The sequence below is a fragment of the Bos indicus genome, chromosome 24 (genome assembly GCF_029378745.1).
Source record: "Bos indicus isolate NIAB-ARS_2022 breed Sahiwal x Tharparkar chromosome 24, NIAB-ARS_B.indTharparkar_mat_pri_1.0, whole genome shotgun sequence".
Lineage (NCBI taxonomy): Eukaryota > Metazoa > Chordata > Mammalia > Artiodactyla > Bovidae > Bos > Bos indicus.
This window is the reverse complement of record NC_091783.1, coordinates 50,295,423-50,366,938: the sequence shown is the minus strand read 5'-3', so window position 1 is coordinate 50,366,938 and position 71,516 is coordinate 50,295,423. Positions and strand designations below refer to the sequence as shown.

Below are 71,516 nucleotides of genomic sequence, written 5' to 3'. Positions count from 1 at the left end.
GATCTACTTGCTGCTGTAGGCCAAACCAGGACCTTACTGAACTGAGACCTGAAAGCAGCAATTGAATCTGCCTTGGTTCCAGGAACATAACACATTTTTCTTTGGGAATGTTAGGTAGTTAGAACAGGCAAAAGGAGTGCAAAATGGCGGTGGCTAAAAGACAAGGAAGGGAAAAGCCCGCGAAAATAGAACAGAGGAAGGTCAAAGGAAGGTCCAAGGACCGGAGTGAGAACTTTAGGTAGAACAGCACTCCTGACTAAGCCCAATTTGCATAGGGCAGGCCCAGGGGGAAGAAAAAAATATATAAAAAGAGGAGCCAAAGGGCTCTCTCTCTCTCTTTCTGTACGCTGGGGTGCTCTTCTCTTCGCATCTTTGGATCGACATGCCCTCGTGTCTCAAAGATGGGTTTTCCTGCTATCTTCTAAATAAAATAGAGCTGTGACATTGAGCTGTAACACTGATTTGTCTGAGAGCTATAACATGGCCTGTTCGAGACCTGAGAGCTGTGACACGCCGAGGGGGCTTTAATGTCCGTCACTCCAAATCCTTGTTGTGACGAGACAGAACCGAGGAGCATACACTCACCTGACAGGAGGGATGGGAATGGGGAGGGTGGGAGACGATTTATGTTGATTAAAACAGGAGAGTAAACTGACTTTGTCAACTTGAGTTCAATCACCATTGCACTCACTGTCTAGCTGGATCCTTCAAGCCAAATTCCTTTCTTTCTCATTTGCAAAATTAGAGTTGGATTAAATATTCTATAAATATCAGGAATCAGAATGGAATTCTGTTAAATCAAACCTGTGTCGGCTTAAAAAAAACAGTCACAGCCTAGAAGCTGAGAGAGTTTTGTTTTTATTTGGTGGAAAATTTTAGGACTTCAAGCCCAGGAGACAGCATCTCAAGTGACCCTGAGAGCACTGCAGGGAAGAGTCAGGTTATAGAGAAGTTTGCAAGAAAGGGCAGGTACTTGGAACATCAAAAGATTATTGTTAATTAAGGAAAACCAGATGTCTCAAGTTAGGAATTTAGCACTTTTCTGTGTATAGGAAGATGCAAAAGTCTGGGTTCATTGAAGTCATTCCTTTGATATGCATCTCAGCGATCTGGGACCAGTATCCGCATTTTTCACACTTCCCCCCACCCCCATCCGCCTCTCCAACTCCTCAATGCTCACTGTGGGGAGTGGCTGATGGCTGCTAGATAGCAGGCACTGCTCTTCCTGGGAGTCCTCTGGGCTCAGAAATTCACATTTGGAGGGCGGGAATAGCTGATGGATGTGACATCCTTGTTTACAGATATGGCAGGAAAGACTCCATTTCTCACCTAATAGACCTAACCTATTGTAATAAAACAGGTATTAATCAGACAGGACTTCAGAAGAAAACATAACAGATGCCTGAATGTCCTTTGCCAGCAGATCAACAAATATTAATCCTTAGGGATGAACAGCTTTATGCTGGGCACTTTCCTCAGTGATTTTGGTTCAGCTTGTCTTCTTGATGGCTGCAGGAAAATAACTAGGGACCCCAATTTTGCTCATGGCACTTATTACTGTTAAGTTACCGTAATAACGGGCCTCTCTAGGAAGTCAGCATGGAGCTCTTAGTCCAATATGTATTACGGACATGGAGCTCTTAGCCCAATATGTATTATGGACAAGAGTCTCTGGGTTTAATTTTCTTTATACTGCTTCCTGTTTCTAGTTGGGCTCAAATGTACAACAACCTAACTGCCTGAGGCTAACTGGCCTAAAGGCATTTAGTGAAGATAATTTAAACATATTTACCTCTTGATGAAAGCGAAAGAGGAGAGTGAAAAAGTTGGCTTAAAGCTCAACATTCAGAAAACAAAGATCATGGCATCTGGTCCCATCACTTCATGGGAAATAGGTGAGGAAACAGTGGAAACAGGGTCAGACTTTATTTTGGGGGGCTCCAAAATCACTGCAGATGGTGACTGCAGCCATGAAATTAAAAGACGCTTACTCCTTGGAAGAAAAGTCATGACCAACCTAGATAGCATATTGAAAAGCAGAGACATTACTTTGCTAACAAAGGTCCATCTAGTCAAGGCTATGGTTTTTCCAGTGGTCATGTATGGATGTGAGAGTTGGACTGTGAAGAAAGCTGAGTGCCGAAGAATTGATACTTTTGAACTGTGGTGTTGGAAAAGACTCTTGAGAATCCCTTGGACTGCAAGGAGAGACAACCAGTCCATTCTGAAGGAGATCAGCCCTGGGTGTTCTTTGGAAGGAATGATGCTGAAGCTGAAACTCCAGTACTTTGGCCACCTCATGCGAAGAGTTGACTCGTTGGAAAAGACTCTGATGCTGGGAGGGATTGGGGTCAGGAGGAGAAGGGAACGACAGAGGATGAGATGGCTGGATGGCATCACTGACTCGATGGACATGAGTCTGAGTGAACTCCGGGTGTTGGTGATGGCGTGCTGCGATTCACGGGGTCACAAAGAGTCAGACACGACTGAGCGACTGAACTGAACTGAACCAAGGGGTAAGGCCCGTGCTCTCATCAGCCACAATGCATACTGATCATCTGGATGGTCAGACCAGTGAAAACAGCTGAGCATCAGCCCTGAGTTTTGGCTAACCTTGATGTACTAATAGCACAATGCCACAGGACCTTTGCATGTGATATTCACTCTGCCTGAAATGATTTCTCTCCCTTCTTCACCAAACTTGCCTCTGAGTCACTGAGGTAAGCTAATTCCAGTCAACCTATGCATGAGGGTGTCCCAGGAATACTAATTTTCCATGTAGACCCAATGGTCCTTGGTCTCACTACTTCAGCAGCAGCACTGATTAAACACTAGCAGTATGCAGCACATTGAAACATTTATATCTGTATTTCTCTATGTGGGGAGACAATGATGGAAGTTCAGCAACAATTCCCAAGGTGATTCCTTGGTCTCTATCCACCCCATTGCCACCACAATCCCCAAGAAAGTTATTACTTTGACTAGGCATGATCTCACATGTCAATGAATTATATGTATAAACCAAGGGATGCTATTGAATTCAGATATGCCTCACGTAATGACATTGGCCTGCTCTTGAAAGTGGTTTGTAAGACAAGTTTCTAACAGGAACCATTATTTCCCATTGGTTTTCATTAGAATTTCAAAGTTAATGTTGCCATTGAGGAAACACTTGTCTTATAGAACAATTTAGAATACTATTCAGCAATTAAAAGGCTGCAAACTGTATGATTCCATTCATATGACATTCTGGACAAGACAAAACCACAGGGACAAAAAACAGATGAGTGGTGTCTAGGGACTGAAATTGAGGGCAGGAGACTGGCCACAAAGGGGCAGGGGGAAACTGGTGTGTGAGAGAAATGGTTTATATCTTGGTTGTGGTGAAAGTTACATGACTGTGTGTGTTTGTCAAAAGTCAAAGTAGTTTTACCAAATTTAATTTTTGCCTCAATAAACCTGAGTTACCAAAAAAAACACAAAAAAAGTACATCTAATAGTGAAATAAAACTCCAAACTTAGCATGTAAGAATATGTATGACTTTCTGGACAGAATAATAGCTGGTTGGTGTTAAACCACCTTTTCTTTTATGGCACAAGTGTAGCCACGTTTAAGAAGCAAGACATTTTGCATGACACTCTTGTCGTGTCCAGGAAGGGGGTGGGGTCTCAGTTTGAGGGGCATGTCCCCAGGGCCAAGTCGAAGGCCACACTGCTTTGCTGTCAGGCCACGTGTGCGGGGCAGAGATGAGGGAATAAATTCTGCACTCAACAGTGGGAAGTGAAGTAGTGGGCCAGGCTGGACAGAAGGACAGAGAATCCGGACGCCAGCTGGACAGGGGGCAGAACACACAGGACTGGTGGAATAAACTGAGGCTGACGTGCAAGTGGCCCTAAAGGGCTAGAAACTGAGCAATCCTGTTGCTCAAAACAAATCCTGGGTCCCTTTCTCTCTCTTTCATTAGATTCATGCAAAAGCACCCCAACAAGGGCAATGTTCACTGCTGTATCTCTGCCACCTAAGAGTCTCTGGCACGTGTTAGTGATTTAATGTCTATTTCTTCTCAATGGAATGAATCTTACATACCTGAGGCAGGCAGTAAGAACAGGAGTGAAAACCACAGACGTTGAAGGAGCTGGGTTGGACAATTTGTGTCACTCCTCTGTGCCTCTTCCTCATCTATGCCTGGGGACTAACCATTCTAGGGCCATGCTGTAGCCTCAAGCGGGAAGCTGTATGAAAGCCTTAGCACAGGGCCCAGCTGGCAGTGAACATCAATAAACCAAAGGACACAAGTGAGCGGTGACTGCAGCTCAAATCCAGTTCATGGAAATGTTATGGCCCATACTGAAATTTTTCTTTAGTTAACTGCCTGCAATGAAAAATTGGGAATTTTTACACAAATAGACGGAGCTGGGGCTTTTCCTTAACAACACGGTCTGCCTCCCCTCAGGGCAACCAGAGGTTGGAACTCACTGGAAGCCTCCCACTTTGGACAAGCACTGTCCCATTTCCTGTCGTCCCACCCACGGGCCTGTGCCACGGCCCATCTGGTCGCTGTGGCCCTGCATCTGCACAGCAGCAGTAAATGGTAGCAGCATGATTCATGCTTTTATGAACACACTTATTACACAGCTGCTCTTCCACTTGCTATCCTAGTCCCTTTTGACACTTTCACGGCCACTGGAGGGCCATACAGATGCAATGTTTTCAAAAACAGCAAAGTTAATATATAAAAAAATAATTACACATGTAACGAGAGAAGCCTTTTAAAAATCAGGACAACGCTGATCGATGACACACTGCTTTTATTGTTAATGTCATCCAACGTAAAGAATAGGTGAGGACTTCTCTGGCGATCCAGTGGTTAAGAATCCACTTCCCAACGCAGAGGACACGGGTTCAATCCCTGGCCCAGGAACTATGATCCCAGATGCTGTGGGGCAACTGAGCACTTGTGCCACAACAAAAGAGCCTGCATGCTGCAACTAAGACCCGACACAGCCAAAAATAAATAAATATTCTAAAAAAGAAGAAGAAGAAGAAATAATAGGTGAGACATCATCCATCCTCAACTGAAACCAAAGACCTGACTGAGATTCATTCACCTCAGCAGCATGCATGCAGGAAAAGCACAAAGAAACGGCTCCTCCTACCCTGTGCTTCCAACCTCCCAGAGTGTGAACCCTGGCCTCACCTTACCACAGGGGATGGGCCAGCGAAGAGTTGAGAGCAGAACTACAAGAATAAACCACCCAAGTTCAAATCCCAGGTGCCTGATATCTGACTTGTAACTTAGCCTTTCAGTGCAGTATTTTCCTCGAAATCAATCTCCACATACAGGGCCAGCTTCTCGGGTTTGTGACCAGCATAGTCTCATATACCCCTTCCCTCCCCTCAGGAAGGCTTCCTTCTTGGGATTTAATGCCCCCCAAACCACCCCCCCGCCATTGCCATCTTGGAATTCTTAATGATTTTTATCTTTGATTTTCTTGTGTTTAGTAAATGAAGTCTGATGGGAGCACACACCAAGGACCCGGAGCCCCAGCCCACATGGTCCTGCCTCCTCCTGTCACCCAGGATGGATGCTCTGTCACCTGCTTCCTGGCCAGAGGCTCCCAGGGACAGAAGCAACAGTGAGGGGAGGTGTCCTGTGGCGACACAAATCCCTGAGAGCCAGCCCAGCCTTCAGGGGACCAGGAGGCAGCCTCCGTGCTGAATCTGAACGGCACACAGAAGAGAGAGGAGGAGGGAAGGAGGGGGAAGACAGAGAGAGGTCTGGAATTTCAGGCTAGAAGAGAAAACAGGGGCTGACCTGAAACTGACTTGTAATAAGCCAGCTATGACTGCCAAATCGTCCTACTAACTCCAGAAAGAAAAGCTGTGGAACCAGATGAAATTGGGAAAGGTTTAGCACTTCCTTCAAAATTAAGTATGCTTATATGGCTTCTCGGAGAAGGCAATGGCAACCCACTCCAGTACTCTTGCCTGGAAAATCCCAGGGACGGAGGAGCCTGGTGGGCTGCTGTCTCTGGGGTCGCACAGCATCGGACACAACTGAAGCAACTTAGCAGCAGCAGCAGCAGCATATGGCTTCTTGGTGGATGCTTCTAGATGATCAAATATCTATGTTGCAAGAAATTTTCTTTGATCTAACTACTAATGATCTCAAGGTGGTATAAAACTTATCAGTTCTTGGGGGAAATAGAGATTTAAGAGAAGTTCAAAATCAGATGGATATTCAGATAATAATATTTTAGCTTTTTTAAATTAACATTTTAAAGGATTCATAAATCCCTATGACTCAACTGAGAACTCTCCAATGACTATAAACTCACATTATCATTGATAGTATTATAATAAGGAAAGCAATAATAAGTTTAAGTAGCTTAAAATGCTTTAAATAACTAACCTGTTCTTAGTTCAAGCCCCACTCTCCCTGAATTTACATCAAGTATTAGATTTCTACCAAATGCAGTAGGTTATAAAAGCAAATTTTCTTCAATTACACCTTTATGCTTTTGATGGTAAACATTTTAAGAAAATATTATGGTTTTCATTGTGTGCCTAAATCTATGGCTTTTCATTCTATTTCTCAAAGTTCTACAAAACTCAGTAAATAATATCATCAAACCATGCAAACATAAATTGAAAACCTTATCTAGGTTTATGAAGAAGGAAATTATAAAAATTATAAAAATTATAATGCTTCCTTTTACTCCTGCCACTTTCACAACCAAATTTTCTCAAACTATTTAAAAAAAACCAAAACTCTATTATTGTATCACTTACCCCATTGTATTTGAGTGAATCTCAACTTGAACTTAAGAAATGGAAGAATCACTTTATAGAAGTTCCGAAACTAGAAAGATTCAGCTACATAGCTTACAGACTTTTTTGAGATCCTACAATGTTACTCATAAAAATCTGGAAGCACCCCAAATGCCAAACAAAAAGGAACTAATTCTATAAATACATCATATGAAAGAGTATACAGTTACTTCAGTGATGCTGTAAGATAGTATTTAATGACACTGGAAAATGTTTAAGATCTATTCAATCAAAAGGACCAATAACACTGCACAAGACTTTTATACACCTAACATACAGCTGGAAAGAAAAAGATCTGGAAGAATGTATCCCCACTCTTAACAGTGGTTGTCTCTGGGGAGGGGGTGTACTTCTAATGACTTTTCTTATTTTATGAATTGCTTTGTTAAAGCGCCACACTGGAACACTAAACTATTTCTGAAGTGCATTCCTTAACTATGGATCATACCTAGACTCTTAGTTAGCAGAGTTTGTGAATAATTTATGATTTATCTTTTTAAAAAGAGCTGCTGCTGCTGCTAAATCGCTTCAGTCATGTCCGACTCTGTGCGACCCCATAGATGGCAGCCCACCAGGCTCCGCCGTCTGTGGGATTCTCCAGGCAAGAACACTGGAGTGGGTTGCCATTTCCTTCTCCAATGCGTGAAAGTGAAAAGTGAAAGGGAAGTCGCTCAGTCGTGCCCGACTCTTAGCGACCCCATGGACTGCAGTCTACCAGGCTCCTCTGTACATGGGATTTTCCAGGCAAGAGTACTGGAGTGGGGTGCCACTGCCTTCTCCCATTTTAAAAAGAGCAGATTCTGATTTATCCCCCACAGGTACTTTACTGCTCCCTTGTGGTCTATACACCCTCTAAAACAGGAGAGAAAAGGGTGGGTAGATGATGTAGTTGGAGGCTGGGTCTAACCCTGGATCCTTCCTGGGCATATGCCCTGCAGTAAGGATGGGCATGATCCTTCTGCTTGGATCCCCGCTCCTCCTAATCACCCTCGGGCCTCGGCCTGGATACCACTCCTCCCAGAACTCCTCCTTGATCCCTGCACATCTATGTCAGGCATTTCTGTGTGTCACTACAATATCCTGTACATGCACATCAAAGCATTCATGGCACAAATATTTTCCACTTACTTAGCTGTAATCCCTTCTAGAATAGAAGCTTCACGGAAGCAAAAACTCGTCTTTTTTTTTTTAATATCCCTAATCCCCAAGCTCTAACACACCTGAGTCAAAGCAGATGTTCAGTAACCATTTGTCAAGTGGAGAAACACATCTATCTTGTCTACTGGACTGGAAAAAAAGATGGAGGAGCACTGTGTTTAAGTTTCTCCCAAGGGGCATGAGGAGGCAGGCATATCTCAGGAGGCTAAGGGTTCAGATCACACGCAGCCAGAATAGGCTGAAAATCAGGCTGGGATTAGAAATAGACGCAGGGTGAACCAAAGGGTAGATAGGAAAGATGACTGAGAGATGGCCAAACTAGGAGACCCAATCAGATACAAAGAGAAATTAGTAGCTAAGAAAACTGGGCAGAGACTCCCCTGGAGATCCAGTGGTTAAGAATCTGCCTTCCAATGCAGGGAACGTGGGCTTGATCCCTGGTCAGGGAACTAAGATCCCACATATTGAAGGGCAACTAAGTCAAGGTGAGGCAACCAGAGAAAGCCCTTGCACAGCAATGAAGACCCAGGATGGTCAAAATTTTAAAAAATAATTTAAAAAGCTAAGAGGTTTAAAAGAAAAAAAGAAAGAAAGAAAACTGGGAGTCACTTTCCATTTTCATAAATAATCCACATAATCCTTTATGGCAGAGGAGACATTTCACCATCTAAGATTACAGCCACCTAGAAGAGGTCCACATAACATGAGATTTAACTTTTAATAAAATTAAACATTATAGCTCATCAAAGCTCTTGGGATTCAGCCTCTTAATGTTGCAAACAAGTATTTTAACAACACAGTGACTGTTTTTATCACTGTGTCTCTGCCCCGGTGGTACAGACAAGCAGAAAATCATATCTGACACATGAATTTCCAACCTGCATGATCAGAGTACTGCCCTTTACTCATCTGAAAAGGTTCTCTGGGCTGGAGAACCTGCAAAATATGGGGGTTCACCTGGTAGGCAGTCTCTTCTGACTCAGAGCGGGTCAAGGAGGCAGAAAGAACAAATGCCCTTCTTACTCCTCCCCCAAGACAGCAGTCAGCTCACACTCACAAATGACAATGGTGTTTGTGAATAAACATCTCTGAATCCAACCCCACCTCCGAGGAGGGCCTCGGAATAGAAGACAGCCGCCTACCTCCATGCTCTGCCCACATGCTACAGCAAAGCTTGGGTGTTTCAGTTTAGGGAAACAAATGATTGTTTGAAACGATAATCAGGAGTGAATCATTATTTCCAGCTTATAAATACCAAGAGCTGCTTCTGATAACGCAAAGGACTAGAGGAGAGAGAGCTTCTTCTCAATGATTAGAGTTGATAATAAAAGTATAAACAGAACACTTCTCTCAATATTCTTCCAAGCTGTAGAAACAGGCCAGGATTAAGTCTAGATATATAAATATGCCCTGCTGGAAGAAATTCCTTAATCCAAAATACACCTGTCGAAAACAGAAAATGGTGGCTTTACTCTTAGTAGAAAAATATTAATGGACCCTTAAGACCACACAGCAAGCACATGACCTTTTTTTTTTTTTTTAATTACTGGTGATCTAGGGAATTAAGGGGTAATGTCTATATCCTAAAGGTTACCTTGCTGGTCTCATCAAAACGATGAAGAAATCGCTTCCTAGTTCTAGTTTCGGCGATGGAGGAATAAAATGAACTAACTCTCCCATAGATAACAACAGTCAACACTATTTAAGTTATTTAAAGAAAAACTATTATTTGAAGGCTCTGGAAAGTGACTACACACAGGCAGAACTGGACGGAATATGGCCCTTGGAAAAAGGGAACTGCGCTAGGTGATTCCCGCATTTAGAAAGGCATTCCCCAGCTACGTGGACCGTAAACTAAAATTCAAATAGAAAGCTCCAACCTTACCTTGGTTCAAAGTATCAGAGGAAAGACCTTGGGAATACCAGAGTGACTGGAAATAGGATGGAATCCCGGAAACGAAGGAGTCACAGGGAGAGAAGCCCCCAGAGCTACTCAAACGGTCGGCTCAGACGTTTGCTTTGCGCTGCGCTGAGGGGAGGAGGAGCCTGGAGGAGGAGCCTGCGAGGAGCACGTGGGCAACAGGTGCTGAAAAGTCGAGGAAAGATACCAGCTGCTGCTCATCAAGAGGAAACAGAGTTGGATATCGAATCCTCCTGCTAAGTCACTTCAGTCGTGTCCGACTCTGTGCGACCCCATAGACGGCAGCCCACCAGGCTCCCCCATTCCTGGGATTCTCCAGGCAAGAACACTGGAATGGGTTGCCATTTCCTTCTCCAAGGCATGAAAGTGAAAAGTGAAAGTGAAGGCGCTCAGTCGTGTCTGACTCTCAGCGACCCCATGGACTGTAGCCCATCAGGCTCTTCCGTCCATGGGATTTCCCAGGCAAGAGTACTGGAGTGGGGTGTCATTGCCTTCTCCTCGAATCCTCCTAGATGAGAGGAATCTGTTAAACATTACTGGCTTTCCATTGAAAGGGCTGCAGAGCCTTACTAGCAAACAACCTATGTCCCAGAACTAATGAGGGAACAGATGGGGAACATATACATTGTGGGAATACCAGAAGGGGAAGAAAGAAAGGAGAAGAAATACTTGAAGTAATAATTCGTGAGGATTTTCCAAAATTAACAACAGAAAAATCTCAGAAACCATCACGCAGGGATAAATACCCAAATCTACACACACAGGCATATTACATTCAAATGGCAGAAAACCAAAGAAAAAGAAAATCTGGAAAGGAGTCAGAGGAAAATATACCTCACCTAAAGAGGGACAAGGATAAGAATTATCCTGGACTTCTCATAAGAAACCAAGCAAACAAGAAGAGAATGGAGTGAAATATTGAAGGTGATGGGTTTTTAAAAAAAAAACAGTCAAAATTATCCTTCAAGAATGAGAGAAAAATAGATTCTTTCAGACTTCCCTGATGGCCCCATGGTTAAGAATCTGCCTTCCAGTGCAGGGGACGCGGGCTCGATCCCGGATCCGGGAACTAAGATCCCATATCCCACAACAAAGACTCAACACAGCCAAATAAATGAATAAACATTAAAAATAAATAAGACAACAATAAATATTGAAAAAGAAAAGACTCTTTCAAACAAACAGAAGTTGAGGGAATTTGTTGCCAGTAGACCTGCCTTGAGAAAAATGTTAAAAGTTCTTTAGAGACAAAGAGAATTATGCAGGTCAGAAACTCAGATCTACATAAGGTTAGGAAGAACCTTTAGAGAAGAAATAAAGGTAAAATCTTTTATGTTTCTTATTTTTTACTGATGTGATAGATAATTGTTGGTTCAAAATAAAAATAGGAACTATTACAGCTTATGGATAAGTGAAATGAATAACACTGAGTTATCCCATCACTTCATGGGAAATAGATGGGGAAACAGTGTCAGACTTTATTTTGGGGGGCCCCAAAATCACTGCAAGATGGTGACTGCAGACATGAAATTAAAAGACGCTTACTCCTTGGAAGGAAAGTTATGACCAACCAACATAGCATATTCAAAAGCAGAGACATTACTTTGCCAACAAAGGTCCGTCTAGTCAAGGCTGTGGTTTTTCCTGTGGTCATGTATGGATGTGACAGTTGGACTGTGAAGAAGGCTGAGCACCGAAGAATTGATGCTTTTGAACTGTGGTGTTGGAGAAGACTCTTGAGAGTCCCTTGGACTGCAAGGAGATCCAACCAGTCCATTCTGAAGGAGATCAGCCCTGGGATTTCTTTGGAAGGAATGATGCTAAAGCTGAAACTCCAGTACTTTGGCCACTTCATGCAAAGAGTTGACTCATTAGAAAAGACTCTGATGCTGGGAGGGATTGGGGGCAGGAGGAGAAGGGAACGACAGAGGATGAGATGGCTGGATGGCATCACTGACTCGATGGATGTGAGTCTGAGTGAACTCCGGGAGTTGGTGATGGACAGGAAGGCCTGGCGTGCTGCGATTCACGGGGTCGCAAAGAGTGGGACACTACTGAGCGACTGAACTGAACTGATAAGGGATGGGAGGGAGTAACTAGGAACATTCTTTTATAAAGAACCTGCATTACCTGTGAATCACTATAGTGTTATTTGAAAGTGGACTTCATTTAGTTGTAAATGTATGTTAAGAAATGTTAGGCCAACCACTGAAAAAAAATTTTAATAAGTATAATTTACAAGCTAAAAGAGAAAATTGATTCATATAAACACTCAAAACCAGACAAAGCAGGAAAGAAGTTTTTTTTAAAAGAATTAAAGGCAAATGTAGCAAGCAGAAAACAGTAAAAAGTATGGCAGATGTTAATCCAAATATATCAATAATCACTTTAAATATGAATTGTCTAAATATACCTATTAAAAGACAGGGGCTGACAAAGTGGATTAAAAAAAAATCAAGATTCAACTATATGTTGTCTATCTATAGGAAACTAACTTTATTATGAAGACAGATAAAAGTAAGGGAATAGAGAGAGGTATGTCTTGTTAATAATAAAACAAAGATGGAGTAGCTCTATTAATTTCAGACAAAGCCAACTTCAGAATAAGGAAAATTCCTAGAGATAAAGATGGGCATTAATGATTGATTGGATCAATTCTCCAAGAAGATATAACAATCCTAAGTAGATGGGGAAAAAATGCAAACAGTGGCAGATTTTATTTTGGGGGGCTCTAAAATCACTGCTGATGGTGACTGCAGCCATGAAATTAAAAGATGCTTGCTCCTCGGAAGAAAAGTTATGACAAGCCTAGATAGTGTATTAAAAAGCAGAGACATCACTTTGCCAAAAAAGGTCTGTCTAGCCAAAGCTATCATTTTTCCAGTAGTCATGTACTGATGTGACAGTTGGACCATAAAGAAAGCTGAGCACCGAAGAATTGATGCTTTCGAACTGTGGTGCTGGAGAAGACTCTTGAGCGTCCCTTGGACAGCAAGATCCAACCAGTCAATCCTAAAGGAAATCAGTCCTGAAAATTCATTGGAAGAACTGATGCTAAAGCTGAAGCTCCAGAAGAACACGATGCTGGGAAAGAGAGCAGGAGGAGGAGGCAACAGAGGACGAGATGGAATCACTGATTCAATGGACATGAGTTTGAGCAAACTCTGGGAAATAATGGAGGACAGGGAAGCCTGGCCTGCTACAGACCATGGGGTCGCAAGAGTCAGACACGACTTAGGGACTGAACAACGGCAATGTGTATAGACCTGACGATACAGGAGCAAAATACATGAGGTAAAAAGACAGAACTGCAAGCAGAAACAGACAAAGCCACTCTTACAGTTGGAGACTTCAGCACCCCTCTGTCAGTAATCAACAGACGCAGCAGGCAGAAAATCAGTAAGGACAGAGTAGAAGTGAACAGCACCATCAATCAACTGGATTTAATTGACATTTATAAAATACTTCATCCAACAGCAGCAGACTACACATTCTTCTCAAGCTCACATGGAATAGTCACTGGGAGAGACCACATCCCTGGTCATAAATAACACATTTGTAAACTAGAAATAATACGAAGTATGTCCTCAGACAAACATGGAATTAAACTAAAAATCAATAACAGAGAGATAGCTGGAGAATGGCAAAATATTTATTTGGAGATTAAACAAATATTTCCAAATAACACCTAGGTAAACAAGGAGTCTCAAGAGAAATTTTGATGAATTTTGAAATATTCTGAAGGAAGAAAAATGAAAATACAACTTAGCAATATTTGTGGGATGTAGTGAAAACAGGGCTCAGAGGGAAATTTCAACAGTACAGCCACTTGGGAAACAATTTGTCAGTTAAAAACAAATAAAAAACTAAGCATACAGCTACCACAGGATCTAGCAATTGAACTCCTGGGAGTTGTACTCCCACATAAATGAAGTTGTTTCCCCACAAAAACCTGTGCTTGAATGTTTATAGCAGCTGAATTCATGAGAGCTACAAACTAGAAATAACTCAGTTGTACTTCAACAGGTAGAATGATGAAGCTAACGATGGTACATCCACACACCAGGGAACACTACTCAGTAATAAAAAGGGACAAACTCTTGCTATGTGCAGCCACCTGGATGAATGTCCAGAGAGTTACACTGAGTGAAAACAGCCAGTCTCAAATGGTTTTATACTGTATCATTCCATTTATATGACATTCTTGAAATGACAAGAATTTCAAGAATTTAAAAGAATTTCAAGACTCTTGGGCTTCCCTGATGGCTCAGAGGGTAAAGCATCTGCCTGCAATGCAGGAGACCCAGGTTCGATCCCTGGGTCGGGAAGATCCCCTGGAGAAGGACATGGCAACCCCACTCCAGTATTCCTGCCTGGAGAATTCCATGGATGGAGGAGCCTGGTGGGCTATATATTATGGTCCAGGGGGTTACAGAGAGTCGGACACGACTGAGCGACTTCACTTGAAATGACAAAATTATGGAAATGGAGAACAGATGAGTGGTTGTTAGGGGCTAAGGGGGAGATGATGGTGGGAGGGGAGTGGGTGTGGCCAGAAAGGGGCTAGGTAAGGGATGGAAATGTTCTGTCTCCACTGTATCAGTGTCAATATCCAGGTTCTGATAATTGTACAAAAATTGTGGAGGATGGTGCTATGGAGGTGAAGAGTACAGGGTTAAGGGCTCTCTGTATTATTTTGTACAAGTGCATATAATTATCTCAAAATAAGTTCAAGAAAAAAAAAATGATAGGGGTATAAGTTACATGGATAGATGCACTGGTCAATACTCATTGATTTGTATCCTGCAGAACTGTGCATTTCACTGGAGGTAAATTTAATCTCAAGTTTAAAGAAATGATGTAGCCTCCTAGCTACATTTACTACTTTTCAATAATAATAATCTGCCTGCCAATGCAAGGGACATGGATCTTTCCAGACCATGCCATGCAGTGACTAAGTCTGTGCACCAGAACTATTGAGACTGTTCTAGAGCCTGCAAGCCACAGCTACTGAGCCTGCATGCTGCAGCTTCTGAAGTCCACATGTCCTAGAGCCCATGACAACAAGAGAAATGACAAGAGAAGTCACTGAGTGAGAAGCCCTTACACTGCGACTAAAGAGTAGCCCCCACTGCCACAACTAGGAAAAGCCAGAGAGCAGCAACAAAGACCCAGAACAGACAATAAAGAATAAAACGTTTTTTAAAAATATTCTTTAAAGAGGAACATGGCAAAAGAGTGCTCACAATGAAGAATTTGAGGTGCAACTTACTAAGTACCATAATTTCTGATAAACACTTCTCTTGCATGTTCCTTAGACTTATCTTCTGTCAACCTAACTTGAACAAAGTTCAACTGACATTGTGTTGAATTATTTCTACTTTCTAATCATGCATATACTCTTGGCACCAGTTTGAGTAACACTGTTGGAAATATATCCAGGAAGAGTCCTCAATATCTTGAGTAACCGTTCCTTCATGCACTTGTATTAGTAGATGTATTTATGGAACAATGACAATGGTTATTAGGAGATGGAATGTTTCACAAAAAATCATTTAATATCATGAAACAAAACTGCATTCTATAACACATAGGTCTAGTCAATGCACCACAGTAGTTTCCTTTATGATTAAGTGTAACATTTATAAATTATGAGATCCTAAAACTGTTTCTAATAAGGAAGATTAGAAAACTAAAGATGTTGGCTGAAAAAAGAAAAAACACTTTTCCTAAGTGTCCTTAGTCAACAGTGAACAGTGTTAGTCTATCAGTTGTGTTTGACTCTTTGTGACCCCATAAAAAAAGTGATTTGTTGTTTTGTTTTGTTTTCGTAAGTGTCCATTCCTTAGTCAGTGGAGGGCTTCCCTGGTGGCTCACATGGTAAAGAATCTGCCTGCAGTGGAGGAGACCCAGGTTCAGTCCCTGGGTTGGGAAGATCCCCTGGAGAAGGGAATGACTATCCACTCCAGTATTCTTGCCTAGAGAATTCCATGGACAGAGAAGCCTGGCAGGCTATACAGTCTATGGGGTTGCAAAGAGTCAGACACGACTGAGTGACTAACACTTTAGTCAATGAAAGCTTCTTTTTTTTAACTAGTAATTAGAATTTCAGTATTTCTTGAAGCTTAATACTTTACAGATTCTTTGGTTAAAAGTTGATGTTGTGGAATCCAGAGTCGCAAAACACACCTCTGAAGACACTCAAGACAGTGGAGTACAGTTTATTACGCCAGCAGGTGCAAGGGAAATCAGTTCCCAACAAGGACCCTGATGTTTCTGAGAGGCCCAGTTTTATACGCCCCACTGTGTGACTGGTTACATGGTAGCAACCTCTTTGTTGTATATGTTTGAGTTTTACAACAAGTAAGTGCTAGGAGAACAAACAATTAAGGTTAAAGGTGGGGAACAATGATTATATGTCAAGGGGGGATATCTCCATGGTTAATCTAACAGGGGCAGCCTGACCTCAACTACAATCTCCGTTTGTCATCCATTGGGAGGGAAGTCTCCAGGAGACCTGGTTTTCACCAGCAATGGTTTCCTCACTCTAGGGAAGGGTTCAGGCCCAGTTCACATCAAGTCTTTAAGATGGGTAACAGGCTTCAAGATGGAGTCTCTCCTGCTTTCCTCACACTGGCCCCAACAATGAGAGTTCCATGTAATTATAGTAAAATGTGCGTGTGCTTAGATGCTCAGTCCTGTCAGACTCTTTGCTACCCCATGGACTGTAGCCTGCCAGGCTCCTCTGTTCCCGGGGATTCTCCAGGCAAGAATATTGGAGTGGGTTGAAAAACAATTTTTATAATCCTGCAGAGAGAATATCCTTTAATCTCAACATATTTCCCAGAAGTAACTGGGAACATTAAAATCATAGAATATTAAAGCTAGAAGGTCCAGAGAAAAAGTTTTATTCAACCATCTCAATATATACAGAAAACCAAGACCTGGAGAGATGAAGTCACTTGCCCACAGCCACAAACTGTCCGTTAATGTATGTTCAGTAAATGTTTGTTTAGCGCCCTCTGCCGGAAAGCCTTGTTAAAGTGGGGACACTGCAGAAAAATAAGTGAAGTCGCTCAGTCGTGTCCGTCTCTTTGCGACCCTATGGACTGTAGCCCGCCAGGCTCCTCCGTCCATGTGATTTTCCAGGCAAAATACTGGAGTGGGTTGCCATTTTCTTCTCCAGGGGATCTTCCCAACCCAGGGATCGAACTCAGGTCTTCCACATTGCAGGCAGACTCTTTACCCTCTGAGCCAGGAATGAGGGACAAAAAAACCTCCTGGCCTTAGTAGTTTATATTCTAGTGGGAAGAGAGAGACAAATAAACAGGTAAAGTATATAAACCGTCAGACAGACGTATGTGCTAAGAAGGAAAACAAAGCAGCAAAGGAAAGTGTTACAGAGGGAGCTGTAAATATAATGAAAGTTGGTCTGAGAAGGCCTGAAGGATCAAATGACACTTGAGCAGATATAAAGGAGGTGAGGGGGTAGGGTCACGTGGGTGAAGGATGAGGACCTTTCTTGGCAGAGGCACCAGCCAGTGTAGCACTCCGGGGAGACTCACGCTGGGCCCGTCCAAGAAGAGCATGGCGGCCATGGTGGCTGGAGTAGGAGACGGTACCCCTGAGCTGAGGAGGGACACGAAGGGCCTCGCAGACCTTAATGAGGATTCAGCCTTCGCTCTGTAAGAAATGGGGAGCTATTGGAGGGTTCTGAGCAGCGGAGTGAATGAAATCACTTTGCTTCATGTGGCGAATAGGCTGTTCAGTTCAGTTCCGTTGCTCAGTCGTGTCCAACTCTTTGCGACCCCATGGACGGCAGCACGCCAGGCCTCCCTGTCCCTCACCAACTCCCAGAGTTCATGTGGAGAACAGACAGTAGCAGGCCAAGAATTAACACAGGATCCAGTCAGGAAGCTTTGAGTTAATCCAAGAGAGACTTCTGGAACCAGGGTGGTAGCTTGTGAGAAGGGGTCAAATTTTTGAAGGTAGAACCGAGAGAGAGTAAACTGCAGAACGAGGACTAGAACCATGTTTCTGAAGCTTAAGTTTTCTTTCCTTAAAAAAAAAAAAAAAGTATTTATTTTTATTTTTGGCTGTGCTGGGTCTTCACTGCTGTGCTGGGGCTTCTCTTATTGCAGCCACCGGGCTCTAGGGCATGGAGGCTTCAGTAGTTGTAGTGCTTGGGCTTAGTTACCCCGTGGCATGCAGGAGCCTTCTGGACCAGGGATCGAACTTGTGTCTCCTGCATTGGCAGGCGGATTCTTATCCACTGGACCACCAGGGAAGCCCCAGAGTGCCTTAAGTTTTCTTTCTGATGCACCCTGTTACTGGATTATTATTTAAGTTGAAGAGAGTATCCCCAAGAAATAATTTGATTTCTGAGTCACAGTTAGGATTAGAGTTGTGATTTTTAGTATGCAGTTGAGGCATAGCTGACAATCACTCTACCAAGAAAACTTTTGTCATTAGAATTGTCCACTTTGTCATGTTGACCCATTAAGACAAAGGGAATTTTAATTACTTGAGCTTTGGGAGTTGGTGCATTGATCTTAGATTTAAAATATTAGTTTGAAATTGCACTACAGTTGTAAAAAGGCAGGCAAGTGGGCTCATCATTAAGTTAAACATGCATTTGAAATGAACATCTGTCCATGTTCATCACTCGTGGAGTAGATGCCCTACCTAAGATTATGTGAAAACACGGTTCATTAAAAGTGACATATTTTCCAGATATCAAGCTTTATACGCTGTGCATCATTTCTCCATGCAAAAGTTATTAATAGATGCCCAACACATTGCTTCACGTGTAAACATAATGATATTTGCATCCAGCATAACTCAAGAAATTTTATCTAATGCATTAAACTCAAACACCCAGTCTAGGCTCAGTGAGCAGTGCTAGGAAGCATGGATACAGGAACCTGAATTTCGCAAGGACTGCTAACAACCTTTCCATCCCAGCTTCAAGTCACCAGTCCACAAGTTCTTATCTGTGTTTTCATGAAATGTAAATATCAGTGTTTGTTTCACAAGTATTCTAAAGTTTATTAGGAAAAAAATGTTGACACATAAAATTAGAAAGACTGTTATAATGGAATGCTAGTTTGTCAGACTGAACAATTATTAACACTTTGCCATGTATACTCTATGTATGGATGTATCCAGTTATATTGATTGGCCATTTATAAACATTGTTTTATCCCAAAATATCTCAGACATACCTGCATAAAATAGGGATATCCTCCTACATGACCACAAGACTACTATCACACCTAAGAAAACAGACACTAGTTCTTTCACAGCATCCCATATACAACCTAAGTTTCCATACTGTCCCTATATCTTTTTATTCAAAAGGAATCAAGGTTCATGGTTTATGTTGACTGTAATCGTAGGCTCTTTTAATCTAGAACTGGATCCCTTTATTTTTTTTTTCTATTATTGACTTGTTTTTAAGAGACCAGGTTACTTATATCTCGATTTGTCTGATTATTTCTTCATGATGACTTTTAACTTGTTTCTCTATCCCCTGTGCTTCCTACAAAAATGATAGAACCAAAGTTTTCTTCAGATTCGAGTTGAATCTTTTTGACAGTATTTCACAGGCAGTGCTGTCTATTTCATATCGTGTCACATTAGGAGGCAGATAATGTTAGGATGTCCCATTATTTGGTGATGCAAAGTTTGAGTAGTGTTTTCCTTCTCTCTCATTGTATGATAAATTATGCAAAAATGTAGTGTATTTAAACTACTATAATCATTTATTTTTCATGATTTCTGCAGGTCCTGAATTCGGAGCACAGTAGGGGCAGCTTGTCTCTATTCCTGGATGTCTGGGACTTCAGCAAGAACACTTTAAGGCTGGGGGCTGGAATAATTTGCTCACATGACTGGTAGTCAGTGGCAGTTAATGTGACCTCTCCATGTAGTCTGGGCTTTCTTGCAATATGGTGACAGGGTTCCAAAGGCAAGCATCCCAAGGAAGAGACCAGATGGAATTCATATTCTCTTTAATAGCTAGCTTGGAAATCAGGCAGTGGCATTCCTCTCAATTTGATTGGCTGAAGAAGTTACAAATGTTATCTCCAGATTCAAAGAGAGGGAACGAAGCGCCTGCCTCCTGCTGGAAAAGTGTTGACATCACACTGACAGGGCGCATGGGGTGGGTGGAGTGTGGAATTCTCCCATCACCCATCCATGCTGGAAAATACAGCCCGCCACGAGGAGTGACAGTCAGATCTCTTCATTTAAAGTTACATTTGCCCTTTGCAACCAGAAAGTAGGATAGACACAAGATCCACATCCAGACATTCAAACTGGAAGAGGCCATTTGAGGGGACACCCACACAGTTAAGAAATGTAAAAGGGGATAGAGTGTTCTCAGGAGAGGTGAAAGGGGACAGGGGTCCTTAGGAGAGGTAAAACAAGACCGAGGTGGTGATATAGCGTGACCACTTTTAGCTAGCCCGTGTTATCTGGGAAAAATGTTTCAATTTACAAATAACCCACTTTTCCAGCACGCAGAACCTATAAAGGAACAGATTAAAGATTTCATTACATAAAAATTTGTAAATCACAAAACTTACAAACAGCTCATGACCCTTAATAGCATCAAAACAAACAACCCAATCAACAAATGGGCAGAAGACCTAAATAGACATTTTTCCAAAGAAGACATACAGATGGCCAAGAGGCACATGAAAAGATGTTCAACATTGCTAATTATTAGAGAAATACAAATCAAAACGAGATTATCACCTTACACCAGCCAGAATGGCCATTATCAAAAATCCACAAACAATAAATACTGCAGAGGGTGTGGAGAGAAGGGAACCCTCTTACAGTGTTGGTGGGAATGTAAACTGGTACCACTACTATGGAGAATAGCATGTACGTGCGTGCTAAGTTGCTTCAGTCGTGTCCAACTCTTTGCGACCCCTTGGACTGTAACCGGCCAGGTTCTTCTGTCCATGGGACTCTCCAGGCAAGAATATTGGAGTGGGTTGCAATTCCCTTCTCCAGGGGATCTTCCTGACCCAGGATTGAACTGCGTCTGCAATGTCTCCTGCATTGGCAGGCGGGTTCTTTACCGCTAGTGCCCCCTGGGAAGCCTGGAGAACAGTATGGAGACTCCTTAAAAAACTAAAAATAGAGCTACCACATGACCCTGCAACCCCACTCCTGGACATATATCCAGAGAAAAACATGATCTGAAAGGATTCATGCACCCCAATGTTCATTATTGCAATGTTTACAATAGTGAAGACATGCAAGCAACCTACATGTCCATGGATGGATGAATAGTAAAGATGATGTGCTACAAATGCACAATGGAATATTACTCAGCCATTAAAAAGGAATGAAATAATGTCATTTTCAGCAACATGAATGGACCTAGAGATTGTCATACTGAGTGAAGTTAGACAGAGAAGGAGAAATATCATATGACATCCTTTATATGTGGAATCTAAAAAGAAATGATAGAAATGAACTTACTTACAAAACAGAAAGAGACTCACAAACTTAGAAAATAAACTTATTGTTGCCAGGGGGGAAGAGATAGGGAGTTTTGGATGGACATGTACATACTGCTATATTTAAAATGGATAACCGATAAGGACCTACTGTATAGCACATGGAACTCTGCTCAATGTTATGTGGCAGCCTGGATGGGAGGGGAGTTTGGGGGAGAATGGATACCTGTATATGTACGGCTGAGTCCCTTTGCTGTTCATGTCAAACAATCACTGTTTGGTAACTGATCCGACTCTTTGCAACCCCATGGACTGTAGCCTGCCAGGATCCTCTGTCCAAGGGATTCTCCAGGCAAGAATACAGGAGTGGGTAGCCATTCCCTTCTCCAGAGGATCTTCCCGACCCAGGGATCAAACCTGGGTCTCCTGCATTGCAGATGGATTCTTTACCATCGGAGCCACCAAGGAAGCCTGTTAACTGGCTATATCCCAAAACAAAATAAAATGTTTTTAAAAAATGAGTATCTCAACAAAGAAGACAGAATGAGGTCCTCGGTCACTATTGTGAACCCTTCTTCTACCTAGGCTGGTAGGACTAGAGGGTGGTAAACCAGGCGTCAGGCTCTGCGGAATTCAGCTGGAGTCAGCTGGAATTCGTTCCCCTCCAGGCTGTGAGACCTGCAGCAGAAAGCTGTGACGAGGTTCAGGGCATAGAGTTCTAGAGAGGGCCATGCTACGGGGGCACTGGACAGCATGGGTGCTTCTGGGCTATGAGCTACTGATGCTACTGCAGAAGACGGGGGCAAAGAAAGGGCAAGGAACGGGTCTGAGGGCAAAGAGGCCAGGACCACAAAGTCCTTTCAAAATTGGATTATAAGAAAATGTTATTTTCAAAAGTAAGTAAGTAGAACAAGCCTGTCATTTTGCTTGAAAAGGAAGTTCTAATCACTCAGTTGTGTCCGACCCTTTGTAACTCCATGGACTGCAGAACGCCAGGCTTCCCTGTCCATCACCGACTCCCAAAGTTGATCTCATGTCCATCAAGTCGGTGATGCCATCCAACCATCTCATCCTCTTTCATCCCCTTCTCCTCCTGCCTTCAATCTTTCCCAGCATCAGGATCTTTTCCAATGAGTCAGTTCTTTGCATCAGGTGGAGCAAGTATTGGAGCTTCAGCTTCAGTATCAGTCCTTCCAATGAATATTCAGGACTGATTTCCTTTAGGATGGACTGGTTGGATCTCCTTGCAGTCCAAGGGACTCTCAAGAGTCTTCTCCAACACCATGGTTCAAAAGCATCAATTCTTTGGCGCTCAGCTTTTTTTATAGTCCAACTCTCACATCCATACATGGACTACTGGAAAAACCATAGCTTTGACTAGGTAAGTTTTATGACCAACCTAGACAGCATATTAAAAAGCTGAGACATTACTTTGCCAACAAAGGTCCGTCTAGTCAAAATTAAACATACTGCATTTAAATTAGGGAGAAAGAAAGAATAACAATAAACAAGCAGTGCTAACGTATTCTGGGGTCATCACAGTGAGTGTTAACCAGGCCACTTTCTTCTCGGCTGCAAGGATCAGCCTGCGAAGCAGATGGCACAGACATAGACTGTGAGGATTAACTGGCCACCAGGCACCCATATTAAACATCATTTCTAGGTGTGTCTATGAGCGTGTTTCTAGATTAGATGAGCACTGGATCAGAGGACTCAATGGGATCAGAGGACTCAATGAAACAGACTTCCCTCCCTGTGTGGGTGGGCATCTTCCCAGCCATCCAGAAGCACCTGAGTAGAAAGAAAGGTGGAGGAAGGAGGGAAGAATGTGTTATTTTCCCGCCTCACTGCAACTTCTCATCTCACCTGCTCTGGCCTGGCTTCCCTGGTTCTCAGGCTATCACACTCAGACTGAATAAATCACTGGCTTTCCTGGGCCTCCAGCTAACAGACAGCAGATCTGGGGGGCCCCAAGCCTCCATGATCACATGAGCCAATTCCTCATGATAAATCTCAACTAGAGATAGATGGATAGAGAGATAGATAGATATAGACACAGATATAGATAGTTCAGTTGGTAAAGAATCTGCCTGCAATGCAGGAGACCCTAGTTCGATTCTGGGGTTGGGAAGATCCGCTGGAGAAGGGATAGGCTACCCACTCTGGTATTCTTGGGCTTCCCTTGTGGCTCAGCTGGTGAAGAATCCAGCTGCAATGTAGGACACCTGGGTTCGATCCTTGGGTTGGGAAGATCCCCTGGAGAAGGGAAAGGCTGCCCACTCCAGTATTCTGGCCTGGAGAATTCCATGGACTGTATAGTCCACGGGGTCACAAAGAGTTGGACATGACTAAGTGACTTTCAATTCACTTCACATAGACAGATAGATAGCCTGTTGATTCGGTTTCTCTATAGAACACTAAGACACAGATTAGACTAACAGTCTCCCCAAGTGCGGAAGTAAAACTCCATTAAATTCTTACAATCCAACCACCCATTTTCCGTGACCACTATCAATCTGCTCGCACATCTTATCATCTTTTTCATCTCAATATACTTTTATTACAATTTCATTACAGGTCGATGTTTACAGACTGATTTACACTGAACGCATTTCAGGCAGGCTGTTCCTTAACCACATATGGGAAAGCAGAAAACCACATGGACGAAAGTGAACAAATCGACAGTCACTCAACCGTGTCTGACTCTTTGTGACCCTGTCGGCTACACAGTCCGTGGAGTTCTCCAGGCCAGGATACTGGAGTGGGCAGCCTTTCCCTTCTCTGGGGGATCTTCCCGACCCAGGATCAATAGGCTGCCCTCATATCCAACTTCTGACTATAGCCTGAAATATCATCAATCTATAGGATGGAATACAGACACTAATGAACTTTAATTCCAAAGAGCCTGGTCTTCCTTGATCTTCTCTTCTTGAACTTTGGCTTTTATCTGCATCCCTCTTACTGGGACCTGGCGACACTGTCACTGAACATGAAAACTAAATAGGAACATTTCTTAGTTCCACTGTATGCCTAGAACAGAGGCTCACACGGTAGGTGATTATGGACTTACTGCAAGGTAGTGGATTTTTAAATATACATGCTTTATTTTTAGAAGAAACAAAAAAAGAATGAAAAAGCTAAAAAAATTATGTATTAAAATATTACATGTAAGCAAACTATAGGAACAGTCTCTAAACCCTGTTAGCTGGTTCAAAAGCTCACAAGGACATTATGTTATAACATATCGGGTAAGCCCTTTCCCTCGGACCTCTGATAGCCTCCGGCAGTGTCGTAAAATATTCAGTATCCCATGAAACCTCTTGTCGACTTTCAAAGTTGTGAACTCCTTTATGTCAGCTTCCACTACAAAATAATGACCTGAAAGTAAAGATATTAGTGCTAATTTTTATTAGGACAACTTTCAAGATGAGTCTTTAATATATTACATTATGACTATGAGTAACATTAATGATTTTGACTATCATCATTGAATCAAAGTGAGAACTGGTATTCTTGCTAAAATAATTATTCTTTCAACTGAAGTTGCATAATGTTTACTGTAGCATTTCAGCAGTGCAGCCTTGCTTATTTTATCACTGGCTATCTGCCGGTATCTTTTGAACAATTCACTTTTCAAGAAGCAATATGGTAGTGGTTAAGAGAATGTAACCCAGAAACCCACAGCAGCTTTATCACTCAACTGACTGACCTGGGGCAAGGAACTGAAGTCCTCCTCATCTGTAAAATAGGAGTATTAATAGTACACAACTCATAAGGATGCTGTGAGGACTAAAGCCCTTAGTACACTCTCTGCCACATAGTAAGTGTTACCCAAGCGTCACCAGCTGTTATTACTATTCTAATTCTGAAAACACTGGGTATCATTCCGTAAGAGACTCCACTGCAGTATTTCTGAGGCTCGGCACTACTACGGTTTTAGACTAGATAATTCTAGATAATTATCTAGACTAGATATTCTAGACTGGATAATCCTTTTTTGTCGGAGCTGCCCTGGGCACTATAGGGTACTTCAGTGGGACCCTTAGTCTCTACTCACCAGGTGCCAGGAGCACCCCCAACCCCAGGTGTGAACAGTCAAAACTGTCTCCAGAGATGGCAGAATATTCTCTGGTGGGAAAACTGCCCCTGGTTGAGAACTACCTCTCTAGAGCTAGAATCTTCTGGAATTAGTTTTGTTTCTCATGATTTAGTCACACTCCAAACAGCTGACATGCACACACACATATACTCTCATTTGACATGTACACACACACATATACTCTCATTTGACATGCACACACACACATATACTCTCATTTGACATGTACACACACACATATACTCTCATTTGACATGTACACACACACATATACTCTCATTTGACATGCACACACACACATATACTCTCATTTTACCTTTGGTTTCCTTCGTTTCTTCGTCAATAAATCTGTGATAGAGATTTCTGGCCACAGAACTCATAGACTTTTTTGGTTGATGTAGGATCTTATATTTACTAACAACTGCCTTGTTGATTTCTTTAATAACATCGTTAATGTGACAATAGGTTAAGCGGGATTTCATGTACCTGTAAACAAAAAGAAAATGATTAATTTTTTAAAAGAATCATCATACAAAATTGTTTTCTTTGAAGAAAAATATTTACATATGGTGACTTTATACAGTCAAGCTACTTTATACAAGCTACTAGCACTCTTTGGAAAAATACTTTATAGCAACTTCCAAATAAACTAGATGTGTCTCAACCACTGAAAAATTAAGTAGAGGCTACAATGTATTAGTGCTTATCTCCCCTACTTATATCTGGATGCAGAAATCTCTATCCCTACTCCTTACAGAATTACTGTAACAATTTAAGTTAACAATTTAATCTCAAACTCTGATTCCAATGGATTAACTCCAATTAATAATATTAACATAAACATTAATATTAATTATTATTAATATTAATTATTAATAAATTAATAAAATTTCCAACTAATAAATATTTTAAAATGTTTGTAAGCAAGGGGAAGAAAAATTTTAGTATTAATAATTATATAACTCATACCACTTCAGTTTTCTGCAGAAACAGATCTGCTCAGAGAAATAAAGGGAAAAAAAAAAGGGAGGAGAAAGGGAAAATGACAAAGAAGACAACAGAGATGAAGAGCCAACAAAGAAGAATTGATGGTGGACGGGCTGCAAAGGAATCAGAGGGCCCAGAAGTTAAGCTGCCTGGCAGAGGAGAAGGATGGACAGCCTCACTCGTTTCGCGCTCAAATGGCCTTAAATACTATCTGAAAGTGAATGTGAAAGTCACTCAGTCACTTTGTGACCCCACGGACTATAGCCCACCAGGATACTCTGTCCATGGAATTCTCCAGGCAAGAATATTGGAGTGGATAGCCATTCCATTCTCCAGGGCATCTTCCCAACCCAGGGACTGAACCCAGGTCTCCTGCATTGCAGGTGGATTTTTTACCATCTGAGCCACCAGGGAAGCCTGCAAGAATACTGGGATCCTGCTTCAAGGGATCTTCCCATCCCAGGGGTTGAACTTGCATCTCCTGTGTCTCCTGCATTGGCAGGTGGATTAAGCATTGTCTCTTTGACTTTAAAGCCCATCCTTCCAATTCAGTCTCCCTCCTGCCTGTCCTCGCAGTCACCAGAGTCTTCTTGTTGTTCAGTCACTGAATTCTGTCTGACTCTTACGACCCCATGGACTGTAGCATGCCAGGGTTCCCTGGCCTTCATTATCTCCTGGAGTTTGCTCAAGCTCATGTCCATTTAGTCAGTGATGCCAATCACAGTCTTAGAATATAAGAATAGGAGACCTTTGATTTTGAGTGGTCTATATACACCCAAAACAAAATTTTTATGATCTGCTTCCCTTTTCCCTTCAACAAACCGTGGGTTCATTATATTAAACTCTGACCTTCCCCTCTGTTAAAAGGGGCAGTTTTCTAATTGAAAGTTTCTTAATATAAAATAATATATAAATGTTTAAAGAAAAATATTCATATTGACCAAAACCATTTTCATTATTCTCTTTTCTAAATTCATTTTCTCCACTCATTTTTTTTAACCACAATTTCCACAAACAGTTGATGCCACAGCTCAACACAATGAAATTCCTTTAAACTAGCAGTCCCCAATCTTTTTGGCACCAGGGACCAGTTTCACGGAAGACGATTTTCCCACAGACCGGGTCGGGCAGGGTAGGGGAGGATGATTTGGGGATGATTCAAGTGTGATACATTCATTGTGCACTTTATTTCTATTATTATTACGTCAGCTCCACCTCAGATCATCAGGCATTAGACCCCGGAGATTGGGACCCCTGCTTTAAACCATGTGAACTATCCTCTAATTTCCTCAAAACAAGTGCCAGTGTTTTCCACTTTAAATTGCACCTCAGTATCAACTTTTTAAAGATAAATCAATCAAAGTCCCTTGCTTGGAACACATTCTTCTTATCCTAACCTTCTAACGTCTCTCATTCGTTAAATAATCTCTTAGTTTAAAAACGAATACTCTACCATGACTATTTCAATATCCTCCCTACAAGGAAGCGTTTTCTTTTATCTCTGTGTTTACTTGGCTACAGCAGGTCTTAGTTGCAGCAGGCGGACCTTCGCTGCGTCACGTGGGATCTCTTGCTGTGGTACGCAGACTTTGTAGTTGTGGCACGTGGGTTCAGGAGTTGTGGCACATGGGCTTAGCTGCTCTGAGATATGTGGGATCGTAGTTCCCCGACCAGGGATTGAACCCACATCCCCTGCACTGCAAGGTGGATTCTTAACCACTGAACCACCAGCGAAGTCCCCAAGAAAGCATTTTCTAAAGACCTTTCTACTGCACTGTTCCTCACAGCCATTTGTTCTTGGCAACAACAACAATATAGAAAACCAAATAGCATCAAACAATTTTAATCACATAAAGCTGTCAACAAAGGAAATGACTGAGTGGCCAAAACAAACAAAAAAAACTAAAATGTCAGCCTCATTCTGAGTCTCAGATTTGTGAAACTGCCATATATTTTTCAAGGGGCAACTATGTATATGAAAAGATGCTCAACATCATATGTCATCGGGAAACTGAAAATTAAAACAATGAGGTACATTATACTGACCAGAACAGCTAAAACAGAAAACAACGGACAAAACTAAACGCAGGCAAGGATATGGAGCTACAGAACTCCTGTTCTGCTGGGAATGCAAAATGGTACAGCTACTTAGGGAAGACAGCTTCACAGCTTCTTACAAAGCTAAACAGTTTCACCATATGATCCAGCCACCTCACTCCTAGGTATTCACCCAAGTGAGCTGAAAACATGTCCACACAGAACCTGCACGTGAACGTTCACAGCAGCTTTAGTCGTAACTGCCCCAAACCGGATGTAACCAAAATGTTGTTCCACAGATGAATGGATAAACAAACTACTACATCTACACAATGGATATTCAGTTCAGTCGCTCAGTCGTGTCCGACTCTTTGCGACCCCATGAATCACAGCACGCCCGGCCTCCCTGTCCATCACCAACTCCCAGAGTTCACTCAAACTCACGTCCATCGAGTCGGTGATGCCATCCAGCCATCTCATCCTCTGTCATCCCCTTCTCCTCCTCCCCCAATCCCTCCCAGCATCAGAGTCAGCGATAAAAAGAAATGAGCTATCAAGTCACAAAAAGACACTAGAGAAATCTTAAATGTGTATTACTAAGTGAAAGAAGCCAGTCCAAAAAGGCAACAGCGTATAATTTCAACTGTATGACATTCTGGAAAAGGGAAAACTATAGAGACAATAAAAAGATGAGTGGTTGCCAGGGTCTCAGGGGGAGAGATGAAATGGAGGAGCACAGGGAATTTTTAGGGCAGTGAAACTATTCTGTATGATATCCTAACGGTGGAGACGTGACATCACACATCTGACAAAATCCACAGACTACACAACACAAAGAGTGAACCCTACTGCAAACTACAGACTGTAGTTAATATCTAGTTAACAGTATCTAGACTGGTTTAGCAATAGTAACTAATTTACCACACTAATGCAAGATGTCAGCAATAGGGGAAACTGTTTTCAGTTATGAGAACACTGTTCAATCTGCTCAATTTTTCTGTAAACCTAAAAAAAAAAATCTGGATGGACAACTCTCAGGCAAGTAAAATAACCATGCTCTTTGCCCTGGGGAGTCTCCTCCTAGGACTCTATCTCAAGGAAATAATAATAATAAGGGAATTACAAAACAGACCTGTGTAAAAGAAATTTTACTGTACCATTCTTCATAACAACACAGTCAACCCAAATATTTGATAAAGTCATGCTTAAATAGCTTATAGAGTAGCCACACCATAAAATATTATACAACTATTAACACCCAAGTTTTCGATGACAGTTAATGATGGAAAAATGCTCAATAAAGATAAGTAAATTATATTCATAGAATAACTACACTGTTGTAATAACAATCAGAAACAACTTGTTATGTAGGTGAAATTCAAATACAGAAGGAAATACTCTATCTTGTCTGAGTGGTGGAATTACAGATGAGTTATCAGTCTCACAACAACCACTAACAACATGCATTACTTGTGTAAGAAAATAAGAAGAAATGCAATAATATAAAGCCAAGATGTGAAGCCCTGGAATTATGAGTTTAAAACATGGATTTCCATAACTGGTTCCCTATTAATGTCTCTATGAAGAGCAATGGAGTCCTTGTTGGGGGGAAGTATCTTGTCCCATTCACCCCTATATTCTCCTCCTCAGTGACCCGGAGCCCAGAATAGAGCAGACTCAAACAAGTGTGTGGCACAAGTTAACGGACAAATGGAAATCAAACAGAGCTCTCTCCGTACTAATTTCAAAATCTATACAACATACTCCCTTTCCTTAAAACTGTAGCAAAACTGAGGCTACTTCTAAAATGTAATTGGATAAAAAATCTGTATCATAAAATGACCTTAAGAGGACTCAGGAACAAACTGATCCATCTCTAGATCTATGACTAGGTTTTACAACTAAATAAAAAACAAAAATTTAAGGATCTTCCACAAAAGATTCCTGCAGCATAATGTAAAACTATTTTAATAAAGATCAATACTGGAACACACCATATTACAAATAATATATTCAAGGTTTATGACAAACAATCATGTATGCTGATTACTAAAGAGCTGAATGTTAAAATTTATCTCAAATACTCACGCAGGAATGCCATTAAACTCATCAGAAGTTATAAATGGCATTTCTTTAATACTTCTTTGTTCTTTGGGAGGCTTCTTTGTGGGGGCAGGTTCCTCAGCTTTGACCGGTTCTTCAGGGTCAAGATCTGATCCGTTAACACTACAGAACAGAGACACACAATTGTCAGAATTCTGCGGCATAGTGGGAGGCTTTGCAACTGAAAATGACTGGTATTAAGCACTGCTCTTATAATTTTTCCATCTTGTTATAATTTTATAGGCAACATTTTCGTTTTCTATCCCTACTGCTAATGCTTTGAAGATCTGAATAGTGAAGGGATTTCCCCAGTGGTCCAGTGGTTAAGACTCCAAAAGCTTCAAATGAAGGGGGCACGGGTTCAATCCTGCTCAGGGAACTAGGATCCCACATGCCCTATAGCGCAGCCAAAAAGAAAGGTTTTTTTTGAATAGTGGAGAGAACACTGAAAAATTAAGTTCCCAGATCTTCAGTAACATAATTACGTTATTTATGCACGCAAAACATGGTGCAAATAATACACATGCCAAACATCTTCATCTGTTATCTCACAGGCTCCTCAAAGTCAGTATGTGTGAAGCTGAATTTAACCTCTAAACAACTTCTCTTTCTGATTTCCCTATTTCTGGATGTGGAAACATCAATCATCTTATACTTCTAATTTACCCCATTGGTTCCTAATATCCCACCTGCTGCAGACTCATTTCAGTTGCCAGCAATGAACGTGGGTACCCTAGGGTCAGTCCTGCTCCATTTTTTGGTGTGGGTGAGCAGCCTAATACAGCTCCTTCTGCATTAGTAGAGTCCAGGAATAGGCTATAGCTTCTAGGCTGTTTAACTGCCAGGGAAGGAAGAAACCCCTGTGCCAGCAGCAAGTCAGGTTGGCTTGACTTCTCCAAACAGAAAAGGGGACACAGGAAAGAAATGATCCAACCCAGGAGTATACAAAGGGAATCCCAAGGACAGGGAGGTGAGATCCCAAGACGACAGCCGAGTACCAGACACAGACAGCGACCAGGCCTGACAGAGGCAGCATGAAGAGATGACCGTGTGACAGGCTGTGAAGATGAAGATGCCCAATGCGCCTGACAGAGGCAGCATGAAGAGATGACCGTGTGACAGGCTGTGAAGACGAAGATGCCCAATGCTTGTAGCATCATCCTTGCTGCTGCTGCTCAGTCACATCAGTCATCTCTGACTCTGTGCAACCCCATAGACGGCAGCCCACCAGGCTCCCCCGTCCCTGGGATTCTCTAGGCAAGAACACTGGAGTAGGTTGCCCTTTCCTTCTCCAATGCATGAAAGTAAAAAGTGAAAGTGAAGTCGCTCAGTCCTGTCCAACTCTTCACGACCCCATGGACTGCAGCCCACCAGGCTCCTTTGTTCACAGAATTCCCCAGGCAAGAGTACTGGAGTGGGGTGCCAACGCCTTCTCCGAGCATCATCCTCACATGAATCCTAACCTGAGATTTCACGCTGAGTTTGGTTGATTCTTACCTGTTCTCAGGTCCTGCTGTGTGCATCAGCTAAAAATAACTTTTTCTACCTATACAAAGCTTCTGCTGTGCCCTGGCCCTGAAAGCTGAACCTAGGCCATAGTGAGTTTAGAAGAAAATCCCCCCTACTCCTTGGGCCACATTCTTGCTGGGTGTCCAATGTCTAGCTCAATAGACCTGGCAGATATCCCAAGATGTCCTTTCTTCCTCCATGCATTCATGACCCTGCCCACTAATTTTCTCTTCCTTTTTTTTTTTGGCCACACTGCTCAGCTTGTGGGGTCTTAGTTCCCTGACCAGGGATTGAATCTGGTCCGTGGCAGTGAAAGCACTAAGTCCTAACCACTGGACTGCCAAGGAACTCCCTAATTTTCTCTTCTTGGAGGGAAATTCCAAGGTACCCTGGCACGCCAGGGACTCTGTTGAGCTTATTTCCTGGAGACCTTCAACTATCAGCAACAACACGGCTCTTTTCCTACACAGCAAGATTCACACTTTCCTTTTAGTTTTCAAATTTAAGCAGTATATTGTTGGTGGAAACACATACGCAAAACTGTGATTATCACAAATGCCAGGGTGATTACCTCTTTGATAGAAGGAGACTCTGCAACAGAAGAAGTGTTGTAGGTACTGGCAGTGTCCTATTTCTTAATCTGACTGGTAGATTCACTGATGTTTATTATTCTCCTTTAATTTGCACTAATAATACTTCAATTACTTTTGTGCATATATGATCCATTTCAAAAGTTAAAATAGTTAAGTTAGTCATGGTATACAAGGGGAGCCCCTTTTAGAAATACAATTTTGTAAATCAACTATACTTCAAGAAAATTAAAAAAAGAAATACAATTTTGGTGGCAGAGGACTGGAGAGATGGCAGTGGAGAAATACTGGAAAGACAAAACACAAGTAACTCCCAAATCATAAAGACAAAAGATGATGGAAGATCTCATGGAGCCAGACAATGAGAGGGAGGGCAGAGGCAGACAAAACCCCGCAGAGGCCAAGGGGCTGCAGGACAGAGAGAGAGGTTGAAGACGCCCTGTTCCTGTCTAGGTGATGGGTAGGTAACAAGGAGATAGCCAATTTAGTCTCACATACGCAAACCTGGAGGAGAGAACAGCTCATTTTTGAGACTCCCAGCAAGCAGTTCAAACAGCTGAACCAGAGGCCATGTCAAGGCTGGAGGTGGACATCTGAGAGCATTAATAACAGTGTTAAGTAACAGTGTCTTAGGAGACACTTGTAACTTAAAGGAGGGCAGAGAAAAGGGAGGCAGCCTAGTCAAAGATGTAGGAAGACAACTAAGAAAGCCCAGTAGGGCAGAGAGCATCATTTCTAAAAGATGAGCAGCAAAATAAAACCAGAAAAGAATCAGGGCTGAAGAGGTAATTGTTTTTACCTCTTTGTGACCTTCACACAATCATTTTCACAAGTATGGTAATAATTAACCGCCAAAAGCTAGGTTTTAGGGGCTTCAGGAGAAAGGGCACAAACATCTTCTAGCAGCCAATAGACAGAGAGGCAGGACAGGAGTTTCAGGGTAAAAATAGAGCTAAGCCTTTGTTCCTTGAGCTATTTTTAAGATAGGAGGCTCATTAAGTTTATTTTTACCCTAAGGCAGTGTTTCTCAAGGGTCAGGGGAGATTTCCACCCCCTCAATGTCTGAAGGCATTTTTCTTTGTCACCACCTGGGTGGAGGGTGCCGAGGGAGGAGGGTATAGGAGAGCTACTGATACTCAGTTGGAAAAGAGCAGGCATGCTGCTAAATGTGCTATTTTTAAAAAAAGAACTATCTGACCTCAAATGTCACCAGAGCCGATGTTAACAAACTCTGTTCTGAGGGACTGATCCTTGGGAAAGAGGCAGCACATTTTCCCTAGAGACAGTGGGATAAGAAAACTGGTAAAGATGGGGGAAAGATTATTCCTCGTGTAAGTACAAACAAAAGAAAACAACACTGGATAATCACTGACAAAACTGCAAGTATATCGAAAAGCAAAAAGATCTAAAATGCTTGTTTTAATAGTTGTACAAGTCCAGAGAGTAAAAATAATTATAAACACACTTACAAGTTCTGGGTAACTGTTACTTGAGGCAAATGGGGAGGGATGTTTTCTTTGAGATGCTCCACATCTTTATAATCTTCTTCGAGAGATTCAAAGAGTTCCTTTAAAAAAAGAAAAAAGCTCACAAATAACCATCTGTCCTGCCTGTGTGTGTTTTAACATGTTAAAAAGAGCAGGAAAGACTGAGTACAATTACAGTGATGCTGCGTGGAAGGGGTTAAAAAGCACTGAACTCCGCAATATTTAAAAGGAGCCCTTTGGTTTCTAGAGCTGAGTTGGGATGGTGACACATTATTTTTCTCTACTGGATTTGTTCAGAGAACAATTGCTAGAATAACATTACAACAGGCGGGATTGACATTTATGTCTTTCTAAAATACTTCAACCTTGGGAAGCAACTACAAAGTATAGGAAAGATTTACGTTTGTCGTTCTGGTAAAAGTGCTTTTGTTGACTTAGCAAGCATTCCCCGGCACCGAATGATAATACATTCCTGGAATGCAAGGACGAGATATTGCTTAGAAAGCTCTGTATATTCTAGCTTGATGAAAATTTCTACTTGATCATAACTGCCTTCATTTTGTGTTGTCTTTATTTAACTTTCCCAAGAATTTGAGGTTATGAACTCATGGAAATTTAATAAGAAAAAATACTCTGTACCTTTGGATCCCTGTCATCTGATTTTCAGTCATCATGTGAACAAAAATTCCAAATAGGCTTTAATCCTGAGTTGGACCTTCTCTAAACCCACACCTAACCCTGGGCCTTATTGGGCAAGGTAGAAATGTAACCATTATTGGTTTGTTTTGAATTTGTATGACATCTTTCTTTTAAAGACCTCGATCACGTTCAGAGATACTGATCTCATTTCAACCAACAGCAGGATAGGCATAATCATGTCCAGTCCTACAGAAAATTCCCTGAAAAATCTTTACAGACACTGAGGATTATAATGTTTGAAAAGGACTATAGAGGCCACCTTGATCAATCCCACTGAACGTATCAAATGGCTCTAAGAGCATAAGGTAATTATGGTACAGACTCTTTTCCCATCCTATCAGAAGCATTTTTATTAGGTAAAGGCTTATTTAGAACAAAATGTGTGTGTGAATGAGGCTCAAGTGGTTTTTTTACCTGAGAATCCTTACACTACAACCTGTAGAAACAGAGAAAGAAATGCAGAATAGAAGGGACGCAAGAAATACTTCAGTATGACCCAGTACTTTTCAGTTAAGGGCACTGAGACTTCAAGAGGAAAAACGACTTTCTTAGGTGGCAGAACATGCTGGGGGAGCCATGGTGGGAGACCATGTCTCCTCAACCCAGGGCAGGCACTCCTCCCACACCACACTCCCAGGAGATCATTTATTTAAATTAAACCTCCCAAGAATTATTTAGGAAATATTCCCTTTTTAGTAAACAAATTGGCTACCAGCATGGAGAAAGAAATACTTCTGGAACTCTGGAGTCCTTTACCCTGGGAAAATAAAATGCAAATAGTACTCTTTACTGTTAATAATCAAAGCTAACAACATTATAAACATAAAGAATCCTTAAGAATTCCCTGGTGATTAGGTGTTTCTATTAACTGCCTTTTTATTTTGTTTCATCACTAGAAAAACCATTACCTTGAGGGAACTGTTGGTTTGTTCTTGATACTGAATTTCCAATTCCAATTTATTTAGAAGTTCATTTACTACAATGATCTCATCTCCTATTTTATTTAAAATGGTCTTCAAGGAAGGTTCTTGCCCTATTAATAAACAGATAAAACGGAAAATAAAACCTACAGAAAACCATAAAACCTACATGTAGCCAAGGGAACTCTTGGAACAGAGCCTTACCATAAAGGGACACTGAGGGTGAAGAAAGAACAATGTTTCAGACCCCAGGACCTGTCTCCACGAATAATCTTAAGAACTCGTTACTAAGTAATATGATAAAAAAGGAAGGAGGAGGTAAATACAAAGTATCCCCTGAATCTTTTGTTTTTGGAAAATTCTTCCACTATAATAAAGCACTTAGAAATGCTAGATAAAATAAACACCCTTTTGCATGCATAGTTGGGCTCTTAGGAGAAAAAAGGTAAATCTCCAAGAGTTTCAACTTGAAGAAAGATTCACAGACCAGATAGGATGTATGAGCTGAAGCTGCAGTAGCCCTAATGAGGGGGGTGGGGGGCATGCCGAAGCGGGACTCAAGGTGCAGAGAAATGCTGGAGAGAGGAGGTTGTCAACCTCAGCAACCTAATATATTTGGTTTTAATGGGGATAAGAGTCCCGGCTTTGGGCCTTCAAAGCACAAGATGCTGGAAGTAAGAATCCCGAAGGAGGCCAGGACTCTCTTCATGGGATATATCCTGTGAATGTGTAAACCTGAAAAATTCTAATCACTGGCCAGGAAGATAAGCTTACATTCTGGACTGGCCTGCAAGTGTCTGGGGGAGGTAGGGGAGAGTAGCCTGCTCTCAAGTTCCCAACCCCACCGCCAGGCCCCTCTCCCCAGCTTCATAGATACAAGGATGGGAAAACCAGAGAAACTTCCTCCCTAGAAATAAAAGAAGTGAAAAAAAAAAAAAAAAGAATTTTTAAGGGCACCTCAAAAGCACAAAAGGAAAAACCATCCTCATAACCAAATATTTTCCATCTTCTCTTCTAACAACCAAATCATGAAATACGCCTAAGTGAAAACAAAATTTGACCACATGGAGATTACAGATGCAGAGTGAAATGGCTAGAGTTTCTAGGCATGCAGAGACACCAGCACTTGCCCTCAGAGGATTCCTGAGAAGCAGGAAAGTACATAGAACAGGAGTGGGCGCTCTGCTTGCAACCTAGTAAAGCACTCAGTAAAGGCAAGCTGTTGCAAATCAACAATCTAATAAAGCATTTGACCGAAGGTTCATAACAGCTGAAAGAAATGAACAAATAAATGAGAGTACTGATGTCTCTGCTGAGACTAATTTCAGGGGGTGAAACAGTTGCTTGGATATACTGGTATCTCAAATAACCCAGTCAGCTAAATTTTAGGGCCCTGTTTGCTGATTTGTAGTAAAGTAAGTGCACTAAGTAAATTTACTACTTTTGATAGTAGTGATCTAGTAAATTACAGCAGCCAAAGTGGCAAATGTATTACTGGGCTTTCCTGAATAGGCTGTAGCACAGAACAAAGTATTCTCCCCACGTGCAAACGACAGTTACACAGTGTGTAGTAACCTAACAGGTCAGACTGCTTCTGCCAGGCCTCATGCTTCAATGGGGCCATTTGAATTCAAGGTTTGATAGTTTGATAATCTCTAAGTTATATCTATCCAAGAATAATCATGCTCTGAGAAAGAAAATCTAAAGACTACTTATTAAAGATTTAAATGTCCTTTTTAGATTATTCAATAAAAATGGCATAGAACAAGTACTATACTGGGAATCAGGACACAAAAGCTGTAGTCCCAACTGACCATTGATAAGTAGGAGAACCTGGGCAAGTCGCCTGACTTCTAGAGCCTCGGTTTCCTCATATGAGACTGGAGGCTACAGAAGAAACCACAGTTGCTTCAGCTTTAACTTTCTACAGAATACATAGCCACCAACTGTAAACTGGATGAGTCTCTTTATTAGTGGTTCTCGACAAAGGAGGGAGAATATGCAAGTCTCAGAAGGACATGTATAATCTGAAAGGACATTCCAACAGTATAATTTCATTTTTGAATTTTTAAAAAATTATCCATTCAAAATACAAACTACAATAAAAGTTCAACAGGATCTCCCCTGCAGATGGAATTCTGCCTATCAAATCTTTAGTTCTCCTAGGTAAGGCTGGAGAGCACATCATTTTTGTAAACGATATTTTTCCAGGATCCCCTGTTTCTCTGCACTTCAAAATATTTTGGAAGATGGTCACAACCTCCAAGTTTCTGGATGTTTAAAAAATTGATTTCACTTTCAATTAGCTGTTTCCTAGTGATATATATTGATATATATTGATAACCTTCCTTATTGAAGCAGTCTGCAACATGAATTATGGGATACTTCTATCTCTGTGGGTGTTTTCCATTTCTGGTTTTTTCCTTATCTTTTAGTATCTCTGCTTAGCTCTAGAATCAGGAACTCAACATAACCTTAAAATCTTACTACTCAGCCTTGTGTGTCTCAGAAAAACACATAAATAAGTAAATGTAATTATTAGCTAGTTCATTGTTCAATGTAATTTACATTTTAGTATCCTCTGCAATATTCAAAATACAGATAGCAGATTGCTTTAACAATCACTATTCAAAACTGAAAATTACCTTTCTAAGATACATTCACTTAATCACGCATAAGATATCAAAGTGGGACAATAATCAAAATGTATTTTGAATGTACAAAGTCAGTGGAATCTGTTTTACTTACCACAATTTCTCAATGACAGAGTTCTTTTAATATTGCCGATCTTTTCATTAATATGAGAGCATAATTGTTCCAGATCTGAGGCCATCTTTAAGCCTCTGAAGAAAAAAAATATATAAACACATTTACCAAAAAAAAAACAAATTTCTGTTCACTTTCAAAATCTAAGAATGGTAAATATCCAGTAAGTCACATCTCCTGGAAAACAAAGTACAAAAACTCATGAGCAATATCTTTCAATTCTGCAAAATTCAGTTTCTAACCAAGGAGATCAAACCAGTCAATCCTAAAGGAAATCAATACTTAATATTCATTGGACGGACTGATGCTGAAGTTCCAATACTTTGGCTACCTGATGCAAAGAGCCGACTCACTGGAAAAAACCCTGTTGATGGGTAAGATTGAAGGCAGGAGAAGGGGATGACAGAGGATGAGATGGTTGGATGGCATCACTGACTCAATGGACATGAGTTTGAGCAAGCTCTGGGAGATGGTGAAGGATAGGGAACCCTGGCAGTGCTGCAGTTCATGGGGTTGCAAAGAGTCAGACACGACTTAGTGACTGAACAACCACCACCAATGTCCAGTAATGACCCGTCTTAGAGCTTTCTACAGTCAGTGCATCCCAAAGCAAGGTACAGAAGACAAGACTGTCATTTCCTCAGAGATTCAGGGGGACAAACATGCTATTTATACATAAAGACAACATCAGTATTTTCTCTGAAAACTTAAATACCCGAGAATTTTAAGGAAAAACACAGGAAGTTCAAAGAAACGGGTCCAGGGAAGTATTTCTCCTATAATGTGGGGATTGGGGCTTTGCTATTGGGGTCGGTAAGGAGGCGGACCCAGGAGGAGGAAATGGCAACCCCCTCCAGTATTCCTGCCGGGAAAATCCCATGGACAGAGAAGCCTGGCTCTTCTATGGGATCGCAAAGAGTCGGCCACGACTGAGCACAGCAAAGCCCACAGGAGGCGGAAGGAGGGGAAGGAAAGAAATCAGGTACTGTTTGTTCACTTCAAGGGAGGTGAAAGAAAGTGAAAAAAGTGAGCAATGAAGTCGCTCAGTCGTGTCAGACTCTCTGTGACCCCATGGACTATATATATAGCCCACTAGGCTCCTCCGTCCATGGGATTCTCCAGGCAGTAATACTGGAATGGGGTTGCCATGTTCTTCTCCAGGGGATCTTCCCAACCCAAGGATCTAACCCGGGTCTCCCGCATTGCGGGCAGACGCTTTACCCTCTAAGCCAGCAGGGAAGTCCGAGGATAGTGAAAAGGTCTAAATAGAGCCTCCACTTCAGCTAAAGCGGCTAAGGCCCGCTCCTCACCCCGGCCCGCGCCGCCCCGGCCCCCCGCCCCGCCTAAACAATGCCCGCTTCCGAAGGGGGGGATCTTCAACACCAGACTCTAACCTCGTGCGGGTCCGGGAGCAAAGGGCCCACTCGGTGGGGTCGCGAGGCGCCGAGACACCGCCCCCTCCCCCACCCAATCTCGGTCGGAAGCGTAAGGTCTCGAGATCCGGCTCCGGGAGCGAAATTCAAACTGCCCGCTGGTACTCGGTGCCGCGCAAGCGCACAGCCGCACTCCCGAACTCGGCGTAGCGCAGGCGCACAGCCGCACTCGCGAAGGCTGCTCAGCGGGCTCACGCTTTTCCGCGTTTATCCGGGCCACAGCTGGGCGGGGCCGGGGCGGGGCCCGGGCTGGGGGCGGGGCCGATCTGGGGGAAAGGCGGGGCCGGATTGGCTCCAGCGCCTAAAACTACCAACACACTTAGCACTCCGACTCCGCGTTGTAACAAGCAGGTGACCTCAGTCGGTCACCGAATCCTTACCGTCCCCCCAGCCAGGGCCCAGCGCTCGGGGGATCAAATCGCGAGCTTCAACACTGGATCGCCAAATTGGCCGCACATTAGAATCACCAGGGCAGCTTTTACAAATTCCAGCGCCCAAGCTGTACCCTCAGTCAGTGAATTCAGACACTGTAAGTGGGATCCAAGCCTTAACATTTTTAAAAGCACACCAGGTACTTCCAAAAAGCAGCCAAGTTTGTGAGCTGTAAGACTGAGAGATCCTCTCTTCTTTCGTGGAGTTAACAAACTCTGTAAGGGCAAATGCAAAAAAAAAAAAAAAAAAAGTTTAATTCTCTGTAAAAAAGAAGAAAAGTTGCCCAGGGCTGGTGTGGCAGCTACACAGTCATCACGGACCCAAGTTCTGTCTTTTCCACCCACGCCCATGGCATCATGCATTCTGGCGTGAAGTTTTCCTGTGTTGCAAAATAACTGTCAGTACCTTTCTCAGTTCTTTGAGAAAGAACTAGCTGAAGCAGCACCTTTAAAGAGTATTCCTAGAAACCACACCTAATGAGTCCTATCTGCTTTCCATTGGTCACTCACATCTACAAGGGAGACTAGAAAAAAAAATCATTAAAATTAAAAAAAAAATCTGGATAGTTACATTGCACCCTCAACAATAAAGGGTTCTTTTTGTAAGCGAGAAGGAGAACAGAGATTCTGGGGGCAGTGAACAGCTGCCTTGGCCATTTCTACTTATTATTCTCTAAAAGTCTTTTATTATTGAAAGTTTTGAACATATACAGTTAGGAGAGTACAATGAACCCCATGCTCAACCCATCATTGGGTTTTGACCACTATTAATTTATAGCAAATATTGTTTCAGCTATACTTTATCTCCTCCCATCCCTTGCCTCCCAGAATATTTTGAAACATATCTCAAATGTATCTTTTCACCGAAAAACATTTCCATGTTTATCTCCTAAAGACAGAAACTTTCAAAAAAGTGTTTATTTTTAAAAACTGTTGGTTTTTAAAAATAGAATTCAAACAAGATTTACAAATTGTTATTTAGTTGATACATTTCTTAAATCTTTTGATCAGGACATACCTTCATATTTAGAGCCAAAATCCTATAGCAGGATCAAAGCCTTTCATTGTAGGGCTAAATATGCAGCTTAAAATATCAGTTCTACAAAAATAACATAATAACAGAAATTCACCCTGCAGTATCAAGGACAAAAATTATCAGATTATTTCCCATGAAAAAAATGAAGAAGAAGATAGCTTAAAGGCACTGAATACAAGAGAAGGGGGAAATGTGGGGAAAAAATACAGAAATGAGCAATTGGATCATACTGCCTACTTCTGATTTCTCGCTGGGACTTGGCAGGACTCCTTCAGCTGCAATGACAGAAACTCAATCCAAACTGACTTAGGCAAGAAAAATTTTATTTGGCTTATAAAATTGTAAAGTGTGTGTGTGTTTAGTTACAGTTGAACCCAGGTACTCATACCTTTAGGAAACCATTCCATCTCTCAGTTATGTGTTCCTCTATGTTGGTTCCATTCTCAGGCAGCCTGTTCCCTATGATGACCACTGGTATCTTCAGATTTATACCCTAATGGGTTAGCAGTTCTTGCTTTCCTAAGAGATCTAGCAAAAACCTCAGGACTGAATCTCATCAGCCTGACTTGGGTCATCTACTCACTCATGAGTCAATCAGTCTATTTGAAATGGTCTGATTCACTAGACAGCCTGGAGTTGGAAGCCAGGACAGCCTTACCCTACAGAGTCTCAGAGTAGGACAGAGGTAATTTCTCAAAGGAAAATCTAGCAACATTTATGAGACAATGGGGACAGGGAGATATAAAACAAAACAAAAACCTGTCTTCTTCAGAGTTATGACCACATATATCCAAGAGGAAAAAAAGATGAAAAGAGCAAGATGTAAGAAATTTCTGGACTGTTCCTTGCAAGAAATATGAGCAAAAGTCATGTGAACTCTAGTCTTCAGGGGAAAATAATAACAACAATAACATCAGTTAACATTATGGGGTACTTATTCTAATTCAGGCATTTTACATATATTATCCTATTTAACCTTTGTACTAAATATATGAATATTTAGATTATGATCTGCACTTTACAGATGAGGAAACAGAGGCTTATAATTAAGTAACTTGCCCAAGTCAATAGATGGCAAAATGGGACCCTGACCTCAGAACTGGTCCTCTTTCCCATGATGCTCTGCTGCTCCCCAGGAGCCAGGGGTCATTTGCTCCCATGTTTTGTGATTCTGAACCTATAGACTTCCATCATCATTTAATTCCCTCATGACATATCACCCCATGAACAATTTTAAATTAGTTATGAATTCCAAGCTTTTCATACCCAATTGACTCTGACAGAAAAGACTTTACTTATATGTTTTGTACTTCTCTGTGTCTTTCTCTTGCAGTTAGGTGTCAAGCTTAACCTCCAGAAGTCCCTAAATCAGAATTAATGAAAGTCTTCACTGTAGAATAAAGATCACAGATTTTTTTAAGCAATAGAACTCTGCATTTCTAGGCAGCTTGGGAAATATTTATTCCAGTGACTAGCGACCAATTGGTCCAGGAAGTCTGGGGACATAGCTTTCATAGCTTTCTGCTGATGGGTCTTCCTTTCAGAAGAGGGAAGGCCCACTGTAATAGATGGACTGTGTTCTGAGATGCCTCATTGATCACGCAGGATAGTCTGAACTTTTAAGGAGTTATTACACCCGAGGCAGATTATGTTTTTACATTTCCTACTAAACTACATTCCTTTGACTTCCCTTTGGTATTTATTTATCTATCTATGGCTGCCCAACGTGGTTTGCAGCATCTTAGTTCCTCAACCAAGGACTGAACCCCAGGCCCACGGCAGTGAAAGCATCAAGTCCTAACACTGGACCACCAGGCAGGGAATTCCCTTTTGGTTTGTTTTTAAAAGCCATTTTCAACTGACAAGATTAAAATCCAAAGCATGTACTTGTCATACAGATCTCACAGGGATTATTCCTCAATTCTCATCATTTGTCATAGCAGCTGAGGTCATCCCAGAAAATCAAACTTCTCACTTTTACAGTGTTTCAAACCCTAAAATGAGTTATACCTGGGGGAGATTTTTTTAAACCAGAGGAGAGAGGAGAAAGAAAAAAGCATACACTTTCACGCTAGTGTTCTTTCTTTATTGAGTCTTTATCCTATGTATAATTTTTTAATTTTACAGTCAAGCCCCAGTTTCTGTGCCTCCAGGCTGCTCTTAACAAAGGCCCAGGGGTAAGTGATAGTGATAGCAAAAAACAGGGAAGCCTGGCGTGCTGCAGTCCGTGGAGTCCCAAAGGGCCGGACGTGACTTAGCGACTGAACAACAACAGAAAGTATGCGGCATCTTTAGAGGCAGGAAAGGAAAGTCCCTGGCAGGAAAACCTCTCTCTCTCTCCTTCCTTTACTCTCTCTCTCTCTCCCACCTCCCATATGTAAAATTGCACCCAATAGTAAGACAAGGAAGATAGAAAACAGAAACATCAGGAGACCTTTTCTTAGTCCCAGCTCAGTCATTAACTGGCTCTGGGAACTTGAGAAATGAATGACTTCTGAGATCACATCCAGCTCAAAGAACTAGATATTTTCCTCCAAAAATGTTTCTCTCTTCCTGTAACTTGCTTTTTAAATATAAATATGACTAGGTAGAGGATAATAGACTTTTAGGTTAGAAAAGAGAACTAAGATTGCCTCATGGATTTTCCTTTCCCTATTACTTAACAAATGTACCTCAAATAAGTTTGTTTTTTTTTTTTTTAGAGTCCTTTCCAAAAAATCACTAATAATTGTCAACAAGGAAAAGGAGATAATGAAAGGTAATAAACTTAAAAAACTGATGTCAAGGAGGAAAACAAGATTCTGGAGCAGAGAGGAGAAGCAGAGAATGGCCCAGCTCCTACCACCACCACCACCCCTGAAATCATATTGGAGACTCCACACATCTGAGATTTGAAGGAAATCTGAAGATTAACAACTAAAGGATAATCTTTATTTTTTCTGTCTTCTTGCCCATTGCTCTCTCTCTAACTGGGTCTAGTTTCCCATTGGAAAATGATCCAAAGGTTGAGAATATTCTCCAAAACAGTGGATTATTACTTGAAACTGTGAAAAGCAGAACACTGGTTTAGAGTATCTAACAGTGAGAGAAAATGAAAGAAAAAAGGAGAAAGGAAGGTAAGAAAGGAAGAAATCATGCAAAGACTGATAAGGAAAATGATCTACCGGAATATATATTTAAAGGAATAGCAAGAAATTTTATATCTATGTGAATTGTATACATATTAATTAATTAAAGGTAAGACCTCATGGAAAAGAGAATGAATATAAACAAAAGAAAAAGATGTAAGGAGAGCATTAGACTTATAAATTGAGGCTCCAAACAACAGCATTACAGAACTAGTATATTGAAGTATAATATAAATAGCAAGAAATAGAAAAGACATCATTGAAAGTCAAGTTAAAAGAAAAGCTTAAGATGATTACAGTACATGCAGTTGAAAAAGAAAAGAACGAAAGTAAATACAAAGTCCACAAAATAGAGGATAGAAATGATTCAACATGAGGGTAATTGGTGTCCCATATGTAAAATGCGCGAAAAATGGATCAGAAGACTACAAAAGATGTAATAAAGGTGCTTACCTAAAGGGGGAAAAAGTTAAGCCTCCAGATTTCATTTGAGTCAAATTTATTAAGATATACTCCACAACTAGAAATAGTCAAATTATTCAACTTTAAATATAAAGAGTTCTTTAAGCATTAAGGTGAAAAGCAAATTGGCTACAAGAAAGGAAAATGTCAAGGTGCATCAAATAACCACACTTAACTTTTTACATTGTATCAGTCAATATCCTGGCAAGAATCAGAAGGAAAAGCCGAATTGGATAATTGGAGGAGAATTAATAAAAAGGGCTGTCCACATTGTGCAGTCAGAGATTATAGAAGGTAACAAATGATGGTGAGTTTCCCTGGGGTTTACAACCTCAAGGACCAGTTAGTACCTCTAAGCACAAAGACTAACGGTCATGTGAGCCTGGGGTGGTAGCCGTGTGAAGGGGTGACCTGGCAGGAGCTGTGGCCTCTGGTTAGGTTCAGAGCATCCCTGTGCAGCAGGAAGGAAGCTGAGAGAGTAAGTACCTGCTTCCCCTCTCCTTCTACCTGTGGATCTTCCCACTGCCGTTGACTAAGTCAGAAGGCAAAGGAAACTCTTGAAGCAGTTCATATAGGTCAGGTCACCTGGCTCCAGGGCTGGATGGAAAACCATGGAGAGTGGATACTGAGGGACAAGCAGAAGGCAGCCAGGACACACATTTAGATTATGGCACTCGCATACTGACATGCTTTGTGAATTTCATAAAATATTTCTTAGAACAGGCATCAATATTTACATATAAATATTTGAAATCAACTACTATAATAAGTTACATAACTATTTTATTTGACAGATGCTTTTCCCAAAGCTTTTAAAACACTTAATAGATACTATTATATTGATACTGACAAAGTGGGCAGTTGTCCAGTTCTTGAACTGGAGAAGAGTAAGGCTTACCAAATTTTCCAGGATCAATTAATTGTGGAAATAGCTGCCAGTCAGATCTCATAATAGGTCAAATGAAAGCCAGGAAAGACTGTTTGGGTATCATTTATATCAAGGTGTTCATTTTGCTGAATACATTCTCATTTCCTGGCACTAAGGTGTTTTTCTTGCTTACCTTCTGAAAGTTCTTTTCCTTAAGAAAAACTTAGCAATGAAAAGGAAAACACAGTTAGAATTTCATTTTATTAACTGTCATTATGATGTCCAAGTCTATGTGACGCAGTAATTTCCACGTTTTGGGTAACTTCTGTCTGTGTGGACGCAACCAAACATACTGAAGTACATTTAGTGTAGCAGGTATGTTTACAAATCTTGTGGAAGCTTTGTGTGTGCATGCTAAGTCGCTTTAGTCATGTTCGATTCTTTGCGACCCCATGGAGCCTGCCAGGCTCCTCTGTCCATGGGATTTCTCAGGCAAGAATACTGGAGTGGGCTGCCATAATCCTGGGGATCTTCCCGACCCAGGGATCGAACCCACATCTCTTGTGTCTCCTGCATTGGCAAGTGGGTTCTTTACCACTAGTATCACCTGGAAGCCCATGTAAGCCTTATTTAAAGCTAAATTAATAATAGTTCATGGCTTCCCTGGTGGCTCAGTGGTAAAGAATCTACCTGCAATGTGGGAGACCCAGGTTTGATCCCTGGATGGGGCAGATCCCCTGGAGGAGGAAGTGGCAACCCACTCCAGTATTCTTGCCTGGAGAATTCCATGGACAGAGGAGTCTGGCAGGCTACAGTCCATGGGGTCACAAAGAGTTGGACACGACTGAGCAAGTGATACTTTCATGCATTTCAAAGGTGCTTTTAATAAATTGCAAGATTTTCCATCATTGCCTCAAAGATTTATCAGAAATCAGAACACATTTAGGATTTACTGTATCCCCCCCAAACCTCCAGATAAACTTTCTGGATAATCTAGAAAATGGTCAGATTGCATCAGAAATCTCTCATGATGCATCATGATACTGTTGTAGGACAGTCAACAAACCCAAGCCCAGCACCTTTACCCTCCCAATTACTATTGATGTTTGAGACCCTGAGGCCTTCAGGAATTTGAGCCGCAGTTGAAGGCTCCCCGCCGTGTTCACAGTGAGCAACACAATCCCGCCAGCCCACGTGTGCCTGCACCATGAGCGCCTGGTGCAAAGCTCAGCCCTCCGCCATCCGCCGCTTAGCCATTGTGCACATTCTGCAATCGAGTGGCTCTGCTCCCCTTCCCCACATACCAGTGAAGCTGCTCCCAGGACCTCACTAGCCCAGGCTTTCCCCTTGGCCTTTTCCCTCGTATCCAGCATGGGTCCCTCTACCATGTCCTTCACCTCAGTGCCCGGGCCCAGCTTTTCACCTCCCCTCCCCACTCCTGAAGTCAGAAGGCAAAGGAAACTCTTGACGCAGTTCCTATAGGTCAGGCCATCTGGCTCCGGGGCTGGATGGAAAACCATGGAGAGTGGGTATTGAGGGGCAGGCAGAAGGCAACCAGGACATACGGTTACATTATGGCACTCGCTTATGCATTTCTGCACTATCCACCCCATTGTTTGTCTGGCCCAGATCTCTTCACCATCATTATGCTCCATGAGTCTTGCCCTGCTGTAGTCCTGCCCCTTCTATTCTACCCTGAATCCCGGCCATCCACGGCAGCTTTGGGTTTGGTAACAGCATTCTCCTTCCTATCATTTGACTCACGCTTGTCGTTGGTTACAAAAGTAGATTCAGAATCGTGATTCGGCCAACCGGAGGGCAGCCAAGTCAGGGAGGCAGGGATGAGGTCAGGACTGAGTGTGGTGATTGAGATGGGTCTCCAGGCTGCCCTGCTGAAATGCTGAAGTTGATGCCCGAGTCCACCCTTGACCTAGGCCCTGCCTGCCCCTCAGCTTCATCTCCCAGCACCTCTTGCTCGTAGGGACGCACCTGGGCCCCGGGGCATGGCCCCTGCCAAGACCCGCACAGACCCTGCCAGCGCCTCCCTGTGGTTCATCCCCTCTGTGTCTTTGCTCACAATGAATACGTCCCTCTTTATTTTCCATATCAATCATTTTTATTCATTTTTTAAAAAACTCAACCAAATCAAAGTTTTACCTAAAATACGGTATTTTTTTGCCTTCTTCAAAGACAGGCTTTCTCTTTATCGAAATGCTGGTTGGAAGGCTCCCATGCCACATGGCCACTAGATGGCAGGGCAGCACCATTCACGGAAACTCAGACCCCTGTGGCCACAGATGCGCAGTCCACCTGCTCTGAAAGTTGATGAAATTAAACTTCAATATCTCCTTTGTTAAGCCTCCCTGGTAGCTCAGACGGTAAAAGCGTCCGCTTGCAAAGCGGGAGACCCGGGTTCAATCCCTGGGTTTGGAAGAGCCCCTGGAGAGGGAAATGGCAACCCACTCCAGTACTCTTGCCTGGAAAATTCCATGGATGGAGGAGCTTTGTAGGCTACAGTCCATGGGGTCGCAAAGAGTGGGACACGACTGAGTAAGGGCTTCCCAAGTGGCTCGATGGTAAAGACCACCTGCCAATGCAGGGGGCGCAGGTTTGATCCCTGAGTTGGGAAGATCTCCTGGAGGAGGAAATGACAATCCATTTCAGTATTCTCACAGGGGAAATCCCCTTGGACAAAGGAGCCTGGTGGGCTACAGTCCATGGGGTCACAAAGAGTCGTACATGACTGAGCATGCACGCGTCATCTTCTTTGCTAGCACTTGTTTTTTCTATTATAAAAGAAGCACATGTTTTTAATTGAAAATTTGAACACAGAAAAGGACAAAGAATAAAATGAAAATGCTCATTATTCCACCTGTCAAAAATAAACATAGGGTCCAGGTGCTGCTCCTAGAATAAAAGGGGTAAATGTAAACCATTTCTAGTATTCTCTGTAAATACCCCCTGCTCAGAGTTTTCTCTTCCCTCACTCACTATGAGTTCCACCCATACCTAACCATAATCCCAACTCCAACCCAACCTTAATCCCCAAAACACAATCTCCCCTTTAAATGTATAATGGCTACTTTAAAAAATTTGTTAGCACTCTTAGATGTAAAGCTACGTTCACCATTCACAGTGTCCACAGTGGAAATCAGATCTTATGACAACCGCAGCACCAGGTAACGATCGTTGCAAAATTGATAACCTGTCGTTTTTAAATATAGGTAAAGCACTGACATCTGAAAAAATGTCACAGAGAAATTAGACTTTGGTGAAATGTCTGTTCAAATCTGTTGCCTGTAGGGCTTCTCTGGTGGTCTGGTGGTCCGGTGGCTAAGAATCCACCTTGCGGTGCAGGGGACGCTAGTTCGATCCCTGGTCAGGGAAGATCTCATATGATGCGGGCCAACTAGGCCCGAGCACCACAACTCCTGAGCCCAAGGGCCTAGAGCCTGTGGAGCACAGGCTCTCCACACCAAGAGAAGCCCCCGCAATGGGAGGCCCATGCACCACAGCTAGAGAGTAGAGCCCGCTTGCCGCAACTAGACAAAGCCCACACACAGCAACGAACACCCAGCACGGCCCAAAAAAAAAAAAACCTGTTGCTTATATTTTAAGATTGGATTGTTTAGTTTTTCTTATTATTGAGTTTCAGAAGTTCCTATACATTTTAGATAGATGTCCTTTTTTGGATATGTGTTTCTCAAATATATATATTTCCCAGCTTTTGTCTTGCCTTTTCATTCTCTGAACCATTTGCTCTGTATCATTCACAGAGCACCCACTCCAGTACTCTTGCCTGGAAAATCCCATGGACGGAGGAGCCTGGTAGGCTGCAGTCCGTGGGGTAGCGAAGAGTCGGACACGACTGAGCGACTTGACTTTCACTTTTCACTTTCATGCATTGGAGAAGGAAATGGCAACCCACTCCAGTGTTCTTGCCTGGAGAATCCCAGGGATGGAGGAGCCTGGTGGGCTGCCGTCTATGGGGTCGCACAGAGTCAGACACGACTGAAGCGACTTAGTAGCAGCAGCAGCATTCACAGAGCAAAAGTTTTTAATTTTTATGAATTCCAGCTTATCTAATTTTTATTTAATGGATCACACTTGATGTCATGTCTAGGAACTGTTCACTGAACTGCAGGTCATGAAGATTTTTCTCCCATGTTTCTCCTGTGTTTTCTCTAGAAGCTTTATAGTTCCATGTTTTACATTCAAATATATGGTAAATTTTCAGTAACTTTTTGTATACAGTGTGAGGTTGGGGTTGGAGTTCTCTCAGTCTTTACAGGTGGGTGTTCAATTGTTCCAAAATTATTTGTTGAAAATACTATCTCTTCTCCATTAAACTGTGTTTGTAACTTTGTAAAAAGTCAATTGGTCATATTTGAGTGAATCTATTTCTGGGCTTTCTATTCTGTTGCATGATGCCTATCCCTTCACTAATACCATACTGCCTTGATCACTGAAGTTTCATATTTTAAAGTGAAGTTGTGTGAACCCACCAAATTTCTTCTTCTTTTAAAAATTATTTTAGGTATTCTAGTTCCTAAGTTTCTATAAAAATTTAAAATCAACTTGTGTATATATACACTGAAAATTCTGCTGATATTCTGAATGGAATTGTGTAAAGTCTGTCACTCAACTTTGGAATGCTGCTGCTGCTGCTGCGTCACTTCAGTTGTGTCCGACTCTGTGCGACCCCATAGACAGCAGCCCACCAGGCTCCACCATTCCTGGGATTCTCCAGGCAAGAACACTGGAGTGGGTTGCCATTTCCTTCTCCAATCATTGAAAGTGAAAAGTGAAAGTGAAGTTACTCAGTTGTGTCTGACTCTTAGCAACCTCATGGACTGCAGCCTACCAGGCTCCTCCGTCCATGGGATTTTCCAGACAAGAGTACTGGAGTGGAGTGCCATTGCCTTCTCTGAACTTTGGAATGACTGACATCTTAAACATATTTAATCATCTAATCCATATACCTGACATGTCTCACCATTTAACTATATTTCTTTTATTTTTCCATTAGTGTTTTGTAGATTTCTGCATACAGACACAGCACAGTATTTTGTTAGATTTATACCTACGTTTCATTATTTTGAAGTTATTTAAATGGTATTATTTGAATTTTTCTGGTTTCAAGGTAGTGTGATGTTCATATGGACATATGATTCACTTTGTCTATTGACCCTTTATCTTGCAGCATAACTAAGTATTTATAAGTTCTGGGCGCTTTTTTCTTTTAAGTTTTTCTTTTTTAATTTCTATGTAGAAAATCAGGTTGTTTGAGAATAGGGGAAGTTTCGTTTCCTCTGTTCCAATCTGTATGCCTTTTGCTTCTTTCTCTTGTCTCATTTTACTGAGTAGAGTATGATGTGTAACAAGAGAGGGGAGAGCAAATGCTGAACAAGTGATATCTGTTGCCTAGCAGCAACAGTTCCAGGGTGTGTGTCCTGCGTGGTTTGCAGGTGTCAGGGTAGCAGAGAAAGACACGCCTCACATAGGTGCTGAACGGAACACTGCTTTCCTCACATAGAGAAGAGACAGAGGAAGGCCAGCTCCAACAGTTGAGTGTCTGTCCCTCATGGTCAGCAGGGACACAGGAAACCGCTGATACAAGAAGATGGTCTGCACACCCCCTCTTGTGCTGCAGCTGAAGGACCCCTTTACCTCCCCTCCAAGAACAGACATAGCAATGGGGTTAGCTAGGTGCTGTAGGACACACACCCATAAGCAGAACAGAGAAGTACACGTTAAGTCTGGATCAGGGAAAGATATTCACAAAGCGATATGCCTAGCTCAGCCTGTGAGGGCTCTTCGTCTCTTTGCTAAGAAACGTTCCAGACCCAAGGTCACTCTTATGCAACTGTACAAGGGGCAAGAAGCTGCACTAGACTGCCTTTCCCAACAGTAGACAACCTTACATTGCTCCCAGTCGTAAGGAGAAAGCATTCAGTCATTCACTATTTAAGTATGATGTCAGCTATAGGCTTTTTAATGGATGCACTTTATCACATTAAAAAGTTGATCTTGTACCACACATCTTGCAACTTTGGTTAAATTGTTTATTAGATCTCATAGCTTATTTTTGTGAATTCTTTGGGATTTTCTTTTTTTAATACTCCATTTTTTTATACTCCATTAATTTTTAATGGAGTATAGTTAACTTACAATGTTGTGTTAGTTTCTGCTGTACAGCAAAGTGAATCAGTAGTTTGTTGTTTAGTTGCTAAGTCATGTCCAACTGTTTTATGACTCCATGGACTGTAGTCTGCCAGGATCTCTGTCCGTGGGGGCGAAAATACCGGAATGGGTTGTCATTTCCTTCTCCAGGGGCTCTTCCTGACCCAGGATCGAGTCTCTACCTGCACTGGCAGGCATAGTCCTTACCCCTAGCACCACCTGGGAAGCCCACAGCTTGGCGTTGCCCACTCTGAGGTCTGAACTCAGGACCTTCAGATTCTAAGACTGACATGCTGCAGGCAACTTAATGGTAGAAAAATAGTCCTCTTCTCCCATATTTATCAAATCAAGGAAAACATTCATGAAATCAAAACAATAACCTTTGATTTGCCATTCTTCTTTGTAGTATTACAAGTGATTTTTCAAAACATCCTTTATATAATGAGCAAATATATACATATTGTAAATTCATAAAGATTACATAATACATTTGAAAGAAACTGAAAGTCGCTGCCGACTCTTTGCGACTCCATGGACTGAATTCTCTAGGCCAGAACACTGGAGTGGGTAGCCTTTCCCTTCTCCAGGGGATCTTCCCAACCCAGGGATCAAACCCAGGTCTCGTGCATTGCATGCAGGTTCTTTACCAGCTGAGCCACAAGGGAAGCCCAAAAATACTGGAGTGGGCAGCCTATCCCTTCTCCAGCAGACCATCCTGACCCAGGAATCAAACCGGGGTTTCCTGCACTGTAGGCAGATTCTTTACCAAGTGAGCTTTCAGGGAAGCCCCTATGAATATATGTATAACATATAATTTTATATATTATATGTATAATATATAATTTTATATATTATATAAAGGAAAATCCTTCACATAATGAGCAAATGTAAACACATATTATAAATTCATAAAGATTACATAACACATTTAAGAACAAAAAATACAACATTTTATAGGCATATTTGTTTTTTGAAATGTAAACAAAAACACTGTCCATACTAAGGTAAAACACTAAAAAATTATTTCAAACAATTTCAAAAACATTGCACAAGAATTTGGGGGGGCAGTTCTTTGTTTTGTTATCACACAGTTCCCTCCTATGCTTGAAACCCAAAGAATGTTGGGACAATTACAGTTTCTAAAATAGCACAAAACAGAGCCATAACACGGTAGCCTACCATAAGCATTCTGAAAATTGCAAACATTGGTTTTATCTTCCTAAATCATCAGGAGGAGGAAAGGGTAATTTGGGGACACAGGAAGAAAACAAAGTCATATCACAATACTAGGGAAAAAAAAAAAAAAACAATTTGGCAAGTAGTGGTGATAACTTCTACTTCAGTTGTGGTGTGAAAGGCCATGCCTGGGAGAGAACAATTGTCACACAGCGGCCTCCAGCAGATCGTCCGATGCCGGAAAGATTTCTCTATCCTAGTACTGAAGACCCACAAAGGCAATGAGGATACAGGCTGACAAACAGTTGGATACCTGAGAAAGCAGTCTCAGGTCCTCTGGCTGTTACAGGAAACACGGATTGAAACTGCCCACCCTGGCCAGGCATAACAGTAACCATTTGCATGAGTTACTTTATGACAGGAGATCCTGGTAAGGAATACGCAACTAACAAGCCACCACCAACAGGAAGAATTCAGGAAAGGTCAAAAGGAGACAGGAGACACCAGTCCGCCTGTCCTACCAACCTCCCAGAAACCTTCTGGCTAGACTCCATTGTGCCTGAGTGATGTGCATGCCACCAGAAAGGACCCTGAGTCAGAATGATTGGCCAAACAACCCGAAACTAATCTCATCACCATAAAACCTGAGACTGCGAACCACAAGGCAGAGCGATCTTCCTGGGTTTCCCCACCCTCCTGCTTTCCACCTGGGCGCCCCTTTCCAGTAAAGTTTCTCGCTTGGTCAGCACGTGTGTCTCCTTGGACAATTCATTTCCAAGTGTTAGACAAGAGCCCAGCCTGGGCCCTGGAGGGCAAACTCCCTTCCTGCAACACATCCAGGTGAGCCCTGTTCCTGACGAGCTGCAAACCCCAGCCTGCCAAAGCAGCGGGTTTTCTCAGACTCCTGCTCCTCCTGGTGTCACTTCCCAGGGGCCTATGATACACTTTCTGGCTTACTGAGGGTGACCCAGTTCCCAGGCAGCATGCTCTTCATGCCGCCTGTCCCCGGACATGAACTGGCTGAACCAGGGCTCTGTGATCTGGCTCTTCCTAGGTAGAGGTAAAGGGCTGGGTCCTTGAGGAGGAAGAGAGTGGTTTGACCGTGGGCTCCTGTCTTATGGCACCAATCTTGTGACTTTATTAAATTAACATTTGTTAAGTGGAGTATAGGGCTTTCTGGGTAGCTCAAACAGTAAAGAATGCCCACATTGTGGGAGATGACTGGGTTGGGAAGATCCCCTGGAGAAAGGCATGGCAATCCACTCCAGTATTCTTTCCTGGAGAATCCCATGGACAGAGGAGCCTGGTGGGCTACAGTCCATGGGGTCGCAAAGAGTCAGACACGACTGAATGACTAACACATACACACTCAAGTGGAGTACAGGAGCAGGATGGTGGCAACAGGACCACAAGAGTAATTAAAATAGATAAGCTTATTACTCACGGGTCCTGGAGAAGGTACACTTCGTCTCTCCCGTGGTCTTCAAGTCAAGACAGGGTGCAGAGAGGCCGGATGCCTTTATCATAAGGGTCCCTGGGGGCAGTGCTTTGGGCTTCCTAGGATAGGGTCCCAGTGATCCATTCAGACCAGAGTAAGCCACAGAAGGTCTATCTAAGGGGGTGCATAAGACATCCAGGCGCTGGGATGCAGGAGAGACTGTGGATCACAAGAGCTGTTGGGGAAGCCATTTCAGGAACTTATGTTTGCTTGTGACTCCGTAGCGGCCACAGAGGGTGCATGCTTGCATGAGGGGGTTGGTGTCAGTTTAAGGTCTCTGCAAACCGCTTGGCCAAACAAAATGGACGAGGAGGCAGCAATACCCAGGAGTAGCTTAGTTACATTCTCCTTATGTCGACACGGGTTTCCCCGTGGGAGTGAAGGCCGCCCGGCAGCCGCCTTCAGACCCGGCCAGAAGGCGCAGGGGCCCCACCCCGTCCCCGGGGCACGGCTGAGAGTCACCCTGGCGGTGGGTAGCTCACCCTGGCGGTGGGTAGCGTGTAGCGAAGTCCCCCCAGGGGAGTGCCGGGCTCTGGGACAGCACGGGCCTCTTGTTGCTGAGCTGAGGCCCCTCCAGCTCCTGGCGCGCCCTGATCGCCGAGGGACGCAGGATTTCCATTATGAAAACCCACCCTCCCAAGAACGGGTTCCGAGGTTGGACGACTGCACAGGGCGGACGGATCTCACGCGGGACTCGACTTCCGGGGCTACTTGGCGGGATGAGGAGCTCTAGGAGTGCCTGGGGTCTCCGGTTGGGGCCCCTGCCGCCGATGCCAAAGCCGCGGCAGCAGCAGGCAGCAGAAGGGACCCGGCGCGGGCGGGGCCGCGGCTGCTGCGGGAGGCGGCGGAGGGGCCATGGCCACTACCATAACCTCGCTCTCCTTCGCCTGATCTGGAGGGGCACTCCTGCACCCTCCCGCCCCCCCCCCTCCCATTTTAAGCCAGTACAATAACAAAAATCATAAAAGTCTTCCCGACGTGCTAAGAAAGCCTGAACTGTGCACTCTTAGGATCAGATGGCATGTAACCAACCCTTTATTCCCATTATAAGATACAACTAGCTGTATAAATTAGAGTTGTGTTTTGACCTTCAACTTTTCCAAGAGGAAAGGCATACTACATAGTTTGCCTTCCGAGCAGAAACTGGAAAATATCCAGAGAGGTGGAGTAGAGAATCTCGAAGCCTCAACCGAGAGGAAGTAGCTAGTTTGGGCGTCCTACGTTGCCATGGTCACGCTGCCCACTTCGGGCCAGGTGCAAACCGCGCGGAGTGGGTAGCCCAGGGCAACCAGAGCGCCGCTCCTGGAAGCACTCCTCCCTAGCCGCTGCGATTTGAGGCATCCTGCCAAGGCGGCTGAAGGTACCCGGGACTCTGAAAATGTAAAGACAACTTTCTGGCTTTCTGGGACACTGGGAGGTGAAAGGCATAACACTCTCTCTTGGCGACCCGGGCAACTGAGGAGTTGGAGGGCAGGGAGCTGGACACGGGAGGAGGAAGGGGAAAAAGAAGGGAGTTAATGACTTGGGCCGTAGATTCCAGACATTTGTCCAAGCCGCCTCCAGTTCTTAGGCCCAGCCTGGCCCAGCCTAGCCCAGCTGGACCTGCAGTCAGGACTCATATTAAGAGGAAAAAAGGACACCCTGTGTTTGTAGAGAGAAAAACTTAAGTCATATCGGACTCTTTAGACCCCATGGACTGTAGCCCACCAGGCTGCTGAGGAAAGAATACTGGAGTGGGTTACCATTTCCTTCTCCAGGGGATCTTTCAGACTCAGAGATGGAACCTGGGCCCCCTGTCCTGAAGGCCATTCCCTTCATTGCAGGCAGATTCTTTACCGACTGAGCCACGAGGGACGCCCCCTGGTAAGCAGGAATTGTGAGTCAAACAATGTTGTTATTCATTCAAAATTGTTTTGGATATTCTGAATTCCTTAAATTTCCATAAGCTTGTTTAACTTTTCAAAGAAATAAGGTAGGATTTTTGACAGGGTTTGATAAGTGTTGTGTTGGCCTGCCCCAGATTGTTCTACCAGTTCAACACAACCCTATCAAACACATAAAAAGATCATATATAATCTTTTATTCCCGTACTCAACCATGGGGCTGAGCTTTCTATCAGTTGGAGGTATGCTTCTAGAATTCCTACATACTGCCTATCTTATCGTGTGCTTTGCTGGAAAACTGACTTTTGATTGTTGACTTGCTTAGTTTCTCTTTTTAGAGTCCATTCCACTCCAATATTCTTGCCTGGAAAATCCCATGGACAGAGGAGCCTGGTTGGCTACAGTCCATGGGTTGCACAGAGTCAGACACGACTGAGTGACTTCACTCACTCACTCACTCGCTCACACTCAAATAAACAACCTAGTCATTCAGCTTAAAATAAACAGGTAAAGGAAAGAAAATTAAACCCACTGCAATCAGAAGGAACACTAATAAAGATTAAAGTGCAAATTAATAAAATAAAGATTCAAAAAACAAAGAGTTAGGTCTTCGAAAAGATTTTTTAAATGATGAATTAGCTAGAATGACCAGGATTGATTCAAATTACTAAAATCAAAAATGAAATACCAACTTTACTGAAGTAAACGATTATTTTTTTAAATAGTGTAAATCACTGCCAATAAATTAGATAACTTAGATGAAATGGACAAGTTCCTAGAAAGACACAAACTAGAAAATATGACTATAACAGAAATAGAAAATCTGAGTAGACCTATGACAAACAAAATAATTAGTAATTTTGAAACTTCCCACAAAGAAAAGCCCAACCAACCCACATGACTCCATTGGTGAATTCTATCAAATATTTAAGGAATAATTAATATCAAGCCTTCACAAACTCCTCAAAAAAAAAGTAGAAGAGGAAGTAACACTTCCAACTCATCAGAGGTAGAGGCTAGCATTACCCTGATACCAAAACCAGACAAAAATATCACAGGAAAATAAAGCTACAGACCAAGATATCTTATGAGTATAAAACAATATCCTCAATAAATTACTGGCAAATCAAATCCAGCAACATATAAAATGATCATACACAATGATCAAGTGGGGTGTATTCCAGGAATGCAAGTGTGGCTTAACATTAAAAAAAAATCAATCTTTATAAATCAATATTTATAGAATATTAGCCTCATCTACAGACACCGAAAAGCACTTGACAAAATTCAACAGCCTTTCATGATTCAAAAAACGAAACACTTAACACACAAGGAATAGTAGGGAACTTCATCATTCTGATAAAAAGTCCAAAAAATCCCACAGCTCACATCATACTTACTGGTAAAAGACTGAATACTTTCCCTCAAGGGCTGGAACAAAACAAGGATGGTCTACTTTATGTCTCTACAGATTTGCTTTTTCTAGACATCTCATATAAATGAAATCATATAATATGTGACTTTTTGTGAGTGTTTCTTTTATTTAGCAGTGTTTTCAAGGTTCATGCATGGTATAGCATGGTATATGAGTACTTCACTCTTTTATGTAATGGAATAATATTGCATTTTACAAATATTACAAAAGAGTCAACATGACTTAGTGACTAAACAAAGAGAGGTCTGCCTCCTTCCCTACTTGGCTTTGGGTGGTAATATCTAAGCCCCATCAGTGTTGTTACTCACAGGAGTGTCTTTGTTTGCCTGGGGATATTTTAGTCACTTTATAGTCAATATAGGTCCGTCTAGTGAAACCTATGGTTTTTCCAGTAGTCATGTATGGATGTGAGAGTTGGAGTATAAAGAAAGCTGAACACCAAAGAGTTGATGCTTTTGAACTGCAGTGTTGGAGAAGATTCTTGAGAGTCCCTTGGACTGCAAGGAGATCCAACCAGTCCATCCTAAAGGAAATTAGTCCTGAATATTCATTGGAAGGTGAAGCTGAAACTCGAATACTTTGGCCACCTGATTCGAAAAACTGATTCTTTTGAAAAGACCCTGATCTGGAAAAGATTGAAGGCAGGAGGAGAAGGGGACAACAGAGGATGAGATGGTTGGATGGCATCATTGACTCAACGGACATGAGTTTGAGTAAACTCCAGGAGCTGGTGATGGGCAGGGAGGCCTGGCATGCTGCAGTCCATGGGGTTGCAAATAGTCAGACAAGACTGAGTGACTGAACTGACTGAACTGATAGTCAATATAGTAATTTAGGTTGGGGCTGGCCATGTCACAAAGTCTAACAATGTCATTTACGATGAGGATTTTGGGTCACATGGTATTATCTCAACCTCCTAAGGAGTTAAAAACTGAGGTCAGGCACATGGGCAGTCAACAGTGTCTATGTAATGGAACCACAGTAAAGATTCTGGATGCCAAGGCTCAGGTGAGCCTCTCTGGTTGGCAATTCCATGCATATTGTCCCTGGGAGCAACTACGCCTGTCTGTGATTCCTCAGGGAGAGGATAACTGGAGGCTCAGCATTTGGAACCCTCCTGGACTCTATCCTATGACTGATTTTAATCTGTATCTTCTTCCTGGATAACTATAGGTGTAATAACTTTCAGTGAGTTTCCTAAGTCCTTCTTGCAAATTAGTTGAGGATCACCAGATTTGCAGTTGGTGTCAGAAGTAAACATGGTCTTGGGGAACCCTTAAAGCCTGCAATGATTTCAGAAATAAAGGTGGTCTCTTGGAGACCATTTCTCAAAGTTTGCAGCATTTATGTTCATGGGGTATATTTGTCTATTATTTTTTTTTGTAATGTCTTTTTCTAGTTTGGTGTCAGAGAAATGATTCCCAAAAGGAATTGGGGAGTATTCCTTCCTCTTCTGTTTTCTCAAAAAGTTTATTTAGGATTACTATTTTTACACCTTCAATATTTGACAGAATTTGCTGGTGAACTAATCTGGACTTGAAGTTTTTTTTTGGTGGAATGGTCTTTAATCATAAATTCAAATAGTTTATATCAATATGGCTACTCATATTTTCTATTTCTTCATTTGTTAGTTTGGTAAATTGTCTTGCTAAAGACAAGAAATTTGTCCATTTTATCTAAAAGTTGTCAAATATATTAAGTTGGTATAGATGTGTGAATAATATTCTCTATTCAATATCTGTTGGATCTGTACTGATGGCTCTTTTTTCATTCATCATGGGGGTGATTTCTGTTTTTTCACTGTTTTTATTAATTAAATCATATTTAAATAAATAAATATTTAATTTATAATTAAATATTTTAATAAAATATATTTCAAAAATATAGAATTGACTATAAATTTAGTTCACTCAATGATATTAAATTTTAGTTTAAGGTGAATTTGAATTAAAATTTAAATATGTAAAATTAAACCATATTAAATAAAATGTAATATAATAAATTGAACTAAAATTAAGTTGAAATTACATATGTAAGACATTGAATTTCATACATTAAATTAATATTAAATTATTTTAAAGCAAATTGCCTGCATGAATAAATCCAAATTCAATTATGTTAAATTAAATTTAGCTTGAGTAATTAAATTTAGGCCTTCTCAGGTGACTCACGGAGAAGGCAATGGCACCCCACTCCAGTTCTCTTGCCTGGAAAAATCCCATGGATGGAGGAGCCTGGTAGGCTGCAGTCCATGGGGTCGAGAAGAGTCGGACACGACTGAGCGACTTGACTTTCACTTTTCACTTTCATGCATTGGAGAAGGAAATGGCAACCCACTCCAGTGTTCTTGCCTGGAGAATCCCAGGGATGGGGGAGCCTGGTGGGCTGCTGTCTATGGGATTGCACAGAGTCGGACACGACTGAAGTGACTTAGCAGCAGCAGCAGCGGCAGGTGACTCAGTGGGTAAAGAAACAGACTGCAATGCAGGAAACACAGGAGACACAGGTTTAATCCCTGGGTTGGGAAGATCCCCTGGAGGGTATGGCAATCCACTCCAGTATCCTTGCCTAGAGAGTCCTATGGACAGAGGAGTGTGGTGGGCTACAGTCCATAGGATCACAGAGTCGGACACAACTGAAGTGACTGAACATTCAGTTCAATCTCTCAGTCGTATCCGACTCTTTGCGACCCCGTGAACCGCAGCACGCCAGGCCTCCCTGTTCATCAACTCCCAGAGTTTACCCAAACTCAAGTCCATTGAGTTGGTGATGCCATCCAACTATCTCATCTTCTGTCACGCATGCATGCAATTATATTTAATTTAAATCTGAGTTATATTCCCTTAAACTTATTTTTAAACTGGAAATGAATAAAGTCATTCTGGCTTTGAATGTGGACATGAGGACATTTATAATGACCACAACCTCCCCTTTCAGTGTGTATATGTGTGGTGGGGGGAAGGGCTGTACTGATACTTTGTATCTTATTTGATTTTCACAGTTGCCTAGGTTAAAGCATTACCCTGAGGAAGCCTCTGGCTCTCCAGTCTGAGGATTTTTTGTTATACATAATATAAATTTTTTAAAAACTTTAAATTTATGGGAGAGAAAAGTGACTACATATGAAACAAGAGAACCCAAGTGGATATCGCCAAGAAGTGACACTCTGGTGGTGGGTGTTAGCTAGGGAGCAGTAGGGATAGGATGGGTTTAAACCAAAGTGAGTTTTGTTTTGCAGAAAGTTGCAGCCACTAGATGTTCCTAAAAGGTTACAGTGTATTCCAGTCAACAAGATACTACAGTGAGAGCAGGTAACCAAGTGCCTACTTACTTGCAGTTTTGGGCAAACTAGAGTCAACTTTGCTTCATTATAATGATCATGCCTCCTGTCATGCTTAACTTAAAACGCCCCCAGGGACACAGTGCTTTGAGAACTATCTCCTTGTCTCCTTACTTGTCACAAGTAACAAAAAACAAATGCTTCTGCTTTATTATTTATTACTTGTGACAAGAAAGTTCTTGATGTGTTCATTTGCTAAATAACCCAAATGACAGACCCACCGTGTCTGCTCAAGGGAAGACTTGATGAAGCTGGTGGTTGCTGATTTAAAAATCAACTTTGGTCCAGCCATTCTCACCAGAAATGGTCAGGTCACCATCATGTATGGCCTTCAGTTGTTGCCTAATTCTAATGGATGAGTGCTGTTGTAGAGGCCCAGAGGCAGAATCATCAGGTAGGCCTGGCTAAAGCACTGCTGGGAGGAGTGACAGCTGCTAACAGTGGTGGGAGGTATCAACACAGATAATCACTAAACAATCTATATTAAAGAATAGAAGAGAGTTTCATTTGAACCAAGCTGAGGACTGGCCCAGGAGCACAGCCTCCACCAAGGAATAAAGCACTCTAGAGAAGCACAGTTTTCAACAGTTTTTTTATATAGCATCACAGAAGAACTGTACAAAAAAGATTTTCACGACCAAGATAATCACGATGGTGTGATCACTCAAGAGCCAGACATCCTGGAATGTGAAGTCAAGTGGGCCTTAGAAAGCATCACTATGAACAAAGCTAGTGGAGGTGATGGAATTCCAGTTGAGCTATTTCAAATCCTGAAAGATGATGCTGTGAAAGTGCTGCACTCAATATGCCAGCAAATTTGGAAAACTCAGCAGTGGCCACAGGACTGGAAAAGGTCAGTTTTCATTCCAATCCCAAAGAAAGGCAATGCCAAAGAATGCTCAAACTACCGCACAATTGCACTCATCTCACACGCTAGTAAAGTGATGCTCAAAATTCTCCAAGCCAGGCTTCAGCAATATGTGAACCATGAACTTCCAGATGTTCAAGCTGGATTTAAAAAAGGCAGAGGAACCAGAGATCAAATTGCCAACATGCACTGGATCATGGAAAATCCAAGAGTTCCAGAAAAACATCTATTTCTGCTTTATTGACTATGCCAAAGCCTTTGACTGTGTGGATCACAATAAACTGTGGAAAATTCTGAAAGAGATGGGAATACCAGACCACCTTATCTGCCTCTTGAGAAACCTATATGCAGGTCAGGAAGCAACAGTTAGAACTGGACATGGAACAACAGAGTGGTTCCAAATACGAAAAGGAGTACGTCAAGTCTGTATATTGTCACCCTGCTTATTTAACTTATATGCAGAGTACATCATGAGAAACGCTGGGATGGAAGAAGCGCAAGTTGGAATCAAGATTGCTGGGAGAAATATCAGTAACCTCAGATATGCAGATGACACCACCCTTATGACAGAAAGTGAAGAGGAACTAAAAAGCCTCTTGATGAAAGTGAAAGAGGAGAGTGAAAAAGTTGGCTTAAAGCTCAACATTCAGAAAACAAAGATCATGCCATCTGGTCTCATTACTTCATGGGAAATAGATGGGGAAACAGTGGAAACAGGGTCAGACTTTATTTTTCTGGGCTCCAAAATCACTGCAGATGGTGACTGCAGCCATGAAATTAAAAGACCCTTACCCCTTGGAAGGAAAGTTATGACCAACCTAGATAGCATATTCAAAAGCAGAGACATTACTTTGCCAACAAAGGTCCGTCTAGTCAAGGCTATGGTTTTTCCAGTGGTCATGTATGGATGTGAGAGTTGGACTGTGAAGAAAGCTGAGCGCTAAAGAATTGATGCTTTTGAACTGTGGTGTTGGAGAAGACTCTTGACAGTTCCTTGGACTGCAAGGAGATCCAACCAGTCCATTCTAAAGGAGATCAGTCCTGGGTGTTCTTTTGGGACTGATGCTAAAGCTGAAACTCCAGTACTTTGGCCACCTCATGAGAAGAGTTGACTCATTGGAAAAGACTCTGATGCTGGGAGGGATTGGGGGCAGGAGGAGAAGGGGATGAGAGAGGATGAGATGGCTGGATGGCATCACTGACTCGATGGACATGAGTTTGGGTGAACTCCGGGAGTTGGTGATGGACAGGGAGGCCTGGTGTGCTGCAATTCATGGGGTCGCAAAGAGTCGGACACACTGAGCCACTGAACTGAACTGAACTGATATAGCATCAGAACAAAGAACGTATTAATACATCAAACACGGCAAAGGTACGTCCTTCAAGGTTTCAACAGTGATGTGTAGTTACAAATTAGCAGACACAGTGAGTGAGCATGACCTTGGCATGTGGGATAGGAACCTTATCCTCCAAGGAATACTGGCATTGGTGTCACAGGAATAATAAGGGACAGAATGAAGAAACAAAATAGGTGATTAAGTAGTTAATCCCCACTAGGGGATTCTAAGTAGAAAAATATGGGAAACTCCTGTAAGTTAATAATTACTAGAGAAAGCAGGTTTGCTTAACCACAAAAGGGAGGCATTTCTCCCTATCAGAAAGTGAGCATTCTTTAATCGCAGTGGTTAGAACAAATGTACAACGTGTACTTGACAGATCATAAATCAGGCTGTTCCAGTTTTACATAAAGTTTAGGCCAAATCAGATATAAGCCTGACTGGGCTTCCCCTGCCCCTAATAGGCAAAAATTACCTGTCAGAGGTAATGTTGGAGGCATAACGAAGGGAATGCTTTCCTTCCCAGCATAAGGCACACAGTATACGGACGTCCATTAGTAGACGCGGAAAGGAAAAACGACTGAATAGTGGAAAGAGCTACTCAATCCAGGTAGTGTTCCTAAAAGAGGGCCCCCTTCCCTATAGACATCTAGGCAGTACCAGCTACTGGCGCCAGAACCCACCGGCAACATGGCGGCTCCCTCTCGGTGGCCGATTAGGACGCTGCCACCGAGCGTACGATTCCAAGATGGCGGCGTCAGCACGGAAGTCGTGCAGTAGGCGCGACCATATTGCCTAGCGTCCGTACAGGTAGTGACTGTACGGACTAGGCCGGCCAACAAGATGGCGGCGCCTTTGGTAAAGCTGAACTATAGGCGCCGCCATGTTTCCCGAGAACACTTGAGAGCACACGAGCTCGGCCGCCGTACGGTCTCAGTGGTCAAGATGGAGGCACCTCGGAGACGGTCAGAACTCTAGCCGGGCCACACCAGCTTGTGTGTCGCGGAACAGACGCACTGGGCCTGCGCAGTAGAAGTACGGTGCCTGGGAGGCACCAGAAAAAGCGGAAGTGCTTGTGGGCGCGTTTGCAACGGCCGCGGACGCTGCCGAGTGGTCTGTGCAGGTTCGCGGGTCACTGGCGGGGTTCGCGAACGGGTGCGTCGGGAGCCGAGAGATGGTAAGTGCACGGTCCCAGGAGGGAGTCGGCGGTTAGAGGTCAGTGAGGTAGGAAATGGTGGAGTCCATTGGCAGGCTCGTGGGGGTCTGTGTTGATCCGTAACCAGGGACTGTGGGCAGAATGGGGGAGGGGGAGGGTCTGTTGTGAGCCTTAACCCGGGTCCCTGGGTAGAATGACGGGGGTCTGATGGTCCGAATTTTTACTCGTGGGGGAACCATCGGGGAGTTCTCTGATGAGCCATCATGGGGGTCTGTAATGGAAGTTTAGCGGGGATCCCTGATGGTAGTGCCTTGAGGGTCCCGATGGGGGATTCTTTGTGCAGAGTGATGGGGAGGTTTTCGAAGAGTTGTATTGGGACAGTCTGGAGGGAGCCGTGATGAGTCCGTATCAGGGATCCAGGGGGGCGGGGCCGCCGGTGAGGTTGATCACTCCGGAACCTGAAGGAGGGCACCGTGGTGGGAAGTCTGCCGAATGAATAAAGTGGTACCTATGAGAGCCTGTGATCGGGGGCCCGTGAAGAGCCATGACAGGGGCAAAATGTGCGGAGTGGCAGGATGTTTGCAGCGAGCCATTATATGAGTGGGTGCCTAATGATGGGGTGTCAGTGGGGTTAAGCCGATAAAGGAGGTGTCACGGGTGAGCGATGGGGAGTGGTCTACGGGGACTACGATGGAGAGATTTAATGAGGAGCCATGGTGGGAAGTCTGCATTGGGAGACTTGAGATGTGTGGTGAGCCGTGATGGGGGTGTACTAGTCGGATGAGGTGCCATGATGGGGTGGGTCCCACAGGAGGGCGACGCTTCAGATCCAGAGCCTCCAGACGCCGGGGAGGACAGCAAGTCCGAGAATGGGGAGAATGCGCCCATCTACTGCATCTGCCGCAAACCAGACATCAACTGCTTCATGATGTGAGCCCGGGAGAGGCGGGCGGGACTGACACCTGGCCAGGTAGGGTGAGGCCAGTGAGTCCCGCCCCTCACGTCTCCCATCACTCGCCCCATCCTCCACAGCGGGTGTGACAACTGCAATGAATGGTTTCACGGGGACTGCATCCGGATCACTGAGAAGATGGCCAAGGCCATCCGGGAGTGGTACTGTCGTGAGTGCCGAGGTGAGGGGCAGGCAGCTGGGGCTTCGAGGGAGGAAGAGGAGCCTTCATGGGAGGGTGGGTCATGGGGAGCAGTGGATGGGCGGCTGTGGGCAGAGTGACTGCGGGTCGGTGCCCTGTGAGCTGTGATAGAAGGGGCAGCTCTGCCCTGGTGTAGGGAGACAGAGCCGGTGGGTGGGCCAGAAGAGGAAGAAAGAGTTCCGGGGCCCCTCCAGGTCCCCCCATACCAACCCCCACTGGCCTTGCCCTCTGCCCCACAGAGAAGGACCCCAAGCTGGAAATCCGCTATCGGCATAAGAAGTCGCGGGAGCGAGACAGCTCCGAGCGAGACGGCAGTGAGCCCCGGGATGAGGGTGGAGGGCGCAAGAGGCCTGCCCCGGATCCGGACCTGCAGCGCAGGGCAGGGGCAGGGACAGGGGTTGGGGCCATGCTTGCTCGGGGATCTGCTTCGCCCCACAAATCCTCTCCACAGCCCCTGGTGGCCACGCCCAGCCAGGTGAGTGGTGGCGATGGCTGGGATTGGTGAGGGGCTCCCCTGGGAGGCCCTGCTTGGTCCCTGAGTTCTGTTCTGGGCCCCTCCGTCAGCATCACCAGCAGCAGCAGCAGCAGCAGCAGATCAAACGATCAGCCCGCATGTGTGGCGAGTGCGAGGCCTGCCGGCGCACGGAGGACTGTGGTCACTGTGACTTCTGCCGAGACATGAAGAAGTTTGGGGGCCCAAACAAGATCCGGCAGAAGTGCCGGCTCCGTCAGTGCCAGCTTCGGGCCCGGGTGAGCATGGGCAGAGTTGGGCGGGGTCAGGCGGGGGGCCAGCGTGTCCAGGAAGAGCCGCCGGAGGCTAGGCGGGGTGGGGTCTAACCGTATTCAGACAGGTGGCGAACGGCCTGGCCTGTCCAGATGAGCGGGGTGTGACCAGATGTGCCGGGCTAGCAGGGGAGCCCCCAGCTCCAGGTGGACAGGGTAGGGCCAGGCATTTCTAGGTGGTTGGGCCTGGCTGGGGCAGGGCTGAACGTGTCCTGGTGATGAGCTGTGGGCAGACTGTTGTGTCTGGGGAGGTGAGGCAGGGCTGGTGGGTGGGGTCAGGCACTTGGCAGGGCGAGGGCAGGGCCCCCCTCCCTCCACCTGGGGCTGACCTGGGCCTTCCTCCTGCCGGCACAGGAATCGTACAAGTACTTCCCTTCCTCGGTGAGTCCAGCCCCCCAGGGCGGGCGGGGCATGCGGGCCGGGCGGTCAGGGCCAGTCCTGAGATTCTGCCCCGCAGCTCTCGCCGGTGACGCCCTCAGAGTCCCTGCCAAGGCCTCGCCGGCCCCTGCCCACCCAGCCACAGCCACAGCCATCGCAGAAGCTAGGGCGCCTCCGAGAGGATGAGGGGGCAGTGGCATCTGCGGCAGTCAAGGAGCCACCGGAGGCTACAGCGACACCCGAGCCACTCTCGGATGAGGACCTCCCACTGGACTCTGAACTGTACCAGGACTTCTGTGCAGGGGCCTTCGATGACCACAGCCTGGTGAGCGGGCAGAGTGTCCCATGGTGGAAGGGTCAGCCCAGTTGAGTTCAGTTCAGTCGCTCAGTCACATCTGACTCTTTGCGACCCCATGGACTGCAAAATGCCAGGCCTCCCTGTCCATGGCCAGCTCCCTGAGTTTACTCAAACTCATGTCCATCGAGTCGGTCATGCCATCCAACCATCTCATCCTCTGTCGTCCCCTTCTCCTCCTGCCTTCAATCTTTCCCAGCATCAGGGTCTTTTCAAACGAGTCAGTTCTTCGCATCAAGTAGAGGTTACAGAAGCAGAGAGTATCCGTAATGAGGAGAGAGGAGGCAGAGGGTATGGAAGGTTGATGTGGGGACTGAGTAGGTCGTGGGGAGGTCACCGGGAGCGCAGGACAATCAGTGTTTGCCTCACTGGCAGCCCTGGATGAGCGACACGGAGGAGTCCCAGTTCCTGGACCCAGCGCTGCGGAAGAGGGCGGTGAAAGTGAAGCACGTGAAGCGGCGGGAGAAGAAGTCTGAGAAGAAGGTGACAGGGTGGGGTGGGTGGGGGGAGGGAAAGGTCAGGGCCTGACGGGCTGGGGCGCCAGGGGTGTCAGGGGTCCCGGGACGACTTCAGCCCTGCCCTGACCCCACGCGTGTCGTCCCACAGAAGGACGAAAGATACAAGCGCCATCGACAGAAGCAGAAGCACAAGGACAAATGGAAACACCCGGAGCGGGCTGACGCCAAGGACCCCGCGTCGCTGCCGCAGTGCCTGGGGCCTGGTTGCGTGCGCGCCGCCCAGCCCGGCTCCAAGTATTGCTCCGACGACTGCGGCATGAAGCTGGCGGCCAAGTGAGTCATTTTGGGGGAGTCGGGGAGTACACGGTAGGGCATGACCCCAGTCAGTCACGTGGCCACCGTTCAGTCAACCAAGCACCCACCTATCTGTCCACCTGCTCACGCACCCATCCTCCGTCTGCCCGTTCATTCACCTGGTTATGCACCCTTTCACCCTTGAGTCCCCTTCCATCCTTCATCGGAGCACCCCACTTACCCGCCTCCTTGCTGGCTTCCTCCCCTGCGCACCCAATCCCCACGTCCCTGCAGCCGCATCTACGAGATCCTCCCGCAGCGCATCCAGCAGTGGCAGCAGAGCCCGTGCATTGCTGAGGAGCACGGCAAGAAGCTGCTCGAGCGCATCCGCCGGGAGCAGCAGAGCGCGCGCACCCGCCTCCAGGAGATGGAGCGCCGCTTCCACGAGCTCGAGGCCATCATCCTGCGAGCCAAGCAGCAGGCGGTGCGCGAGGACGAGGAGGTGAGGGCCGCGGCCCCGGCAGCCCGGCGAGGGGCCGCGCGCCTGGCCCTGTCCAGCCTCATGGTCCCCTCCGCCCGCGCAGAGCAACGAGGGCGACAGTGACGACACGGACCTGCAGATCTTCTGCGTCTCCTGCGGGCACCCCATCAACCCACGCGTTGCCTTGCGCCACATGGAGCGCTGCTACGCCAAGGTCAGGGTGTCGGCCCGAGGGGGTGGACGGTGTGGGGACATCGCGGGGTCCGTGGGGGGCAGGTGGGCCGTCTGGCCAGGGCCCGCAGCGCACGCCCACAGTTCCCTCGTTTGTGCTCGCCCCTCCAGTACGAGAGCCAGACGTCCTTTGGGTCCATGTACCCCACCCGCATCGAGGGGTGAGTGTGGGCGTGTGCGGGGTGAGCGCGGGGTTACGGTGGGGTCAGTGGCTGCCGCAGGTGCGGGCGGGGGCGTTGCCGTCCTCTTCCACGTCCTCCGCTCCACACCCCCAGGGCCACACGGCTCTTCTGTGACGTCTACAACCCTCAGAGCAAGACGTACTGTAAGCGGCTCCAGGTGCTATGCCCCGAGCACTCACGGGACCCCAAAGTAAGGCTTTCCCATCCCCGCTCCCTTCCTCCGCCCATGTTTGCCCCTCTTTTCCCAGGCACCCCTTTCTTGCATTCCTCTCTTCTCTCTGCCCCCGCCTCCCCTCTCGGTTCCTTCCCACTCTCCTCCGAACTTGCAACTTCCCCCACCCACCCCGGCCTCCCTGCAGGTGCCAGCTGACGAGGTATGCGGGTGCCCCCTTGTAAGGGATGTTTTTGAGCTCACCGGTGACTTCTGCCGCCTGCCCAAGCGCCAGTGCAACCGGCACTACTGCTGGGAGAAGCTGCGGCGCGCCGAGGTGGACCTGGAGCGCGTGCGCGTGGTAGGTCCTGACTGCGCGCTAGGCCCTGACCACGTGCTAGGCCCTGACCGCGGATGTGCGGATGCCAATGTGGATGCAGCCGGGGTAGGGTGGAGCGGGGCTCCAGAGCCGCTTCTTAAGGCTTCTGCTGCCCACGCAGTGGTACAAGCTGGACGAGCTGTTTGAGCAGGAGCGCAACGTTCGCACAGCCATGACCAACCGGGCGGGCTTACTGGCCCTGATGCTGCACCAAACCATCCAGCATGACCCGCTCACCACCGACCTGCGGTCAAACGCCGAGCGCTGAGCCCTGGTGGCCCACACGTCTATCTCCCTGCGCTGCGGGCGGGCCTGGCCCTGGACCCCTGTTTGTCTGGTCTGCCATTCATGTTTCTCCGACGGTCCCCGAGTCCCTGTGCCCATCCGTCCACCGTCTGACTGCCTGTCTGCCCTTACCAGAGGGCCTCGGAATTTCACGTCTCTCCGTTCTCTGTGCCTGGGTGGGACTGTGGAGTCTGCTCTCCGTGCCTCCCCGAACTCTGGTTTTCTTAATAAAATTTTGATGAAACAAAAAAGATAACTGTTGGTGGTCTCTGAACTTTTCAGTCGCAGATACGTTCCCACGGTCCTAGAGTAGAGGGGCGCACCTGTGTTCCAGAGCGGCTGCAGTACAGGTGTAGACTGCACGTGGCTGCACGTATTCAGCTGGCGCCCATTCGGTGCTCTGCAGGCCCCATCTTGGGCGTGGGGATCTGGCTTGCTGATGAGAGTCCAGTGACCTCCACTGCCATCCTGTTATTGTGACACTAGGTGTTTGATCAGTACTCGTTCCATGAATGGCTGATTTATCATTCCTATGTGAACAGGAATCTTCTTACTCTTAGGCATATTCTCCAGACCAAACTTGTATTAAATGATGGACACAAGGCCTTCCTCTTCCCTGCAAACCCCTCTCTTGCGGTGCACATACACCAGGAGCGCCCTCCCCCACCCCCAATGTCAGGGCCAGTCAGCCCCAGGCACTGCCTTTCCAGGATGGATGCACCCTCGTGGGTTGCACGGACCTGGCCTTTTATCTGCAGAGCAGTACTGCCCTCTCCCCTGGTGGGAGAAAGAGCTGTGGCCATCAGGGGGCATGATTTTTCTGGGTGCTCCAGTGACTGTTTATGTTGGGAGGTGGGGTGGGGGGTGGTGGTGGCAGGGAGAGAGAGAGACACAATTGCTGTGGAGGAGATCTTAAGTTTTAAGGGAAGATAAGAAAATTTAAGCATAACATGCTGCCTGCCTGTATCGGGCCTTCCCTAGTGAGCAGTGTGTGCCTGCTTTATACATTAACCAGACCTCCCCAAAGTCAGCAATGTCTGCTCAACCATAAAGATCAATGTGTTTTCCCCTTCTTTTGATGCCAGCAATGTAATCCTTAGATTATAACTTTCTTCTTTCGTAATTTTGTAACCTGCGGCTGCTTCCTATGTGTAGATCTGGACTATGTATCTTTGGTGAACTTTATGTAAAATGTCAGTGTGTCATTTTGATACATGATACATGATCAAATATATATATGACTGTGCCTTCGACTTCTGTGCCTTAGATCTTTCTGAAAGACTATTTCTAGGGTTGTAATTCTCAGGTTGGCTCAAAGAAAATCATCTATTTCTCCTTTAGATTGACTATTGATTAATTTTTCATCAATGTAAGTCTTCTTCTGTGCCTCTCATTAAAGTGGATATGGCTGACTATTAGGCAAAGAGGCTTGGAGTTAGCAGCAGTCATTTTAATAGGAGTGGCTGACACAGGGAAACATTTTATAGGCTACACGTGTTATCAGTCATATTGATTTGTTGCACAAACATTATACGTGTACTTTTAGAAGTTGAATTAAAGCATGTAGTG

General features: G+C 44.0%; 2 protein-coding genes across 8 annotated transcripts; one reads left to right on the top strand and one right to left on the bottom strand.

Moving 5' to 3' along the window:
• Nucleotides 1-18,934: 18,934 nt before the first annotated feature.
• Nucleotides 18,935-55,597, bottom strand: SKA1 (spindle and kinetochore associated complex subunit 1). 4 transcript variants are annotated; one of them, XM_070779074.1, is made up of 8 exons: nt 54,747-55,597; nt 40,399-40,665; nt 38,568-38,662; nt 35,808-35,932; nt 34,183-34,280; nt 30,600-30,737; nt 25,804-25,973; nt 18,935-24,766 (listed from the first exon to the last, which is right to left on the bottom strand). In XM_070779074.1, exons 3-8 carry the CDS (start codon nt 38,650-38,652, stop codon nt 24,618-24,620), a joined length of 765 nt encoding a protein of 254 aa, XP_070635175.1. In that variant the 5' UTR covers nt 38,653-38,662; nt 40,399-40,665; nt 54,747-55,597; the 3' UTR covers nt 18,935-24,617. The 4 variants fall into 4 exon arrangements, with proteins under 4 accessions (XP_070635175.1, XP_070635173.1, XP_070635176.1 ...); XM_070779072.1 differs by lacking the exon at nt 40,399-40,665 and having other exon boundaries at nt 54,747-55,596; XM_070779075.1 differs by lacking the exons at nt 40,399-40,665; nt 54,747-55,597 and adding an exon at nt 39,980-40,168 and having other exon boundaries at nt 38,568-38,762.
• A 566-nt stretch (nt 55,598-56,163) lies between these two features.
• CXXC1 (CXXC finger protein 1) lies at nt 56,164-70,203 on the top strand. 4 transcript variants are annotated; one of them, XM_070779071.1, is made up of 16 exons: nt 56,164-56,180; nt 56,624-56,663; nt 65,631-65,749; nt 65,852-65,952; nt 66,210-66,445; nt 66,535-66,720; nt 67,108-67,134; nt 67,211-67,456; nt 67,862-67,969; nt 68,093-68,277; nt 68,533-68,740; nt 68,823-68,933; nt 69,062-69,111; nt 69,226-69,322; nt 69,492-69,644; nt 69,784-70,203. In XM_070779071.1, coding segments are annotated over exons 1-16 (2,016 nt in total). In that variant the 5' UTR covers nt 56,164-56,178; the 3' UTR covers nt 69,931-70,203. The 4 variants fall into 4 exon arrangements, with proteins under 4 accessions (XP_070635172.1, XP_070635170.1, XP_070635171.1 ...); XM_070779069.1 differs by having other exon boundaries at nt 56,558-56,663; XM_070779070.1 differs by lacking the exon at nt 67,108-67,134 and having other exon boundaries at nt 56,558-56,663.
• The last annotated feature ends 1,313 nt before the right edge of the window (nt 70,204-71,516 follow it).

Excerpts from the sequence above, each read along its gene's own strand:
- CXXC1 (XM_070779069.1), top strand. Across the intron at positions 68,934-69,061 it reads TGGAGCGCTGCTACGCCAAG|TACGAGAGCCAGACGTCCTT; the intron begins GTCAGGGTGTCG and ends TCGCCCCTCCAG. Across the intron at positions 69,645-69,783 it reads ACCTGGAGCGCGTGCGCGTG|TGGTACAAGCTGGACGAGCT; the intron begins GTAGGTCCTGAC and ends CTGCCCACGCAG.
- SKA1 (XM_070779074.1), bottom strand. The coding sequence starts at position 38,652 with ATGGCCTCAGATCTGGAACAATTATGCTCTCATATTAATGAAAAGATC. Across the intron at positions 35,933-38,567 it reads TCTGTCATTGAGAAATTGTG|GGCAAGAACCTTCCTTGAAG; the intron begins GTAAGTAAAACA and ends GTTTATTAATAG. Across the intron at positions 24,767-25,803 it reads AGAAACGAAGGAAACCAAAG|GTCATTATTTTGTAGTGGAA; the intron begins GTAAAATGAGAG and ends CTTTACTTTCAG.